This window comes from Heloderma suspectum, chromosome 3 (genome assembly GCF_057233095.1).
Source record: "Heloderma suspectum isolate Gila_16-S chromosome 3, 16-S_ref, whole genome shotgun sequence".
In the NCBI taxonomy this organism is placed as follows: Eukaryota; Metazoa; Chordata; class Lepidosauria; order Squamata; family Helodermatidae; genus Heloderma; species Heloderma suspectum.
Window position 1 is genome coordinate 321367082 of NC_139460.1, and position 71373 is coordinate 321438454.

General features: G+C 48.0%; 2 protein-coding genes across 2 annotated transcripts in view; one reads left to right on the forward strand and one right to left on the reverse strand.

Moving 5' to 3' along the window:
* Window positions 1-18136: 18136 nt before the first annotated feature.
* On the forward strand, window positions 18137-45637 carry LOC146351708 (cytochrome P450 2J5-like). Its single transcript, XM_084845712.1, has 9 exons — window positions 18137-18250; window positions 24126-24288; window positions 27936-28085; window positions 28372-28532; window positions 29755-29931; window positions 40945-41086; window positions 41666-41853; window positions 42701-42842; window positions 45017-45637. The coding sequence occupies exons 1-9, from the start codon at window positions 18137-18139 to the stop codon at window positions 45331-45333; spliced, it is 1554 nt and encodes a 517-aa protein (XP_084701838.1). The 3' UTR covers window positions 45334-45637.
* A 22792-nt stretch (window positions 45638-68429) lies between these two features.
* LOC146351709 (uncharacterized) overlaps window positions 68430-71373 on the reverse strand; it is a 9286-nt gene continuing 6342 nt past the window's right edge. The window contains exons 3-4 of the mRNA XM_084842093.1: window positions 70401-70617; window positions 68430-69102 (exon numbers count right to left, since the gene is read on the reverse strand). Coding sequence (XP_084698219.1) covers window positions 68846-69102; window positions 70401-70617 — 474 coding nt within the window. The 3' untranslated portion in view covers window positions 68430-68845. The remainder of the gene's footprint in view (window positions 69103-70400; window positions 70618-71373) is intronic.

A 71373-nucleotide genomic window follows, 5' to 3' on the forward strand; every position in this document is an offset into this window, starting at 1 on the left:
ACTGCAGAACAACTGAGGATTAAAAACACCAACACTTCAACAATTTCCAATCCCCAGCAAAAGTGAAAGATGAAGCCTTCCTGCAGCAAGAAGGGGTGAAAGAAATATCAGCAGAAATCTAAGCTTTCCCCCAGCCCTTTTGTTCTCAATGTCTTGCTTTTGGATTTGTGATATTTCCCACTATTGCTGGGTTGGCCAGTTGGCAGTAATGACCAAGGGTTGTCTTTGATGATCAGCTATGATCTATTGACATTACACAGTCTGGGACAGTAGGGTGGAAAGCAACCCTTGTTGTTTCCATGTCAAAGGGCTCCATCACACAGGTGGAGAATTCCACATCAATGCTGTTTTCCCCCCCATCCAATATCATTGCAGGATTGGGTTGTTCTCTTTAGATGGTTGTCCCCGTCATGTTATTTTTCATGTCTTTCCTTCTCATGGGGGTGGTGATGCCACTCAGAGGCATCTCCACCTTTACACAAAAAAGTATCACACATGCTCAGGGTGTAGCGACAGCTCTGCCTTGGTTCCTACCCCTTTCCCTCCCCTTGCACATTGTCTGCATCCTTCTTAAACTGTAGTGCCCAGAACTGGACACAGTACTCAAAATGACACTTAACCAGTGCTGAGTAGAGGGGAACTAGTACTTCCGGGGATTTGGAAGCTATACTTCTATTAATGCAGCCCAAAATAGCATTGGCTTTTTTTGCAGCCACATCACATTGCTGGCTCATATTCAGCTTGCAATCTACAACAATTCCAAGATCCTTCTCACTTGTAGTATTGTTGAGCCAAATTATATCGCCCATCTTGTAACTGTGCATTTGGTTTCTTTTTCCTAGGTGCAGAACTTGGCATTTATCCCTATTAAATTTCATTCTGTTGTTTTCTGCCCAGCACTCCAGTCTATCAAGATGACTTTGAATTTTGTTTCTGTCTTCCATGGTATTAGCTATCCCACCCAATTTTGTGTCATCTGTAAATTTGATCAGCATTCCCTGCACCAGGACTGAACCCTGCAGGACCCCGCTCGTTACCTCTCCCCAGTTTGAGAAGATCCCATTGACAAGCACTCTATGAATCCGATTCTGTAGCCAACTGTGGATCCACCTGATAGGTGTTTCATCAAGCCCACTTTGAGCTAGTCTGCTCATCAGGATATCATGGGGCACTTTGTCGAAAGCTTTGATGAAGTCGAGGTACATGATGTCCACAGCATTCCCACAGTCCACAAGGGAGGTGACCTGATCAAAAAATGAGATCAGATTCATCTGGCAGGATTTGTTCTTGACAAATTGGCTTGAAGTAATCACTGCGTTGTTTTCAAGGTGCTTCCAGATGGATTGCTTTATCATCTGCTCCAGAATTTTCCCAAGGATTGATGTCAGACTGACTGGTCTGTAGTTCCCAGGTTCCTCCTTTTTGCCCCTTTTAAAGATAGGGAAAGATTGAGCCAAAGTAGGAATTGAGCAGTTCTGTCTTTTCTTTGTCATCTGTTATCATTTTCCCATCCTTATTTAATATTTGAACCATCCTTTCTTTCCTCTGTCTTTTATTATGCACATATCTGAAGAAAGCTTTTTTGTTGCTTTGTTGGTTTTTTGTTGCTTTTTTAGCATCCCTCGCTAACCTCGGCTCGTTCTCAGCTTTAGCCTTCCTGACACCATCCCTGCAATTCTGTGCTACCTGCCTGTACTCTTCCTTTGTTGCTTGGCCTTCCTTCCACTTCCTATATGTGTCCTTTTTTGTTTTCAGGTCACCTCTAAGCTTTTTGTGAAGCCGCATTGGCTTCTTATGTTGTCTTCCGCCTTTTTTTCTTGTTCAAATTGTTTGTAATTGCGCCTTTAAAAAAAAACTCCCACCCATCTTGGATTCCTTTTCTCATTAGAGTCACTTGCCATGGGACCTTACTTATAATTGTTCTGAGTTTATTAAAATTCTCTTTCCTAAAATCCAGGGTATGCATTTGGCTACACTCAGCTTTCGCTTTCTTTATAACCAAGTGAACTCAAGTATAACATGGTCACTTTCCCTCAGAGTTCCCGTAACTGCTACATTATCCACTAAGTCATCTCTGTTGGTCAGGATCAAGTCAAGGATAGCTGATCCTCTAGTTACCTTCCTCCACTTTCTGTAGGAGGAAGTTATCCACAACACATGTCAGGAATTTCTTAGAGGGGCCATGTTTTGCAGAATTTGTCTCCCAAACAAATATCGGGGAAATTGAAGTCCCCCATTACTACTGCATCATGCTTCCTTGAAACATTGGCAATTTGCTTTTCAAACATTTCATCCTTGTCTTCTCCTTGATTGGGTGGCCAGTAGTAGACTCTGACCACCAGGTTGCTTTTATTCTTTGCTCCATTTATTTTAACCCAGATGCTCTCGATGGGGCTAGAAAGCTCATTCTCCTGTATTTCTGTGCAGAGATATGTGTTTTTAACATATTGTGCAACCCCACCTCCCTTTCTGTTCCTTCTGTTCTTTTTGAACAAGTTATATCCTTCAACTGCTGTATTCCAGTCATGGGAGTAGGGATGGCGGAGAATTTCTCCCCGAAACTTTGGGGGGCCGAGCGCCAACATGTTCGGCCCCCCGAACAAGTTTTGGGGAGGAATTCTCCGCCCCCCCGCCCCCCGCACCCCCCCGGGACGGGACTTACCTTTGCTGAATGTCCCTCCCGGCGGCAGGTCCGGCCGGCGGTTCGGCAGGTGTTCGTCCGGGGCGGGAGCGGCAGCCGGTCTTTCGACATGTAGCCTATCACGGGTGACTTTAAAAAAAAAAAGAAAAAAGCGCGTACGGATAATGGTGGCCCCCATAGGGAGCCGCCATTCCCGTTCCTTATTTGGTCGCTGTAGTCTACGTAAAGATTTACGTAGACTACGGCGAAAATAAGGGCAACGCTATTTGCGTTGCCCTTATTTTTGCCATAGTCTACGTAAAGATTTACGTAGACTACAGCGACCAAATAAGGAACGCGAATGGCGGCTCCCTATGGGGGCCGCCATTTGCGTACGCGCTTTTTCTTTTTTTTTAAGTCACCCGTGATAGGCTACTTGACGATTAACGTAACCTATCACGGCTGACTTTGCAGATCTAGCCATGATAGGCTACGTTAATCGTCACGTAGCCTATCACGGGGGCGTGGGTTTTTTTTAAAAAAAAACTTTTGAGTTCGCGGCCGGGCGAGGCGAGGCGCCTCCTCCCCGGCCTGAATTTCGGCCGGGCGAGGTGGGAAGCCTCCCCTCCGGCCTGAATTTCGGCCGGGCGAGGCGGGAAGCCTCCCCCCCCAGCCTGAACTTCGCGGGGGGAGCAGCGAAGCGCCTCCCCCCCACCGCGAACAAGCTTCGAGGACAGGTAAATGACTTTCATCCACCCCTATATGGGAGTCATCCCACCAAGTCTCAGTTACACCTATCAAGTCATAATTTCCCTCCCATATTGAGAGTTCAAGTTCATTCTGTTTGTTTCTCATACTCTGGGCATTAGTATATAGACACTGAAGACCATGTGCTTCATACTCTGGCTTTCTTCCTACATGTTTCTGAAGACTACTATTGGGCGCTATTAGAGCTGTTCTCTCCGTTGCGGTGCATGAGCCTTCGCCCATTGTTACCCCCAACTTTACATCTCCCTTCCTCGCAGGATTAAGTTTAAAGCCCTCCTGATGAAGTTCTTCATGCTGTGGCCAAACACATCCTTCTTAGCCTTTGTGAGGTGCAACCCGTCCCTTGCCAGCACTCTGTCTTCCAGGAAGTATAGCCCGTGGTCTCAGAATCCAAATCTCTCATGCCGGCACCACCTTCATAGCCAGTCATTCAGCCCGAGTATTTTTTCTTTCCCTTTCTGTCCCTCTTCTAACTCCTGGAAGGATGGATGAGAAAACTATCTGGGCCCCAAAGTTCTTGAGTTTCCTTCCCAAAGCTTCAAGGTCTGATATGATTTCTTCATAGCTCCACTTGGTGGTATCATTTGTTCCCACATGGATGAGAAGAAAGGGATACCTGACAGTGGGCTTTATGAGTGCAGGCAACCTTAGTCACGTCTCTAATCCATCCTCCCAGGAGACAACATACCTGGTGAGTCCATGGGTCTTCGCAACATACTTGGGTTTCAATCCCACGCAGCAAGGAGTCTCCCACTACTACAACTTTTCTCTTCTTGTTTTTGTAGGCCTTGGTTTCTTTGCCTCTGCTTGACTGACCTTCAGCCTCTTGCTCACTCTCATGCAGGTTCCCCCGTAATTCTTCCTTTGCAGGCTGCCCTCCAGTCTCATCCTCAAGTACCTGGAATCGGTTCCATAGCTCCACTGCTTCCACTGGTGCAGAGTGGCGTCTAGTTCTTCTTCTCCTAACTGTCACCCTTTTCCAAGGAGTATCCTCTACTGCATTTTTCCTCACCTCAGCATTTCCTACTTCTGCCTCAGCTTGCTGTTGCTCTTCAAGCTTCTGGTCTCCACTTTGCTGCTGTAGTTCCACCATTCTGTCCAAGAACTCTTTGTGTTCTCTTATTCCCTGGAGGGTCGGCAGTCGCCACTCCAGTCCTCTTACTTTTTCTTCCAATGTGTAATCAACTTGCACTTGTTGCACGTGTAGGTCGTGTTGATCTCAGGCAAGAAAACAAACATTGCACACACCTTGCAGGTCACCACCATTGGAGAGTCTTTTCCTTACATAGTCTCTATTCCCTTTATGTCTCCAGCTTTCAAATTGTACTTGGATAGCCTGTTCTTTGTCCTCTATTCACTGGAGGTTAACAACAGAGTACCACTGGTATGGAAGTGTGTGTTACAAAAAAAATATATTTTAAAAAAATGTTAGGGACCTCCCCCTTGGCCTCCCGTGCTGAACTCCCCTGTGAAACTCCTGTTTGCTCTCTCTGTGCACTCACTCTGACTGCTCTCTCTCTCTCTGGGAGCTTGCTTGCTTCTATAGTCCCTAGAGCAGCTGGAGCAGCTTCCTCTTCTCTGCTTAGTTAAGAGACAGGAAACAGACTGATCAATCCTATCAATCGTATACCATCAATCCTATACATATTTAACCAGAAAGAAGTCTTACTGAGTTCAGTGAAGCTTACTCCCAAGTAAGTGTCCATATGATTGTAGCTGTAGTAAATGAGTAGCTAGCTTCAGTTTTCCTTTAGTGTACAGGGTAAACGATTCTTGTGTTTTTTCGAGCAAGCATTAAAGACAATTTTATTACGGTTTGGTCCATATTGCCTTCTCTTTCTAGCATCTTCTTCAAACAGGGTGAGGAGGCATGGGGCTTCTCCTGGCTAAGGTCTGGGGGTGGCTGGTTCCTCCTTCTCCTCTTTGCTCCGGCCTCTGGGGCGGCCTCCCGTGCGGTTGCCACTGCCGCTGCATTTGCACACGCTGCTGCCTCTGCCATGCCCCCCTCAGCATCAAGGGCCCTCATGGGGGCTGTGCTGGGGGCTGCTGCCAGCACTGGCTCCTTCCTTCTTGCTCCCCACCTCCCTGCCTCTCACTGGTGAAATCCCAGGTCACCCTCATATCGGCCCTTGTTGAGTCACCCCAGGCCCAGCCATGTCCACCTTTGGCTAGGACAGAAGAACATCTTCATTATCAGCATCCCTTTGCCCACAAACAGTAAATGGTAAAATCACAGTATCAAATACATTGTGTTAAAAAACAACAATTCTATAAAATGATCAAATCAGTAAGACATTTAAAAAAGCATAGAAAAACACAGCCAGGAGAAACATAGTGAATAGATGTAATTATCCTCTGAATGCCAAATGAAAGGAAATGGCCTTGGAAGACCATCAGTGATCTAGTCCTGAAGAACCAGAAGTTAGGATGCTGCAACACAATACAGGTGCCATTCCTCATTTCCCTGGAGAAGGTGTGATTAGCCAGTGCTGATATATGGGACCCAGTATGCTCCTCCTGATAGCATAAACAGTCCCCTTTATACACCTCTGTCTTGTTCGGGTTGAGCTTCAGTTTATTCTTCCTCATCCAATCGCTCACTGATCTGAAGTACTCATTCATGGAATCCGCTGCTGCACACGGATCAGGTGGAAAGGAGAAATAGAGCTGTGTGTCATCGGCAGACTTAGGATATCACACCCCAAACCCTCTGGATGAGTACACCCACTGAGTTCATGTAGATACTAATCAACAGGACAGACAAAACTGAATCTTGTGGAATATGACAGAAGAAGTCCTAAGCAGCAGGAACAATGTTCCTGGCCTGCTGGCACCTACCCATAGGAAGGGAACCCTTGAGATAGGAAACTTTAGTCCTCAGTCACCAGCCCTTTAGTCACCAGTCCTCAGTCTAGAAGGATATTGTATCTTCTTTGATAGCACTGAAGACCACTGAGAGACCCAAGACAATTAGCATGATTCCTTCCCCCTTACCCTTCTCCCAACAGTAGTAATCTAATATGGAGTCTAAGGCAGTTTCAGTCCCCATCCTGCCCAGTGCCTTGCATATGTATTGCAGTGCCCCTTTGACTTTTCTACATTTTGTTGTGTTTCAACCTGGAATTAAAATGGATTAAATTAGGATTTGTGTCACTGATCCACACAAAATAGTCCATACTGTCAAAGGGGTTGGGGGAGGGAAATCTGCATATTTTACAAAATGAGTTAGAAATAAAAAACTGAAAAGTCTTGATTCTGTAAATATTCACCCTCTTTGCTGTGACACCCCTAAATAAGCTTGGTGCAACCTACTGCCTTCAGAAGTCACACAGTTAGTTGAATTGAGTCCACCTGTGTGCAGTTCAATGTCACAAGAGCTGTCTGCAAGTGCCAGTCATTCCCATTGTGAAAAAAATGGTGACTCGGGAACTTCTGTAAATTTGATGTTGTGCACATAGCAGTCGTAAAGACCCCATCTACACAGTATTACAGGAGTAAATGGCCCAGTTTTTTTCAGCTGAGAGTAGGAGCAGGAGTCTCGGTAGGATAGTCTCTGCCAGCAACTTTCTCCAACCTGGCACCCTCAAGCTGTGTTGGGCTACAGCTTCCTTCATCCCCAGCCAGCAGAGCCACCAGGGCACTAGGTTGGAGAAAACTGGTCTATGCAAATCCACTTGGAAATTTCCTTGGATATCTGAGAGTGCAGAGAGGCAAAAGAGAGAAGTCCCTGGAAATTAAAGAGACAGGATTCACACATCCATGATGCCACCAGCCTAGAATGCTTTGGAGCAATCATAGAGAATACGGCTATCAATGGCTATTTATACTACTCCCTGCATCAGAAGCAGCTTGCTACTGAAAGCCCATTGCTAGAGAAGGTTGTTGCCCTCCTTTCCTGGTTGTGGGCTTCCAAGAGGCATCTGGTTGGCCACTGTGGGAAACAGGATGCTGAACTACCTAGGCCTTTTGTCTGATCCAGCAGGACTGTTCTTGTCTTCATATATATTTCATGTCTCAAAAAAGATCAAAAGGACCAAAAAGGGGTGCAATAACATACATTACAAGGCTATTAGTGCTTGAGCAGAGCAAAGCATAAATAAAAATAGACAAGATTTGTTCCAAGGTTTATATACAACCTCAAAGAATGATTCCAGGTTTTACTTATATATCACACTGTCTCAAGTTAATGATATCTGACAAGGATAAAGGCAATTGTGCCCAGTAAAGTCAACACAATAAATGGTTCAACCAAAATTGTTTTAAGGACATTTGGACAATTAGAAAGCGATGCTACTTGGTAAATACAATTAACTGATAAACCGAAATGGTCTTAGGTGAACAGACTATTTCAAAATAACTACACTGATACATCACCTTGTCTCAAAGTAATATCAGACAATGATAAAGGCAGTTATACCTAATATAGAAAGTCAACACAATTGTTTTTTCAAGGATGGCAACTCCAGAATGTGGTGTCATTTCTGCACTACTTCAGAAAACTGATAGTGTGATCCAATTGTTTGATGTAAGCCAAACTGTGTTCCTCTCTTACACTGAAAGAAAGGCTGTGGGATTGAAAAATGGGGGAGCATGGATTATTCTTACAGAGGCCTAAGATGATTCTATCTATCTATCTATCTATCTATCTATCTATCTATCTATCTATCTATCTATCATCTATCTATCATCAATGAACTACTGCCCTAAATTGTTACCTGGGTGTTATTTAAGGAAAATAAGAATGGAGTGCTTCAAATAATTTTAGCTTACGTTTGTTGGCTCCAACATGAAACCTTCTTTTGTTGTCTAAAGAATTAAGAGAATGAGGTAAGTATGTAGAATACTTAACCAGAACATGCATAAAAATGATGATTACTAGCCTCTGAGATAATTGGCTCACCTAGTATGTTCCCGGTTGAATATTAATCCTGAATTTCACTGTGGGAGGTTTGCAGTGGGAGGTTTGCAGTGGCTTGAGCACAAGAAAATCATGCTAAGGAGAGGATTTATATTATGTAATCAGAGACAGCTTCAACAATGTGAGAGGATAATTAAAAAGGTAAAAGGTGTCCCCAACCAGTCGTGTCGTGTCCGACTCTAGGGTGTGGTGCTCATCTCCATTTCTAAGCCGAAGAGCCAGCGCTGTCCAAAGATGCTTCCGTGGTCATGTGGCCGGCATGACTGAACACCGAGGTGCACGGAACGCTGTTACCTCTCCCGCCGAAGCAGCACCTATTTATCTACTTGCAATTTCTTGCTTTTGAACTGCTAGGTTGGCAGGAGCTGGGACTGAAGACGGGAGCTCACTCCGTCATGCGGCACTCGGGTCTCGAACTGCTGTCCTGCCGACCTTCCGATCTGCAATTCAGTGTCTTAACCTCTAAGCCACCGTGGCCCCTGAGAGGATAATTACAGGGACCCATTTCTATTTGAAATACAGTCCTAACTGTGTCTGCACAGTGAGGTCCAATTGATATGAGGGAAACACAAATGTAATGGCCAAAAACTTTTTTTGCAATGGTCACAAGAAGTAATGGAAAAATTAACAGAAAAGTTAATAGAGAAATTAATAGGAGTATTTATAGAAAAAACAGACAAATCTACTTTGTCCTTGAGGCCCACTGGCGCCATAGAGTCAAGGCATCCCTTTTGGCTAATGTCTCTGTCAGTGTAGTACGTTTAAATGGAATCTGTTGTACATGTTCCAAAGCAAAAAAAACTTAATGAATGAGGTGGATGATTTGATTGTATGAAATGGGTGGTCAATGGAGCTTCCATATTGTGTGCATATTTTCCTTTTATGGTCAGTGATCCTTAGCCTAAGTGGCCTGGAAGTTTCACCCACATATATTTTGGGACAGGGACACATGACATGATCCGAGCCACAAGCAGTAAATGCTCTCAGTGTGTATTTCTTGTTGTCCACCAGATTATACAGTTCCTTGATCTGTAGAGATTGAGGACAACATGTATACTGGCCACACCTATAATGGCCACTGACACGATGAGCAGGAGAAATACGATGAAAAACATCTGTCCAAACTTGAGGTCCTGCGAAAACCCACAATTGGAAGATTGCTGCAGCCTGGTATATCCTGGACCAAATGCCAGTGAACGTTCATAAAGAATAGATTTGATTCTCTGTGACAGGTGGTTAAATTCTAGAGACCAGAATAATCTGTGGGTCCTTGCTTTAATGTGGGACTCAAACAAAGTCTTTCTACTGACCATGGTTGCTCTGGTTCTAGATATTGTGATAATATGGTTTGGGTAACTCCTGTGTAGGAGTGCCTAGTGAAGAGGTCTTCCTGGTTATTACACAGTTGTTCAAAAGTGGTGTTTCTCTTCAGATGTAGAAATTGGCCATAAGGAAGATAGATTTTCAAATGTCTAGGATGATTACTTGAGAAATGTAAAATGGAATTTTTATCAGTGGGTTTCACATATCCCCTAACACAGATACTGCCCTTAACCACATAAGTCCTAACATCCCAAAAGGGAAGTTGGACAAGATCCTTACAGCAAGTAAATTTTATGTTAATGTCAAAGTAATTAGTCCAAGAAAAGAAATTCTCAGCCTCAGTAATCTGCTAACACAACAATGTCAGTAATAAAACACCCATTATATCTAAGGTACTTCTTGTAGGGATTAACTGATGCATTCAACTGATGCATGGATTTCTCAAGTGCTGACATATGGAAGTTGGCGATACTGGGAGCAGCAGGACTGTCCATGGCTACTCCCTTAATCTGAAGAAAAAATGTGTGTCAATCCGAAAATAATTATTTTCTAAGGTAGCATCATGTAAATCCAAGAGAAAATGAGTGAGAGGATGATCCCTCGAGCAGGAGCTCCATGTCTCTTGTACTTAGGGATGTCAGAGAATTCTGCCACAGACTCCAGTGAGGCCAGATTCTTTAGAATCCAGCCCCCTGGAATCCGTGGCAGAACGGCCTCCCCCCCGCCACCCTGTGGAATCCCAGCCGCTGCCATGCTGGAATCCCAGCTGGTCTCCCGGCCGCTGCCACACTGCTGCGGCCGCAAATGGTGGCCTTCGTAGGGGACGCCATTTGCATGGCTGCTTTTTGCCATGATAGGCTACGTACATACTTACATAGGCTATCACGGCAAAGAGCAGGGGTGCAAATGGCAGCCACTACACCATTTGCACCCCTGCTCTTTGCCATAATAGGCTACGTAAGTATAGGCTGCGTAGCCATAATAGGCTACATAAATAGGCTACGTAGCCGTAATAGGCTATGTAAATAGGCTACGTAGCCGTAATAGGCTACGTAAGTAGTGGCTGCCATTTGCGTGGCTGCCTTTTGTCGTGATAGGCTACGTAAATACTTACATAGCCTATCACGGCTTGGCAGCCACGCAAATGGCGGCCGGCGTAGCGGCCACCACTTATGGCTGCAGCAGCCTGTCAGCGGCTGTAATTCTGGCTGCAGCAGGGGAGGATTCCGGGAGGGGGGGTACAGAACACCTCCCCTCCACCGCCAATGCCCCAGAACAGACGGGTGAGTAGGATTCGTACATCCCTACTTGTACTATAGATCTGGCAGCTTCCTATGGAATTGAAGTATGTAACGAATTTACATCCATGGTGATCAGGCCCAAATTGATGGCCATGCTGAGAACTTTCCAACTTTGTTGGAAGAAATGTCTCATATCTTTAATGTACAACATTGCAGACATCACCACTGGCAAAAGAAAAGAATCTAAATATTACACTAGTGATTTCAACACACAACCCAAACCTGATTGGTCTACCAGGAGGTAGAAAACCTGCTTTGTGAATTTTGGGAAGAAGATAAAACACAGGTGTTCTAGGAGATTCTTCCATAAGAAAAGTGGCAATGCTGTTATCAAAATAGCCTAAAAGTAATGCCTCCTGTACTGTGATCTGAATAATAAATTGAATATCAGCGGTGGGATCTTTACTTAAAGGTAGTGTATTCACCTAAGACCATTTCAGTTTAAAAGATAATTGAATTTACCAAGTAGCATCACTTTCTAATTGTCCAAATGTACTTAAGACAATTTTGGTTGAACCATTTATTGTATTGACTTCACTGGGCACGATTGCCTTTATCCTTGTCAGATATTATTAACTTGAGACAGCATGATATATAAGTAAATCCTGGAATCATTTTTTGAATTTGTATATAAACCTTGGAACAAATCTTGTCTATTTTTATTTATGCTCTGCCCTGCTCAAGCACGAAGAGATCTTTTGATCTCTTCAATTGAGAGTACCCCTCCCCTTTTCTTATCTACCATATGTATTTCATGAACATACGGTACACTGATTTTTCTGAATATTTGTGGCAAAAAATCAGTTCAGTGTTAGACTTGAACTGGATTATACTGGCATCTCTTAGTAAACTCTCCTCCTTCCAATTATCAGAGTGACACATTTCAGAATTAGCTTCGCTTCAGAGTACATGCCTGGAGGACCACATTCCTAAGCTCCTTGGATATGATGTCAGGCTTGTTGCATATTTGTTTTTAGTCACTGGAGAATATAAACAGATGTGAATAGGGAAAAGGAGGGAGAGAGAAGTGGCAACGTCTCTGAGGAAAGCAAAAGGCCAACATAGAAAGTGGATTCAATATACCCAGTCCCAGACATACTAGAAAGAATCAAAGAGAAAGAGAAAGAGGAGGCAGGAGCATGATGGGGATACAGGCATTTCTGATCGCTCTGCTGGTGGCTCTTCTGATTCTGCACTTCCTGAAACAACTCTGGTCACGCAGACACTGCCCTCCGGGGCCTCTTTCGCTCCCTGTCATTGGAAGCATGTGGCGGATTGGAAAGAAGTTACATGAAGTTACTCTTATTAAGGTACTTCTTTCTAAGTAATTAACCAATACCTCAATAAGCTGAGTAAGAGAGTTCATGAACAGAATTTTGAATTCTTTCCTTTCGATGGTGACTATGGACAGAAGAGTTGTGTTAATAAAATATTCTAGAACAAATTTGATATGGAAAAATGATTTATTCTTCTTAATTAAGGCCTATTTGTACACTACTTTTTTGGCACAAATGTTCTCAAAGTGATAAATAGCATATTAAAGTACAATACAATTAAGATTACATGTGAAATATAGCAGACTTTAGGATTATATTTATCAGAAACTCTTTTAATAATATCCTTTATCTTCTAAACCACTGTTAATTTTATAGGCATCATGCTATGTATGTATCCTATAGTATATTTAAATGTACACAGAACTATTCAGTTCTCACAATTACATTGAATCTATACAGAAACCTCTTCCATCTGGTTTCATTTCCAGCAATGCTCAATTCTTACCTTGTAGACTAGTAACACTCTCAATTCTCTCAGAGCCAGCTCTTATGTATAGGAATGTACGAAAGTCACTTACATTTTCGCAGATTCTGTTCATGGGGGGGGGGAGGCGTTCTGTCCCTCCCCCCGGAATCCTCGACGGGGGGGGAGGCGTTCCGGGCCTCCCCCCTGGAATCCTCGACGGCCAACTGTGCTCCGCGGTGGCTCTGCGGAGCAGCCGGCCAGGCCCAAGCCAGGGCCATCTGCAGCCGGATTTCCGGCCGTGGAGGGCTCTGGGTAAAAAAAAAAAAAACGCGTAACCAAATGGCGGCGGTTACGGCCGCCGCCATTTGTGTTCCTTATTTTTTGCCGCCTTAGTCTACATCAATATTTACGTAGACTAAGACGAAGAAAAGAAAGGGAAACGCAAATAGCATAGTGGGCACTATTTGCATTCCCCTTTCTTTTCTTTGTCTTAGTCTACATAAATATTAACGTAGACTGAGACGGTGAAAAATAAGGAATGCAAATGGCAACGGCCGTAGCTGCCGCCATTTGCGTACACGTTTTTTTTTTTTACCCAGAGCCCTCCGCGGCCGGAAATCCAGCTGCGGATGGCCCTGGCCTGGGCCTGGCCGGCTGCTCCGCGGTTGTTTTTTTTAAAACCCAGACGTGATAGGCTACGTAAGTCTTTACGTAGCCTATCACGTCTATTGGAGGAAAAAAGAAAAAGACCAGACTGCCAATGGCAGTGGCGGCGGCAGCCGGTCAGAAGACCAGCTGCCACTGCCAAAGCTGCCGCTAGAGCCACTGCCGTATGGAACATCCGCCCCAGGTAAGTCTCGTCCCGGGGGGGGGATCCGCGGGGGGTGGAGGGGGTGGCAGGCTGTTCTGCGATGGATTTTGGGGGGCCGAATGCGCTGGCATTCGGCCTCACCAAGATCCATTGTGGAATTCTCTGACATCCCTACTTATGTAGCTAAAACAGACCCATCCATGAATAGGAGGGGGGTATAAGGAAGCCTAGGGGAGTTCCAATATTTGCAGAAGGACAAAAAATATTTAGGAAGAAAAAATAAGGGTAGACCTCAAAATAGTCCAATGAAAACTGAGTGTGCTCACTGACCATGGAATGCTTACTGAATATTGTGGGGGCATCGGAAAACTGAATGGGAGGGGGAATGGGATGGACTATCCTAGGTAGGAGCACTCCCCACTGCCATATTTTGTTGCCGGTCCCACTCCTATTATACAGTAGGAAAATGCCTGCTTGTATAACTAGCTGTATGTAGAGTTTCATATAGAATAGAATGCTACCCACTGTGTTAGAAAAAGAAATACTGGGGCTTCAACTGGTATCACCATGAAGGCAGAACTAGAAGCAGCCCTTTTGGGGCTGAGCGTGTGCCCATCACACTGTTGGAGCAGGTGCAGTGCAGGGCATTCCTCCGAATCCCACGCTCACCTGCAACCATGGCCAGGAGTGCCTTTTTTCAGTTGCAGCTGATATGCCAGCTATGCCCCCTCCTCAAGAGCCAGGATCTTGCCACACTTCTTCTCTTTGCCTTTCTAGCCTCAAAGATAGATGCAATTTGCACTACTCGGTTCTGCTCCTGGAAATGCGTCAAAAAGCTGCGGCACATCTTCTCATATGTGAAGAACTGACACACTGCTATATAGATAGGTTTATGTCTCTTTATGATGAAATATTTCCATGCAACGTTAAGCCTGTTGCTCCAGTTGTTTCATTCCTGTGCCCTCCAGAATATCTTATAAACCTTTGAGTCTACAGAAAGTCTACAGAAAGGGTGGCATTGTATCTTCACTGTATCTTCACTGTCATAATTATTTGTATTAGGTCTGCATGGACTGAGATTTATTTATGTATGTTTTACATTTCTGTACCACCCAATAGCTGAAGCTCTCTGGCTAATTCTCTGGGAGAATATTAATATTGTGATATTTGAGTGACTTTCTTTCCCTACTGTCCCATATACTTAAGGGGGCTCAGTTCATTCCACTGAATTCAGGAAATCTATCACCAGATGTAGGGCTTCTCCACACAGGGCTTTTATCCTGCTATTGAGATTGGTTACTCACGGAAGTTCACAGGTACTGTAGATGATGTTGTCAACCTCCAGGGCATCTCCCACACTACATGACCTTTATTCCATTTTTCTAAAGACCGGAAATAATGAGCTATCAAAGTATAGCACTTGAGTTCCATTTGAGTTCCCTCATGAAAAGAGGAAAACCCATAATAAGAGGAGCTAGACCACAGCACCATCTAGCAGCTATATAATGAAACATATGAAGACTTAAATAAGAGGGAAAGGGGGGGGAGGGAAGCCCATGTAAAGGGACTCCACTGTGATCCTGCATTTAAAAGGGAAGCAGAAAGTTTTAAATGCTGGATTTTAGGCTGGTATAAAATGCTCATAATCAACAGTGCAATCCTATGCATGTCTACTCAGAAATAACCTGCACTGTGTTCAATGGGGCTAATTCCCATCAAAGTGTTTCAAGGAAAGAAGGAAGAAAGAAATGTAGTGGATTGTTTAAAAGTTAGACCAACTGAGGATAGCACTTTCCCCAGAAAAGAGCTCTGAAAATTCTGGTTGACCAACTGAATAGGAACTGCTGGGAGGAAAAGTACAAACAAAACACACACCACCTATTGAAATAAACCCAGATTCAGTTATCCAGCTGTACTGCTCAATATGATCCAGACTGATAGTCTGTGGTACATGAACTTGATGAAATCTAGCAGGTATGAGCCTGGTCAGTTCCAGGATGGAAGATCAACTGGGAACCATTTGTATGGCACCTTGAGTTCAATGACAGGTAAGATATAAATATAATAAATAAATACATCTAAAGCTTGTGTTTTGGCTATAGCACAGAGCTCTTGAACACTGAGCCACTAGAAAGCTAAGGTCACAATCTTCAGGCTGATATTCTGTCTGTTCCCATTTATCTATCTAAAATTATTTCTTTATTGGTGGAACCCTCTCAAGGTGGCATGAAAGATAAAAACTAGTGCAGCATTAAGACCCCCAAAACCTTTACCAATAGGAGTGGACGAAAGTCACTTACCTGTCCTCGAAGGACGTTCGCGGTGGGGGGGAGGCGCTTCGTTGCTCCCCCCGCGAAGTTCAGGCCGGGGGGGAGGCTTCCCGCCTCGCCCCGGCCGAAATTCAGGCTGGGGAGGAGGCTTCCCGCCTCGCCCAGCCGCGAACGCGAAAGTTAAAAAAAAAAAAACACGCCCCCTGATAGGCTACGTGACAATTAACGTAGCCTATCACGGCTAGATCTGCAAAGTCAGCCGTGATAGGCTACGTCAGTCGTCACGTAGCCTATCACGGGTGACTTTAAAAAAAAAAAAGCGCGTACGGATAATGGCGGCCCCCATAGGGAGCCGCCATTCCTGTTCCTTATTTGGTCGCTGTAGTCTATGTAAAGATTTACGTAGACTACGGCGAAAATAAGGGCAACGCAAGAGGGACATTCAGCGAAGGTAAGTCCCGTCCCGGGGGTGTGTGCGGGGGGTGGGGGGGTTCGGAGGATTTCTCCCCGAAACTTGTTCAGGGGGCCGAACACGTTGGCGCTCGGCCCCCCGAAGTTTCGGGGAGAAATTCTCCGCCATCCCTACTTACCAAAAAAGAAAGTAGCTGTGCTACAAGCCCTGCCAATGGGGAGCCCTATCTGGGAGAAACTGTTGAGAATTTCTCCTTCCGCTAGAGCAATTCAGTGAAATTGTCTCTCAGATTTCTTTGCCCACGAGTAAGGTGGAGAATTTCAAGAAGGTATTTGAGCACAGCTCTAACTAGGGATGTCAGAGAATTTCTCCATGAATCTCAGGGAGGCCGAATGCCAGCGCATTTGGCCCCCCGAAATTGGAGAAAAGGACTGCCCCCCCACCCTGCCCCCCTGGGACGGGACTTACCTTGTGCGAATGTCCCTGGCAGCGGCGGCTCTGGCAGTGGTTCGGTGGCCACGGCCGCGGCGGCCGGTCTTCTGACCAGCTGCCGCCACTGCCATTTCCAAGTAAAAAACAACAACAACAACAAATGTGATAGGCTACGTAAAGATTTACGTAGCCTATCATGGCTAGACTTTTAAAAAACACCGTGATAGGCTACGTAAATCTTTACGTAGCCTATCATGGCTGAGTAAAAAAAACAACAACTGCGCATACGCAAATGGCAGCACCCATGGGTGCCGCCATTTGCGTTCCTTATTTTGGCACATGTAGACTACAGCGAAAAGGGGAATGCAAATAGTGTTCCCCTTATTTTTGCCGTAGTCTACATAAATGTTTACGTAGACTACGCTTGTCAAAATAAGGAACGCAAATGGCGGCGCCCATGGGCGCAGCCATTTGCGTACGCACGGTTGTTGTTGTTTTTTCACTCAGCCGTGATAGGCTACGTAAACATTTACATAGCCTATCACGGCTGACTGCAGGGACGCAAATGGCGGGTATAGCATCCCAGCAGGACAGCAGGATTTGCGGCCGGAGGGACGGGGCGCCTCCTCCCCGGCCAGAATTTGGGGGGGGAGGGATGGGGTGCCTCCCCCCCGGCCAGAATTTTGGGGGGAGGGACGGAGGGCCTCTCTCCCACCGCGAAGCAAGCTTCGGGATCAGGTAAGGGACTTTCGTACATCCCTATTTGGTTCCAAACAATTTAAGGCTTTAAGATTAAAACCTTTAAGATTAAAACTTTAAACTGGGCTCAGAAGTGCACTGGCAACCAGTTCAGCAGACACAGTGTTAGTGTCACATGAGCCAAATGCCTGGCCCTCACCAGTATTCGGAAACCATATTCTGCACCAGCTGAAGTTTTCAAACTGTCTTCAAAGGCAGCCCCACACACAGCACATTACAGTAGTCCAGCTTGGATTCACCATGGATTCAGCATGAATAACTGAGGAAAGCTTTTTCCTCTCCAGGCAGGGTTGCAACTGGCATACTAGCCATAGCTGGTAAAAGGTACTCCTGGCTATCACCACCACCTGAGCTTTGCCGTTTAGCGGCAAATCGAGGAGCACATCCGAACTGGGCACTTCACCCTTCATGGGAGTGGAACTCCATCCAGGACCAGTTGTCATCCCCTATCTAGATTAGGGGGGTTTCCTTACCCACAGTACTTTCATCTTTTCAGAGGATCATATTCTGCATATATTTCAAGAAATTTGAATTATTGACATGATAATTGAATTGAATTATTGACATGATAGGCTACGCAAATATTTGCGTAGCCTATCGTGCGGAATAACAGGGACGCAAATGGCGTAGTGGATGCCATTTGTGGCCATAAAGCTGGTAGATTAGCCTAAATGCAGCTGTAAATGGCTGCATTTAGGCTAATCTACCAGCTTTAAGGCCGCAACTGGTGCCCACTACACCATTTGCGTCCAGAGACTCACTTACCCTACCCCAGCAATATGGCACGGCAATGGCAGCTGGACGTATCGCCAGCAAAGCAGAGCCGGCAGCTGGCTCCACAGGATCAACACTATGAGGGAGCCGACCTGCACGGATTCCGGGGGGAGGCAGAGGTGAGTGCTCAGTTCTGTCATGGGCCCCAATGGGGCCAGATTCCAAGAATTGGGCTCCGTGGCAGAATTCTCCCCCATCCCTACTTAGATGTAACTGGATGGAGAAGGAAGAAATAAAACAGGTTTCCCTGCATGTCCTCTTTCCCTGCATGTCCGCTGGTGTATGTTGCAACATGGCCGAGAGCATTGCTGGGAGGGGGAGACAAATCTAGCCCTTAGGCTAGGGATGTACGAATCCCTTACCTGGTTCCGGTCGGGGCATCTGCTGGGGGGGGAGGTGCTCTGTCCCTCCCCCTGGAATCCTCGATGGGGGGGGAGGCGATCCGGTCCTCCCCACCGGAATCCTTCCCGGCCAGCTCTGCTCCACGGCGGCTCTGCGGAGCAGCCGGCCAGGGCCTTCCGCAGCCGGACTTCTGGCTGCGGACGGGCTGCTGCGGACGCAAATGGTGGCCACCGTAGCAGCCAGCATTTGCATCCTTCCAGGCTGCTGTAATAGGCTACGTAAGTATTTATGCAGCCTATCATGGCATGCCCCCCCACCCAAAAAATGGTGTACGCAAATGGCGGCGGCTATGGCAGCCACCATTTGCGTTTCCTATTTTTTGCCATTCTAGCCTACGTAAATATTTACGTAGGCAATTACAGCAAAAAAAAAAAGTGAACTGCAAATAGCGTAGTGGGCACTATTTGCGTTTCTTTCTTTTTTTCTGCTGTAAAAGCCTACGTAAATATTTACATAGGATAAAACGGCGGGGGGGGGGAACGTAAATAGCGCCCACTACACTGTTTGCGGTTCCCTTTTTTTTTTGCCGTAATTGCCTACGTAAATATTTACGTAGGCTAGAACAGCGAAAAATAGGGAACGCAAATGGCAGCTGTTATAGCCACCGCCATTTGCGTAAGCTGGGTTTTTTGGGGGGGAGGGTTAGCCGTGATAGGCTACATAAATTCTTACATAGCCTATCACAGCTGCAAGGATGGCAGTGGCGGCCGCAGCAGCCCGGCCGTGGCCGGCCAGGAGACCAGCCGCCGCCACCACTGGAGCCGCCGCTGCCGCCTAATCGGCCACATCTGCCCCAGGTAAGTTCCATCCCGGGGAATTCTGCGGAGGGAGGTGGGGGGGGTCAGGAGGCCATCCCGCCATGGATTCCAGGAAAAGAATCCGGCCTCACTGGAATCCATGGCAGAATTCTCTGCCATCCCTATCTTAGGCCCCCACAATCTGGAACTCCAGGGTTCCACAGAAAACCATGCCCCCTTTCTCCTTAATATCAATTCTTTGGGGCTTTTCCCAGCTTTTGTCCAGTTTTTTTCCCCATTCTAAAAGGTTGAAATTAGGGCTATACATGGGCCCCCGATCCGCTTCGGATGCGACTTCTGACCCTCGTAATCAGCCCTGCTTCAACTCGGACCAATTTGAATCCCCTCCGCTTCAACTCAGTCCCAGATCTGACATGATATTCGGATATCCGGACCACTCGGTTTGGACATTTTCCCATTGACTTGTATAGGAAAACACAAATAATCATATCTTTTTCAGTTTTCATGATAAATACATGAAACTTGGGGACCTCTCCACCTCCATGGAGGGGATCCCACCTGCCAAATGTCAGACAGTCCAGATGAAAATGCACCTGCATTTCAGGAGCAAGCCTCATTGAGCACAATGGGAGTTACTTCTGAGTAGACCGACAGATGCTTGTGCTGGGAAGGAGAGCAGTAAACACAAAGGAGACTGGGAAAAATGAGGATCCATAAAACCTTGGGGGAGCTGGGGGTGGCGACGGCCGACAGGAAGCTCTGGCGTGGGTAGGGATGTCAGAGAATTCCGCCACGGATCTCGGGGAGGCCGAATGCCAGCGCATTCAGCCCCCCAAAATTGGTGGTGGAATGGTCTGCCCCCCCGCCCCCCCCCCAGGATGAGACTTACCTGGGGCAGATCTTCCTGGCGGCGGTGGCTCCGGAGGCGGTTCGGCGGCAGCGGTGGTGGCGGCCGGCCTTCTGACCGGCTGCCGCCGCCGCCATTTCCAGTTTTAAAAGAAAGACATGATAGGCTAAGTAAAGATTTATGTAGCCTATCACGGCTAGGTTTAAAAAAAACAATGTGATAGGCTACGTAAATCTTTACATAGCCTATCACATCTGACTTTAAAAAACACACACACACACACATGTACACAAATGGCGGCGGCCGTGGCCGCTGCCATTTGCGTACACACGGTTTGTTTGTTTGTTTTTGAATCAGCTGTGATAGGCTACGTAAACATTTACGTAGCCTATCACGGCTGACTGCCGGATGTCCGGCTGCTGGTAGGGATGGCGGAGAATTTCTCCACGAATCTTCGGGAGGCCGAATGCCAATGCATTCGGCCCCCTGAAATTGGTGGTGAAATTCTCCGCCCCCCGCCCCCCCGGGATGGGACTTACCTCCTTCGAATGTCCCTCTCGGCGGCGGGTCCCGGAGGCGTTTCGGCGGAGGCGGTGGCGGCGGCCGGTCTTCCGACCGGCTGCCACCGCCGCCATTACAAAGTAAAGTAAAAAAACAAAAACAAACACGTGATAGGCTACGTAACGATTTACGTAGCCTATCACGGCTGACTTTGAAAATCTAGCCGTGATAGGCTACGTAAATCATTAGGTAGCCTATCACGTGTTTGTTCGTTTTACTTTACTTTTTTTATTTCGTGGCCGGGGACACGGGGCGCTCCCCCCCGGCCTGAATTTTGGCGGCGAGGGATGGGGCGCCTCTCCCCCAGCCTGAATTTTGGCCAGGCGGGGCGGGGCGCCTCCTCCCCCGCCAAGAACTTCGGGGGGAGAACCGAAGCGCCTCCTCCCCACCATGAAGCAAGCTGCGGGACCAGGTAAGGGACTTTCATCCATCCTTAGCTGCTGGCGGAGCCGGCCGGCGGCTTCGCAGAATCGCTGCGGAGCACAGCCGGCCGGCCAGGATTCCAGGGGGGAGGAAAGGAGCACCTCCCCACCGGCCAGGATTCCGGGGGGAGGGACGGAATGCCTCCCTCCCACTATCAACATAATCCATGGAAAGGTAAGTCACTTTTGTACATCCCTAGGCGTGGGCTGGTCCATGAAGTCATGAAGAGTCGGAAGCGACTGACCGAATGAACAACAACAACAACATAAAATCAAACAGGGGTCTTCATGATTCCATATGATTTTTAAAGGGGAGACCCACAAAACCACCATCCAATCACAGAGGACATCTGCCTCCATGGACTGAACCAGAAAAATCATGGATCCGCCACTCTTGGGTGCAACCAGGGTGGAAAAAAATTGCATTTGAGGCAGGGATCCTTAGGGAACCTCATGATTTTTACAAGAAAGATACCCCCAAACACCGTCATATCACAGAGCACATCTATGCCCATGGACTGAGTGACAAAAAACATAGATTTGGGGGCTTCGTAGCACCATCATGTTATAAAGCCATGGATAAGATGCCCAATTCAATATGGATCCTCTGAATTTTTACATTGGGTAAAAAGTCAGCCCCCATCAATGCACAGAACTCATCTTCGTCCAAGTATGCGCACTAAAAATCCCCAAACTGCTACTTTCCAGCAGATCCCAGATCTTCTGCTTCACCTCAAATGGTGTGAAAAATCATATGAAATGAAGGGGATCCCTGCCTCGGATCCCTGCCTTTGTACCATGGCTGCGCTGGCAAGTGGTAGATCTGTGATTTTTCTGCATCAGTCCGTGGGGGCAGATGTGCTCTGTGATTGGATGGTGGTTTTCGGAGTCTCCCCTTTAAAAACCATATGAAATCATGAGGATCCCTTTTCGATATCATGGATCCTTGTTTTACTTTCTTCCAACACCAGAACCACACCCCATTTTAACCCTCAGGATCTCTATAACGAAGCGGTGCTGTGCCTTGTCAATTGAGGGGGTAAGTCGCTGGTGGAAACACCCCCAAGGACTGCTACCCGTCTCCTGCTCATGTGGAGGAGACAGCTACCAAGCAGCAGACATGCGCCTCACCTCCTCCTCCTGCCTGGGTGATCCACAGTGCTTTTGCGTATAAGTCTATGTGCCTGTAGACTTCCAATTGCCATGTTTTTTAAGAACATGGTGATCATGTTCTCATGCTCTCCCACACTGGAGGCCTTCAAGACGAGGCTGGACAGCCATTTGTCAGGGATGCTCTGACTTGGATTCCTGCATTGAGCAGGGGGTTGGACTCGATGGCCTTGTAGGCCCCTTCCAACCCTACTATTCTATGATTCTATGATTCTATGGCCGAGGTGGAGGAACCAGCAAGCAGAGCAGGGGTGGGGGGGGGCTTTCTTACTTTTCATATCCCTGAATAACACCACCAGAATGATCTCTGTCTCTGAAACACAGCCGTTTTTCTCCAGTTATTCAATCTTCCCCCCTCCTCCACCGCTGTCTGTGATTGGAGATTTCTGTGTTACATTCAGCCCTGATATGACAACTAGAGTTTCCATTCACCAGAGCGTCCATTCGTATATAAGCTGCTTCGCTCTGGGGTGCTTCACTGCTATTCTGCCCCACCTTGTACCACACAGAGCCACCTCCGAAACAGCCTGCTTCGACTTGTTATTTGGGCTTCGGACAGAAGCGGTGCACAGCCCTAGTGGAAATGCCTCTGCTAAGGTTTCATTACTGTCAGTAAGAGCTTTAAGCTAAATAGATGGGTATTTCTTGTTTTTCTGCCTGTGCACCTTTTGCTTTTGCCACCCACCACTGGAATGTGGACCCTGAGAGCTTCTTCAAAATGCAGTTCAGACCTCAGGCTGAAACGGGTCCTGGAGCCCTGGTCTAGATGACGCTTATTATGAATTCTGATGTAGGGACGGGTGAACTCGCTGTGGTCCAGGATCCACATACTGGCATCTGGGGGGGCTCAGCTGGCAATTTCTCACTGGGCCTCAAACCCCAGCTGGACACTCGCAACATCCCTATTCTGATCTACCTTCGTCTTCCCTTCCAGCAGAACCTCTGGCACCAAGTGCTCTTAGCAGTGAAACCCTCCTCACAACCCATTAACTCTCTGCAAGCCAGACAGCTTCATCCTTTTCACACCAGGGACCCACCCTGAGCTGAAACATGCATTTGAAATCTACTTCTTTTCTTTTTTTACCATGTATTTTATATGGTGGTATTGTTGCTTTTAGGATCCACCTTAGGTCAGGCTGTAACCCAGTAGTGGGTCCTGACCAACCAATTGGAGACCCATGCACCTCCTGCTCTCCAGACGGTTTGGACTTCAGTTCCCATCAGTCCCAGCCTGCATGACTAATGATGAGGAAGCCTAGGAGTTGTAGTCCAAAACATCTGGGAGCACGAGGTTGCGGAAGGTTGCTTTAATGGCCAAAACTTTAACTGTGTGTCTAGCTGATATGTCTCATTTTCATTTTTACTGAAGAGTAAGTGTGGGCCCCCCAATCCAGATCTTAAAATCCCCCGTACACCACCTCGATTTAGCTGCTTGACATGCATTTAAAGGAATGTCTGTTTTGGCCCTCAGCCATCAAAACTGTAATGTGCTAAAGGTTTTGGTATCGGTGCAAGTCCTGTGGGACTGAGCACCTTCCTGCCTGTTGTGGTGTGGCTGGGCAATCAGAAGGGCCTCTCTGCTGCCCTCATCCTAGGCCGGTGCAAGGCAGGCAGGAGGAGAGAGGAGCATGAAGGAAAGGTGAGAAAGGAAGATCTGGCAAGCATCTGAGGGAGAAAGGAAAACTGGGAGAGAGAAGGCAGAGAGGAGAGGTGCACATGGCCAGAAACTGCAGAGGTGAGGAACTGAGGAAGGATGATGTTCATGTGTTAACTTGAAGTAATCTGCTTTGTTTGATTGCAACATATCTGTTCTCTACTCTGACCCAAATGGCAGCTGGCAAAGCAATATGGAAATATTTACACCATCTGGCTAGGACATCAGCCTGTGATAGTTCTGTCTGGATTCCAAGCTGTGAAGGAAGGGCTGATCAACCATGCAAAGGAATTATCAGAGCGAGCGTTGACTCCTCTCCTTAAAGTTGTAGGAGGAGAAAGAGGTAAGTTGTGAAGAGTAAGAATTTGTACTGTTCTTTTCTCTAAAGAAAACATAAGACAACAAAGGATCTCTCTATGAAAGTTCACTAAGTTTAAATGATGTCATCAACCTCCAGGGCATTTCCCACGTTAAATGACCTTTATCCCATTTTTTTAAAAGATCAGAGATAAAGTGCTATCAAATTACAGTGCTTGACTTCTGCTTGAGTTCCCTCCTGAAAAGAGGAAAACCTGTAATAAGAGGAGCTAGACCACAGCACCATCTAGTGGCTGTATAATGAAATATGTCAAAGAATCAGATAAGGGGGAAGGGGAGGGGGAGGGACGTGCATGTAAAGGAGTCCATCATGATCCTGCATTCAAAAGGGAGCACCATTTTAAATGTGGGACTTTAGGCTGGGGTAGAAATGCTCCACATCTGTAAAATAGAGCATCACCTTCACTCAGAAGACAACAAAGGTGACATGAACTGATTGTGAGAAAGGCTTCCAAGGGCTTGAAAGGTATACATGGAAAAGCCATGTCTAAAGAGCAGTGAAGCGGAGCTGTGAAAGAAACAAAGGAGGGCAAGAGCAGGTGCGTTGGGGGGAAAATAAGAGACAGATAGGCAGGCAAACAGGTACGTGATTATGGCACAACGTCAGCTAGGGAATAGCAAACCACACACTACTCCCATAGCAAATGCATGAGGATAAGAGTGAGTCATCCAGATTCCTCTAAGATCTCAAGTTCTGTTTGTGGGACTTGTTGCATATGTAACTCCTGTGATGGAACCCATAAACATGGTTGGATTAATTATTTCTGCCTCTGCTGCTTGCAAGTCAGATACAGCTAGGCTGAGCATCACAGAAGTGGCTCAGCATTGCTGTTCCTTAGCGATCACCAGATATCTGTGTAAATCCAACACACCTTTATTTGATAGAGAGAAAACTCTGCAGTGGGAGGAGTTCACTCTCTGCACAGTAAAATAAACTCCTTGCTGCATGCTAGACACCACTAGCTTTTTATTAGGAAATCGATTACACAACCACCTGATCATGTGCAGAATGCTTGTTGACTAAAAAAGAAGTCTACTTTAACCTCAAGTTCTTACACCGTTGGCTGGCCTGTCTGGAGAATGGTGACATACTGGCGGTTCCCTTTTTGTCTTGTTCACATATAGAAACTTTTGCTGGTTAGGCAAACTGCTTTTCAGAACTTTCCAGATCTTGCATTTTTCGGAGAGAGGGGGTGGGGGTGGTCATGTACACATTCAAAAGTTCCACAGTGAAGGTAATCAGGCCCATCCTTTGCTGGGCCTCAGTATGGCTTCACTCTGGTCTAATCCAGTTGGCCATAACACTATGCAAGCAGCCCCAACATCTCTCAGGCATGCACCCATGTGGGCAAAGATCATATGTGAACTTGGCTATCATGTCTATGATGGGCAGCAATTCCCATGAATTATATCTCCACAGATTATGATACATATAGGAAACCCTAGTGTTACATTGAAATTTCACAAAGGACATACATAACTTGTGGATATCACACATGAATGTACATGCAGCATTAAACAACAGCCTAGGAAAGCTAGCTGGATTACATTGTTACGTGTACTATACTTCCTTTCAGAGCCTTTGGCCCTTTCAAGGCAATTAACAGTTGAGTTCATTAAGGGTGCAATCCTATGCATGTTTAGACCCATGCTGGGTGGAGAATGCTGGGAGTTGTAGGACTTTTGTGTGTCTAAGCATGCATAAGATTGCACCCTAAAGCAATTTAAAACATTAAACAATAACTCATCTAATGGAACACCATGGGTAATAGGAAAAGCAGTTTAAATTATACACCAAAAACTTTATTCAGTTTGGAAAGCCCTCTTTGAAAGCAACCAGAGCCAAACATACATCTTTTGTGGAGGGAGTTCTACAGGGATTAGGCCACCACTGAAAAGGCCCTGTGTCTTGTGCCTGCTGCCCTGATAGAACTTAATGGCAGGCTATGAAGCTCACAGAATCAAGGGGGAAAAAACATCAGGCCTAGAGGCCTGGGGGGGGGGGTTGTTGGGAGAGAGTATCCCTAAGAGGAGTACTTTCATTTCCCTGGTTAAGCTTTAGTCTCATTTCTCCAGTTAAGTTTCATTTCTTGAAGTCTGAAGCCACACTTTTGGTTTTGGGAGAGGAGGGTATAAATACAATCAGAAAGACCAGAGCAGTAAGAGCAGAGTCAGAAGACCAGAGTATGAAGAAGGAGCCCACAGAAGTCTAAGTACAGCTAGGGTAAAGCAACTTGCATTTTGCAACTTTTATTTCTTTTAATACCATTTGTATTACTTAGCTCTATTGTGTAAATACCTTTGGTTGTGATTTGCTTGTTTTAAATTTTTTTGAAAAATATGAGGTGGTTGGCTGTTGGTGGCTAGAAGGTGGAGAGGGAAGTCAGGAGAGGGCTGAAGGAAGCAGAGCTCAGAGCTGGGGGAGACACAAGCCTTCCAGTTGGGGGGGCCCTGTGGAAGAAGCTTTTCAGGGCAGAGACGGTGTCTCAGGCAAGCAGGAAGCCGTGAGGCTGTGGCGAAGCTTCGAGCAGGCAGCAGAGCCCGGCACCAGAAGGCTTTAAGCAGAGGCCTGAGCAGAGGGAATTTGGGGGAAGGTCCTTGAAACTGAACTGTCCTAGAAGACAGAAGCAGCAGGAAGACCTGGAGGCAGAGGAAGACTCAGCATCGATTCCTGGCTGTGTGGGATTGGCTAGGGTGGAGTTTTGGGTCATGTGGTCTGGGGAGAAAGCTGTTGAGAGCTTATTTAGCTGGGAAAGACTCTCTTATGTATTAGAAACTGTAACCAAGCATATTTAAGCCATCTCAATCTATTATTCATAAAATGACATATTCCCCAACTTTGTTTCCCTTAATAATTTTTTTTTTTTTTTTACATTTCTCTCTAGTGCCTACACCACATGCCTACACCATAGAAACTGGGCTACTGAGGGTTTATATCATGTGATCAAGATTGGTTACTCATGGAAGTTTACAGGACCTTTATATGACATCCAAGCCCCAGGGCCCCTACCACAGTTTATTACCTTTATCCCACTTTTTAAAAGATTGGAGATAACCTGTTAAGGGACATTAATATAATATATCAGTAATGTGGCGTTGTGCAGTTCTGCTATACTACAGCGCCATCTAGTGCTTGGATAATAAAACATATGGAACTTGCCTAGAAAGGAAGTCTGTGATTCAAAGCACATGTCTTCCCACGTAAAGGAGCCAATCTTAATCCCACAAAGAATCCAGAAGCAGACGCTCTGGTAAGGATGCGGGAGTTTAGCTTCATGTGGTGAAGTCCTGAATTTCTATAAGTTGAAGAGGTTTATTCTGGTAGCAGTGGTTAAAGGTATTATACCAACATTCCCTTACTGTGAGACCTACCCAGGATCCCCATGCTGTTCTGCTGAAGAAGCATGCAGTGGAAGCAGTGGGATCAGGAACTGTACTAGATGGAGACTGATTTTGCCTCAGCAATACAGTCCTTAGGTTCTGAAAGAATGGGCAGCTCTTGGATGCGTGGGCATGACCTCCGGTAGATGCTGACTTTGTTAGGCTGACAACCTAACAATTTTAACATGAATTTGTGAGTAACAACATCTTATTGATTCTTGATGGCTTCAGGTATTGCAATGTCAAACGGTCACACCTGGAAGCAGCAGAGACGGTTTGGTCTAGTTGCTCTGCAGAAACTGGGACTGGGGAAGAAAGGCATGGAGCACCAAATAGAAGAGGAGGCCCAGCAGCTGGTGAAGGCTTTTGCACGTGCAAAGGGTATGTAATATGAGGAGATGGTGCAGGTACATGTCCCAGTCTGCAGAAATCTTTGTACATTCTATACACTGGGGAGTGCAATTTCATTTATGTTTGGTGATTTCTAACACAAATAGAAATTGCAAAAGATCCCAGTTGTCTCCCATGCACAAATATTTATTAATTTTATTTTATTTTTATTAGATTTATTAGCCACCCATCTGGCCGGCTACCCGGCCACTATGAAATCCCATTCTGGGTATTAAGAAGAGATGTTGGATTAATATTAATATACCTTAATTTCCAGGGCAGCCACTTGACCCTTCCTTGCCCATCACCAATTCAGTCTCCAATGTGATCTGTGCTGTGACATTTGGACACCGGTTTTCTCTTGAGGATGAACAATTCCAGAAACTGATAGAAGCTGTTCATGTTGCCTTAAAATTTCTAGGTTCCTTCTTTCATGTGGTGAGTAGCCTTTTTCTTTCTTACTAACTCAGACAGGTCTCTGTCTAAGATCAATCTCCCCTCTCAGCATTATGAAAACCTTTGTGACGGTGGTTTTACTGTTGGACTTGGGCAAGTCACGTGAGACCAGGTCCTTCAATACACCCTCACATTTGGCCCAGTTCCTGTCTCACAACTAACCTATTTCTCACAAGTATTGTAAAGATAAAAGGGGGTGAGGAGACCACGTATGTGTCACACTGAACTCTTTAGAGTTACATTTTTATCCCATCTTTCCTCCAATTATTCACCTGAATACCGAACCTTAATTTTTAACATTGCCATTTATTTACATACCATGTATCTACCTTGCTTTTTTTTTTCTAAAGTATTAAAGTAGGTTCAAAAATTATCAGGAACAAATCACTATGATAAAGCATCACAATAAATAAAAGCACAATTAAAATGCGCATAATAATCGAGAAAATAGTTCATAGCAGCTTCAGGATAAAACAGCCAACCAAGTTCACAGCAAAGCAGCACCTCACAGACAAATGCCCACTGAAACATCTTAATAGCCACTTAAATGCAGAAAGAAGATGAGCTCAGGGATCCCCAACCTTTTAGAGCCAGTGGGCACATTTTGAGAGTGTGTTGTGGCCATTCTCACAAAATGGCTGCCATGGCCAGGGTGGCCTTTCACAAAGCTCCCATTTCCAAGGAAGGCAAACTAAGAAGACTAAAAGGAAAGTAACTTTGTTGCACAAAATGCTAGTTTCGCCCCCTGGAGGCTAGTCCAATTTGCCCCAAAGAGGAGAGTCAACTTCAGGCTGGGTCCAACTCGATTTTATTGTTTGCAAACAGTTTGACAAAGGAGCTCACGCTCAAAAGCAGAGTCGACCCTGGGCAACCCCCGAGCTACAGTTTTATCACTTAGCTTGCATTCCTCAGCCAGCGTGTCACTTTGATTGGTTGCCAGCGGTTTGCCTGGCTGCCTTATCTTAGGGTTACTGTCTGCTCATTCCAGGCATGCGCAGCTCTTACAATACTACGTGCTGCTTAAGACACATACAATGGCATTTAGGTTGCATTTTTACTACAACTTGCCCAAGTTATTATTATTATCACAAATAATCCAGAGGGTGATATTGAAATGCTGTTCGAAGTGGGCCGTCTGATAGTGGATTGTGTTACTCTGTTCTTCACTGATGGTGTCAGGATTTTGCTTTTGTCTTCCCTATAGTGGTATGAACTGTTCCCATGGATCATGAAACGTCTTCCAGGGCCTCACAAAAAGGCACTGTCTGCTGTGGGGATGGTGCTTTCATATGCCAAAGAGGAGATAGAGAAGCATAAGGAGCAACCGGCCTTCCATGAGCCGCAGGATTTCGTGGATATCTATCTCCTTCAGATGGAGAAAGTAAGTCTGGAATTTCTGTTTGAAAACTACTCATCCAAGTTATGATTGTATTTCCTCCTTTGACTGTTATATCTCACGAGTCACCAGTACTTTTTTCTCAGCCTCAGATAATATTTGCATTCAGTCCCAAACTCCCAAACTTCACCCATATTAAATTCAGTTGCTGAAGTGAGTTATACTCCATACATCCACTTAAGTGCATCCTCTCAAATGTCTGGAAAAACAAAAAGCTGATATTTTCAAAAGCCCAACTGGGAGTATGGTAGGGTGGCTGTTGATGACTGGAAATGTATGCGTCGAGTCATCTGGCCTATGGGATTTTGCTTCTATACTAAAAAATAATTATGGATTATGGACCATTCTACACAAAACACATACTGAATAAACAAAAAAGATCAGTCTTTTTAATCATCCTGATTGTGCACAGTGATTTCTTGATTGTGTTTTAATCCCACTGTCTTCGAAAAAGCTTACGTACATGTTCATAGTTTCCACCTCATGTTATCCACACAACACCTGTGGAGTGGAGTAGGTTGAGTAACTGGCATAAGAGTTACTCTATAAGGCACACCTCTGACACCACTCCTGGCGTGAGAGCAATAGATTTCAACTATGGCGTATGCAAGTATCCAGAAGTAAGGACACCTGTTTATTGCAGAGCAAGAAAACAAATGGCTTCTAAATCTAATAGGTCAGTGTATGTCTGAGGGACTAGAGTTGATGTAAGGACTATTTGTCATGGGTTTGCTAAAAAGCTATGCAGCCGTGGGAAGGCGAATGTTGGCGTAATCTCGTGACTTAGAAGGTATTATGTGGGAGTATTCTGTAGTACGTGCAAATGGCAATTGCTGTTTTTTGAGAGGCTGTAGATGGTGGAATTGCAACGTTTTCATTAAAAAAAAAGGTTGTATGAAATTGTATAATATAGGAACAGGGTGTTATCTGTAAGACAGCACTTTTAATGTAAACGTTTGATTTGATTAATAGCTGCTGAGGAAGGAAGGAAGCCTTCTGAAATGCGTGGAGCGCAATAAGTTTTGTTTTCTTCAGCACCGCTGATTGTCTCCCCCTTTTCACTGCAATTCCCATACATGAACAAGTGTCCGCTGGTATCAGAGCTGTCCCCAGCCCCTTCTGCATCAGTGTAGCCTACCAGGTCTGGATTGCTACTAGCTGGTCACTTTAGTTTAAAGTCCATTGTGTCTTTCATATATCCAGCCATTCTTTAAACAGCGACCCAGTTTCTTTCAGTGGGAGAGCTGGTCTTTCTGCTTAGGATTCATAGAATCATAGAATAGTAGGGTTGTAAGGGGCCTACAAGGCCATTGAGTCCAACCCCCTGCTCAATGCAGGAATCCAAGTCACAGCATCCCCGACAGATGGCTGCCCAGCCTCATCTTGAATGCTTGTAACTTGAGCCCAGTATTCTGTGTCCTGCACTCTGGGATGATCGAGAAGACATCCTGGCCTTCTTCTCTGGGACAACCTTTCAAGTATTTGAAGAGCGCTATCCTGTCTCCCCTCAGCCTTCTCTTCTCAAGGCTAAACATGCCCAGTTCTTTCAGGCTCTCCTCAAAGGGCTTTGTTTCCAGTCCCCTGATCATCTTTGTTGCCCTCCTCTGAACCCTCTCCAGCTTGTCTGCATCCTTCTTAAAGTGTGGCGCCCAGAACTGGACACAGTACTCAAGATGAGACCTAAGCAGTGCTGAGTAGAGGGGAACGAGTACTTCATGGGATTTGGAAGCTATACTTCTATTAATGCAGCCCAAAACAGCATTTGCCTTTTTTGCAGCCACATCACAGTGTTGGCCCATATTCAGCTTGTGATTCTTACAGCACTTGTTATGTCTGGTCTGGCAGAAGTGGTTAAGCATAGGAGTTTACTACTGGTGTTCTGTACTTGCTGTTGCTTGGTAAAATTTCACTTTCATTCTTCCTTCTTGAGAAGTCTGCCCCCATATTTGTTGCCATGGTATCTTTGAGTCCTAATGTTCCCAAGTTCAATCATCTTTTGCCATTGACTGAGAAGATAGGATCCGTCCTCTTTCAATCTGAATGCCTAAATAGTAGGGCTGTGCACCACTTCAGAGCCAAATCTGAATCCTGGAGCTATGAACCAGGTCAGAATAGCCCCGAGGCGGTTCGAAGAGAAGTGGGTCATCACCAAAGTGCTTCACTGTGCCTCATTTATTTATTTATTTATTTATTTATTTATTTATTAAATTTATTAATCGCCCATCTGACTGGTCACCCAGCCACTCTGGGCGATGTACAACCCACCATAAACAATTTAAAACAGTAAAATTTTACCATAAATTTTTTTTAAAAAAATACCCTAACCCACCCCAAATGCCTGCCTGAACAACCACGTTTTTAATGCACGACGGAAGCTCATTAAAGAGGGGGCATGACGGAGTTCCCTAGGGAGGGAGTTCCACAGAGTGGGGGCCACCACAGAGAAGGCCCTCTCCCTCGTCCCCACCAGTCTAGCTGTCCTGGCTGATGGGACAGAGAGAAGGCCATCCGAGGCTGATCTTGTTAAGCGGCCTGTCTGGTGTTGCTGGAGGCGCTCCTTAAGATAGGCTGGGCCGGAACCATATAGGGTTTTAAAGGTCAAAACCAACACCTTGAATTTGGCCCGGAAAACAACTGGTAACCAGTGCAACTCCTTCAGCACTGGAGTGATGTGATCTCGCCGGCGGCTGCCTTTAATCAGGCGAGCCGCCGCGTTCTGTACCAGCTGCAGTTTCCGAACCGTCTTCAAGGGTAACCCCACGTAGAGCGCATTACAGTAGTCTAAACGAGAGGAGACCAGGGCATGTACTACCGATGGGAGCAGATGGTCGGGAAGGTAGGGGCGCAGCCGCCGTATCAGATGGAGTTGATACAGCGCTGTCCAGCTCACAGCTGACACCTGAGCCTCCATGGACAGCTGGGAGTCCAAAATGACCCCCAGGCTGCGGACCTGGTCTTTCAAGGGTAGCTGTACCCCATTCAACACCAGGTCAACATCCACCAGCTTCCTCTTGTCTCCCACCAAAAGTACCTCGGTCTTGTCAGGGTTGAGCTTCAGCTTATTCCTCCCCATCCAGCCACTCACCGTCTCCAGACATTTGGACAGGGATTCTACGGCCAACCTTGGTGAAGATTTGAATGAGAGGTAGAGCTGCGTGTCATCTGCATATTGATGACACTGCACCCCAAACCTCCTGATGATAGCCCCCAGTGGCTTCACATAGATGTTAAATAGCATCGGGGAGAGGATGGAACCCTGTGGCACCCCACAAGTAAGTGGCCACGGGTCCGAAACCTCCTCTCCCAGTGCTACCCTCTGGTACCTGCCAGAGAGGAAGGACTGGAACCACCGCAATACAGTGTTTCCAATGCCCAACCCCTCCAGGCGGTCCAGGAGGATACCGTGGTCAACGGTATCAAAAGCCGCTGAGAGGTCGAGGAGAACAAGGAAGGAGCATTCACCCCTATCCAGAGCCCTCCTCATATCAAGAGGTTATATCAAGCCTCAGAGGTTCAGAGCTATTCTGAAGCCATTCTAAAGCCCAGACAGCCTGTCTCTAAAATGTATCAACTTGCAACATCTCAACTTGCAACTTGCAAAAAAGCTCAGGGAGAGGGCAAGGAGGAGGACAGAGCGGGCGGGACAGGAGAGGACGTGGGGGGGGTAATGGTGAGCCTTGGCGAATGGCAACTATCTTAAGGAGCGCCTCCAGCAGCACCAGACAGGCCACTTAACAAGATCAGCTTCGGATGGCCTTCTCTCTGTCCCATCAGCCAGGACAGCTAGACTGGTGGGGATGAAGGAGAGGGCCTTTTCTGTGGTGGCCCCCACTCTGTGGAACTCCCTCCCTAGGGAACTCCATCATGCCCCCTCTTTAATGAGCTTCCATCGTGCATTAAAAACGTGGTTGTTCAGGCAGGCATTTGGGGTGGGTTAGGGTATTTTAGAAAATGTTTTTATTGTAGAATTTTATTGTTTTAAACTGTTTTATTGTATGCTGTACATCACCCAGAGTGGCTGGGTGACCAGCCAGATGGGCGATTAATAAATTTAATAATAAATAATAAATAAAATAAAAAACCCTAGTTGCCCGACTGGAGACAACTACGTTCAGCCCCAATCAGTGACAGTGGTGGAGGATGGTATGTGTGTGTGTGTGTGTGTGTGTGTGCTGCTGTATAGAATAGGAGATCGGTGTGCTTTCGTTTCACTGTGAGAGACAGTTGGCTAGAGAGAGAGTTGGCTAGCTAGATCTGTGTGTTCTACTGCAGTTTCACTTGTCATTCTTCTTCCTTCCCACCCAGCCCTTCTCAATTCAGCTATTCCTATTAGGGTTGTCAGAGAATTCCACAATTCCAGTGCATTCGGCCCCCCGCAAACCATTGTGGAACGAAGCCCCTGCCCCCCCACCCCACGAAAGGCGGGCGAAACGGAGCACTTACCTGCTCCCGTCTCTGCTGCTTTGCAAATGGCGGCCGTCCTGCGGCCGCCATTCGCTTCTTCCTCTTCAGCTGTGATAGGCTACGTAAAAACTTACGTAGCCTATCACAGCTAATGCAGGGATGCCATTTGCGTCCCTGCAGAGGCCGTGATAGGCTACTTAAGTATTTACATAGCCTATCACGGCGGAGGGGGGGAACCCCAGCATACACAAATGGCAGCTGCTACCACCATTTGCGTACGCTGGGGTTTTTCCCCCTGCCGTGATAGGCTACGTAAATATTTATGTAACCTATCACAGCTCACTACAGGGACGCAAATGACGGCGGCTATGACAGCCACCATTTGAGTCCCTGCAGGGCTGCCCAGCGGCTGGATGTCCGGCTGCGGCCGGCCGACCAGGATTCCGGGGGGAGGGACGGAGCGCCTCCCCCCCATCGAGGATTCTGGGGGGAGGGACGGAGCGCCTCCCCCCACCTGCAGAACCCGGCGAAGCCAGGTAAGCAGGGTTTCGTACACCCCTAATTCCTATTAGTCTTCCCTTTCTTTCTTTTTAGATTCTTTATTAAAAACAAAAACAAAACTACTTTCCATGCCATGTTCTTTGACTCTTCCCCCCTTCACAGTTCCTGTATTCCTTCCCTTCCCATTTCAACTCTTATCTTTCTAAAAAAATATACACAAAAAACCAAAACAAAAACGTTTTTCTCTTCTGTTAGGCTTTATAATGTACTCCCCACCCCTCTTAGCTTGTAGGTAGTTTTTCTTTCTGTATCTCCTTTTCTTTTGCTCTCATGTGTATTTGTGCATGTGCAAAGCACTACAAATGAGTCCATACAATATAGTGGGCAAAGCACTACACATTTATTATACATTTCATGAAATATATAATATATAATGGGCAAAGCAGTACACACTTGGCTTGCATGCTATGGTGCACAGCAAGCCCAATATGAGGCATCCAAGAGGTCTTGGCAGGGAGAGGTGGGCGAGGTGCTGGTGGGACCAGCACCACCAGTAGCCAGGCTGGCTCCACCACCACCCAGTCCGGACAGTGTGTCCTGGCACAGGGCAGCAGCAAGTGGAGGCTACTTGCAGTCCCTGGGGGGGTCACTGTTTGAGGAGGCTGGTGCAGGTAGCAGCAGTAGCAGTCTGGCCAAAGGAGCAGCATCTCCTTCTCATGTCGTGGAAGAGGGGAGCTTGCTGTGCCCCTTCTTGTAGCTGCCTCCCCTCCTCTGCCATCACTGTTTTCCCAGGTTCCATTCAGCCAAAGAGAGCCTGAGGTCATCCAGTGTGAAGCTGAATAGGAAAGTACTAGGGGAGGGGGATATTTGCACATCAAAAAAACCTACACCAGAGATTAGGGACAGTGACCTCCTCCTAATCATCTCTTAAACACCTAACTCCTCTTTTTTCACCTAACTTCCCTTTATTACCTTTGGTTTGAGATTCTGAGAACAGCACTTTTACCTGTGCCTGCCATAAAAACTACTAGGCCAAACTGTCTGAGGTTTGGCAGGTTCAGTCACCTCCATGGGGGCTGCTAGATGCCCACATTTCATGGACTTCTGTGGAACCAGTAAAAAGTTATAGCTCTTTGCTTTGAGAGTTTTTGTTGAAAAAAGCACATTTTACCTGCACCTAGCACATACACTACTGGGCTAAACTGTCTAAAATTTGGCAGATAGGATCACCTCCATGGCAGCTGCCAAGTCCCCAAATTTTGTATATTGAACCTAAAAACTGAAAACGTTAGGGTCATTTTTGTTTTCCAATGCAAGTCAATGGGAAAACATAAAATCCGAATAATTCGGATATCCAAATCTCGCTTTGGATCCGAATCTGAAGTGAATTAGACCAAGTCTGAATCAGTCCAAAGTGAAGCAGGGCAGATGCAAGAGGTCCAAAGTGCCATCCGAAGCAGATCAGGGGGTCCATGCATAGCCCTACTAAAGAGTAAGTTACATTTCTTAATTACTTTATTTCTGCTTCCTTGTTTAGATGGCACACAGTTCTTGCATAGTCTTCATCTCTTTGTGTTATCATGATGAGATCATCAACATATGCCAGAATCAAAGTCAAATGTCCATTTCTGTTTCTGGTATGCAGACATGGATCTGCCTCACCTTGTCTGAAGCCTTGCTCTGCCTCTGTGAGCATTTTTATTTAGTTCCTCATTCCAGGTTCTTGCTGCCTCTTTAAGTCTCTGCCGTCCTTTCTTGAAATTGCACACAATATGTGTTTGCTTGGGTTTAAACCTGGAGGTTGTTCCATATAAAGTTCCTCTGTTATCTCTCCATGGGGAAAAGCAGTCTTCATGTCTAGGGGCCTTGCATCTTTCTGGAGGCTGCTAGACTCAGGAGTATTCTGATGGTGCTATATTCACTACAGGGTCGAAGGTTTCATCTTAGTCTTCTCTACATTTCTGCAGAAATCTTTGGCCACTAGTCTCACCTTGTAGCGTTCCACTCCACTTTCTGCACCTTGCTTTATCCTGAAGACCCATTTGCATCCCATGGCTTTCTTTCCTGGTGGTAATTTGGTTAGGATCCAGGTTTTGTTCTCATGCAGGACTTCTTTTTCTTCCTGGGCTGCTTCTTTCGCTCAGCTGGCCTCAGCCTTCAGTATTTGTTCAATTTCCTCCCAAGTTGGCAGTTCATTGGGTGGTACCAACCTTTCGAGGTAGGATGGGCATCGAGCTGGTATGCCTTTGTTGGGTCATGATGAGCATCGGAGAGCTGGGTCTGGAATCTGATCTGTGTTCACAGTATCTTCCAGCACATCTGTCTCGACATCTACATCCCCTTCTTCAGCTCTACTGCCCTCAGCTTCTGGTTCGCCTCATGCATCATCTACCTTGCTTTCCTGCTCCGTGACTGGTTCAGGATGTGTTTCTGGTAGTGGGGGTTCTGTTGTCTCATTTCTATATTCTAGTGCACTAGTGAGGGGCTTGTATCTGTCATCAGGCTTCTCTGAGTAGGGATGGCGTGGGCGTCCATCTATGGCTTGAAGCTTGGTGATCTCACCAGCTTGGCCCCCTGGATGCCACTTAGCAGCTGCCCACGCTTGCCCAATTCAGCTCGCACCTAGCCAGGCAAGCACGCGACTGCCCATTTCCTCCCCAAGCTGCCTGTCCCTGCCGCTGCCACTGTAATGGGGACAGGAGGAGGAGAGAGGAAGCACCGTTCCCCTGCTCCTCCATCCCTGTTGCTGTGGTGGCGGCAGCTCAGGGAGGCCCTGGTTGATTTGTGTAAGTGTCTGACACTTACGTAAAACAATGGGCCTGTCTCAATCGCCACCGCTGCTGTGGTAGGAGGGATGCGAGGAGGAGCGGGGAGTGGCACTCTCTTCTCCCCCTCCTGTCCCCACTGCTGTAGCTGCCTGAGAGATGGGTATTTGATGCAAGAGTTTCCTTCTCTCTGAAGGGGCTGCTTCAGCGAAAATGAAACATTTCTGCAAAAGAAGGGGGCGCCACTCCACCACTGAAAAACTGCGCCTCCCTCCCTCTGCCAGTGCCTGGCAGAGAGAGGCACGTCTGCTCGCCGCAGCAGGATGGGAGCAGAGAGGTTTCCATCCTGCTGCCACCACCTTTGCTACTGCTGAGCAACCTCACCTCTCTCTGCCGGCCACCGGGAGAGGGGTGGTGGTCGCTGTGCGGCAGCAGGGCCTCATGCTCTTCCATGCAAGGAGGGTGCAGGGGCTGACCGACTGCCTCGCAAGCAGTTGCCCAGTGCCCGCAGACTGTTGGGCAGCTCGACCCATGTGCTCGCTGGGGCCAGGAATGGGGAGGGCTTTTGGCACGTGGGGCATGGGGTGTGTGTGGGAGGATTCATCCATCCCTGTCTCTGAGCTGTCTAATACAGTTCCCTTCTTGCCAGCTCTATATTCCACATCAGTATAGACCACGTGCCTTGTGCTGACTTCACCTGCTCTTAAATCCATCACTCTGCACCCTTTGGTTCCTGGAGCACAGCCAATTAACAGAGTCTCTTCTGCTTTGGCATCTAGTTCTCCCTCCTTTGCTCTGGTGTATAAGCTTAGGTTTTCTTGCCAAACCCTCTAAGGTGTTCTATGTTTGGGGCTGTACTGTGCCATTGCTGAAATGGTATCTGTGTGGTGCCCTTGATCAGGTCGGTCTGCATCGATTGGACCACAGAGATCACCGTGAACAAGATCTAGCACTTCGGTGCTTCTCTTTTCAATTTGAGTTGGAAAGGAGAGCCTGGTCCCCTTTTCCTTTACACAGCATATGCACCTAGATGTATAATCACTAATACTTTGTTTTACCTTGATACCTCTTGCAAGGTCTCTGTTCTGTAGTTCCAGAATCACCTTGTATCGTGGTGTCCAGGTCTTCTGTGCCAGGGATGCAGGCTGCTTTCATTGTAGACACCTCCATTTGCAAATCCTTGTGCATATAAAACATTGTTTTTGATTACTGTGCACTTTTCGTCTTCAAAGTGCAAAACCTCTTTTGTGCAATGCACAAACCTATTGCAAAACCTCTTTTGTGCAATGCAGACACACATAGCATGGTGCAGTTCAACTCAGGAATGAAGAACACTTCATTTGATATATTTGCAACATTTTAATCAGGCAATTAGCATTGTAATACTCCACTCCCTTTGCCTTGAATCTTCATAGTTTGCCCATTTACTGTTTGGACTTTTCCATAATGACTTACATTAAGTTCATCAAAAAAAATTCACTAGAAAATGTACTGTGGCTAGTGCACCCATTATCTATAATCCAGTTCTTTGTTTTTGATTCATTGTCGCTGGCATTGAGGCTCTCGTGATTCAAAAGGAAATCACTCCCTGTAGTTCTAGCATTTTGAAAAACTTGCCTCTCACATTTTCTTTGTCCCTTCTGTTTAACATTTTGGGAGCTACTATTGGTCGAGGGGTGAGAGTCCTTGTTGCTAGGCGAAGCACTTCTTGTTGTTGTTCAGTCGTTAAGTCTTGTCCGATTCTTCGTCACCCCAGGGACCATAGCACGCCAGACCTTCTTGTCCTCCGCTCTCTCCCGGAGTGTGCTCAAGTTCATATTCATTGCATCAGTGATGCTATCTAGCCATCTCATCCTCTGCCGTCCCCTTCTCCTTTTGCCTTCCATCTTTCCCAGCATCAGGGTCTTTTCCAGGGAGTTTTCTCTTCGCATTAGGTGGCCAAAATATTTGAGTGTCAGCTTCAGTATCTGTCCTTCCAATGAGCACTCAGGGTTGATTTCCTTTAGGATGGACTGATTTGACCTCCTTGCAGTCCAGGGGACTCGTAAGAGTCTTCTCCAGCACCACAGTTCGAAAGCATCAATTCTTCGGCGCTCAGCCTTCCTTAGAGTCCAGCTCTCACAGCCATACGTTGCTACTGGGAAAACCATAGCTTTGATTATACAGACCTTTGTCGGCAAGGTGATGTCTCTGCTTCTTACTATGCTGTCTAGGTTTGCCATAGCTTTCCTCCCAAGGATCAAGCGTCTTTTAATTTCATGGCTACAGTCACCGTTTGCGGTGATCTTGGAGCCCAAGAAAATAAAATCTGTCACTGCTTCCATTTCTTCCCCTTCTATATGCCAGGAAGTGATGGGGCCAGATGCCATGATCTTAGTTTTTTTAATGTTGAGTTTCAAACTAGCTTTTGCACTCTCCACTTTCACCCTCAACAAGAGGCTCTTTAGATCCATTTGCGTTCCCGCTTTAGCTGTCATAGGCTATGTAAATATTTACGTAACCTATCATGGAGAAAACGGGAATGCAAATGGCATAGGGGATGCCATTTGCGTCCCCGCTTTAGCTGTGATAGGCTACGTAAATATTTACGTAGCCTATCAAGGGCTACCATAGTGAGGCAAATGGCGTCCCCTACTCAGGACGCCATTTGTGTCCACAGCAGCCTGGCAGTGGCTGGAGCCACCACTGCTGCCGCCGCTGGAGCCACCGCTGGAGCCGAAGCTGCAGCTGGAGCTGCAGCCAGGTAGGCTCCGTTCCAGGGGGCTTTCGCGGGGTGGTGGGGTGGGTTGCTTCGTTCCACCACGGATTCCGGGAGGCTGAATTCATTGGAATTCAGCCCCCCTGGAATCTGTGGCGGAATTCTCTAACATCCCTACTATCACAAAATCAGACTAGAATCACTGCACACATTGGATGCATAGTCAACAGTCAATGTAGATCAGTTATCCCTGACATTCTTTAAGCACCCTATTGAATTCACAATCAGGGTTATTATGGAGTGAGAAAGGGGTGTTATTGAGCATCAGGAATATGAAACTTGGGGCACTGGTTATTCCACATTAATTAATGTGGCGTTCAATGCATATTTGGGACACAGCATTTCACATGATGTAGATTTATTTTCATCCAGCACAACCCCAGTCCAAAGATCCTGAAATGCAGGGGAAGGTGTGGTATGCTTGTGAGTGCAAGGTTCTTGTCACACTCAACTAGGAAAAATGAACTTGCAGCTAGGGTAATGAGGGAGGCACAGAAAGTAAGGAAGTGTTGAAGGGCAAGCTGTGATCCTTTGTAAATGAAATTGTACCCCTCCTGTTGTCAACATCAGAGCAGGAATGACCCCAGCTCTACCTATGACGAAGAGCAGCTGGCTCAGTGTATTTTAGACTTGTTTTTCGCTGGAACAGAGACAACTGCCACTACTCTGAAATGGGCGTTGCTGCTCCTGGCAAGTCATCCAGACATCCAAGGTGAGAGAGACATCCAAAGGCCCACTCTTGAGCCCCATCATGTAATTCCTTCAAGAGTTCACACTTATCAAATGATGTGCTAAGATAGGGAAGTTTTTAAAGATCACATTGAGCTTTAAGTCTGATTGTGCCTCCAAGAAGCTTTCTTGAAGAAATGGAACTTATCTATAAGCAAATGAGTTTATGAATGTCCGTTACGAGGCCAGAACCTGTATGGCCTACAACCGTTAGCACAAAATACAAGTATACAAGTAGTATTGATAAATAAATAAAATAAAATAGCCCCACGCAGCCATGAGACTCACTGGGATCACCTTGGGACAATCTGTATTTGTCACCCCAACTCAGCTCACAGGGTTTTTAGAGGAATTAATGGTATGGGACCAATATGTATGGTGTTTTGGTCTCCTTGGAGAAAAACCAGGGCGAAAAATGCAATAAACTGATTGTAAACTGGGATTCATTGAGAGACCTAAATGGACTAATTACATGTAGAATAAATATTCATGTAGATTGAAGCTTTGTAAAATAAAAAGTAATAGTCAAACTAAAGCTTCCATTTTCATTTTTTCCCCTTAGATAAGGTCTACAAGGAGATTGAAGATGTTTTAGGTTCTTCTCACTCAATCTGCTATCAAGATAAAAAGAAACTGCCCTATACTAATGCTGTAATTCACGAGATCCAGCGTTCAAAATATGTTTTATTAGTTCCAATCCCAAGACAATGTACAGAGGATATAAAAATACATGGTTTTCTCATTCCCAAGGTATGGAATATTGTGATAGCTGCAATCCTGTATCCCAGGAACAAGGAGCTTCATATACTTAGAATTTCATTTTTTTATGGATTCAAAAATACAAATCTGAAAGTTTTCAAAGTTACAGTTGTAAACATCCAGCTTTTATTTTAGAAAGAACACGTGGGATTTAGGGCTGAACTGAAATACCCACGCCCAGTTCCTGCCCCATCCTCCCATGTACAGGTTGCAAATAGGAAAGGGGACTTCTGATTATTTTCAAGGGTGCGTGTGAAAGGATTTGAAGTACAGCGGTGGTTACAGCGGTGGCTTAATCCCCCCCTTTCCTTTTTAAACAACTGCTTGTGCAAGCAATTGTAACCATGTAGGCTGGCTCTCCTCCCCCCGCCCATTAAAAGTAAAACCCCAAAGCAAGAGCTCTGGCCATGATTCCCCACCTGCTAGCACCATCCCAGGGGAATGTTGGGGCAGGGAAATATTTGGTCATCCAGAGTGCTTGCTCTGAGCCTTTCTTTTAATGGGTGGGAGGGGGAGAAGACAGCCTGCCAACTTGCCATTGGCTGTATTGGAAGCACTTAAAAAGGGAAAGGGTTGAACGACTGAAGGTGTGGCCACCAGCAAACACTCCCCTGAAACATTTTTTATTCCTTTGGCCCAGTGACTATGTAGGCTAGCACCATATTTCTGCAGAATATGAGTTGAACTAACATAGCCAATCAGATAACCAATGCAGAGTGAGTCGTCCGGTCCGAGAAAGGTATGTGTGGCTACTATGACCAGTACTGGGAAGGTGAGGAACAATCCTGAAAGGTGCTCTTTCTGGCTTCATTCTCAGTCAAGCATCTCTTTCTTGCAGGGGGCTATTATTATTGCAGACCTGCGCTCTGTTCTTCTGGATCCTGAACAGTGGGAGACACCTCAAGAATTCAACCCAAATCATTTTTTGGACAAAGATGGACAGTTTATGGCTAGAGAAGCATTTCTGCCATTTGGCACAGGTATAAATGCAGAAATCCAGAACTCCTTGTGATTTATACACCTGTTTTCTGGGTTATTCCCAAGAGATTCCATGTGACTCCTTTCAGGCAAGCCTGAAACAATCCCAGTTCTTTTCATTAGATGTAATTGAGTCTGGTCTGGCCTGAAATCACAGACTGAACTTATTTCTCACAAATGTCAACACTGAAGGAGACTGGGGTTTGTCTCAGGTTTTCATTTTCTAAGAACAAAGCTATACTTGCTCTATTTAGGCTGTAATTTTCTACAGAGTTACTTGAGGGTAGGTCCCTTACTTCTGAGTAGACATGCATAGGAGTGTACAGTTAGTGCTGGACTTTGGAAGATGATTATTTAGTAATAGTCACTGAATTACATTCCCATTTAACATGTAGACTCTCTCAGTGTTCTGTGGCTTTGTTAGTGGAAGTGCTGAAAGATAAATGAAATTCATCTTTGGGATGATGAGGTTTCTTCATTTTCCATAACAAAATATACAGCACTTGTACTGAGTCAAACTATTGCCCTAGTACTGTCACCTCAGACTACCAGCACCTCATAGAGCTGGTTTCTACACAAGGCATTTATCATGTAGTCGTCATTCCCTACGCTCAGTTGTTCACAGGTTCTCTAGATGTTGACTAGACCTTCCAGTTTGGCTTCTGTGTCTAACCAGCACTTAAGCTGAGCTTTTTTAGAGCAAGGAAAATGTGGTATTTAATGATGGACGTGAAAGGAAGCGTGATTTCCTCTTGTGCATTTGCGTTATTCCACTATACCACAGTGTCATCTAGATCCCATGTAGCAGAAAAGCAGGAAAAGAAACGTTCGACATGTAGTGCTCAGATCTCAATTCTTTGACGAAACAAAAATAGACATAGCAAATTAACAGCTGATTAACAGCTTCATGCAGAAATGCTCTTAGGCCCTTTCTCAGTTCTATTCCCTATGATCGCCATCCTTTAATTGGAGATGCCATATACAGACTCTGGAACGTTCAGCATGCTAAACTCTATGTCTCTCTCATTCTGTCCCCCTTCCAAAGGCCACATGGTGCCGATGACTCCAGCAGTTCAGCCCTTGCGCACAGAGGGGGGGCAGCTCATGTGGCTCGGCTGGTGGGGGCGGGGCGAGCAGGGAGGCTTGCTGAGGGGGGCCGCTTGTCGAGCTCCCCCACGCCCCGGATGGAGTTGAATCCATCCATCCCCAGCCTTCGGCTGTAAAGGAGGGATGCAAGGCTTGTTCCACCATCACCCTCGTGAATTGTGCATAGTGCTGCAGAGCAGCTGAGGATGCAATAAAACGCTGTAGCCACCTTTCAGTCAGTTATCAACTCAAGCAAGGGGTGTGTGGCAGAAGAGTCAGCAGCTCCAGGCTCTTCTCCCTCCCTTTCCATCCCTCGCGACATCTTCCTTTGAATTTGTGACACATATCCCACGATGGTTGGGTTGGCCAGTTGCAAGACCAAGGGTTATCTTTGATGATCAGCTATGAGATCTTGGCCCAGCTCCATGCAGCAAGAAGCCACTGTGGACGAATTCCCCTGTGGGGCTATTGCCACAGTGGCAATCACCAATTTGAATATTCGGGGCGTGGTAGGGGCTCACTGAAGCTTCTCGCTCCATGCGAACCCAGCAAGGGTTGGTTGCTCGGGCAGTTCTAAAACCCGCAACCCTAAAACAGCCCACGGCTTCTGGGTGGCTTCTCAACCACCCCAACAACCCGGCCTCATCCGGGTCGCATGCAGTGAGAAGCTGCAGCACCGTGGGCTTTGACTGCAAACTGGCACCCTGTGGGCTAAGCCACAGTGGGCTGCAGTGACGCCGTGAACCGGGTCAGTGACATTACTCAGCCTGGGGCAGCGGAGTAGAAGGAAGCCCTTAATATTTCCCTGTCACAAGTATTTCCAGTCGTTTTGCTGGCTTTGAAACTGTATGCAAGCATGCCAGCTACTGGTGTTCCCTGGGCCAAAGCCCCTCCTCTCAGAGGGGTGCCAACCAATACAGTAAAAGGGGCTTATGGAGAGGGCAGTTGCACCAGCTCCTGGTGGGTCGCTTTGGGGGGCTGGGCTGGGAAAGAGTAGCACATGCACCTTTCTCAGATGCACTGTTCCTAACTGGGTTGATGCCCTGGGCGTTATTAATCACTTTCTGCCTTTCCCTTATTTCCTCCCCAGGGGCTCGTGTGTGTCTGGGGGAGCAGCTGGCGAGGATCGAGCTCTTCGTCTTCTTGGCCAGCCTGGTGAGGGCCTTCAGGTTCCAGCTGCCGGAAGGAGTGAAGGAACTCAATCAAGAACCTGCAGCAGGGATAACAACACATCCCCATCCCTATAAAATCTGCGCTGTTCCCCGCTGTTGTTGTTGTTGTTCAGGCATTCAGTCATGTCCGACTCTTCGTGACCCCATGGACCATAGCACGCCAGGCCTTCCTGTCCTCCGCTCTCTCCCGGAGCATGCTCAAGTTCATATTCATTGCATCGGTGATGCTATCTAGCCATCTCATCCTCTGCCTTCCCCTTCTCCTTTTGCCTTCAGTCTTTCCCAGCATCAGGGTCTTTTCCAGGGAGTTTTCTCTTTGCATTTGGTGGCCAAAATATATGAGCTTCAGCTTCAGTATCTGTCCTTCCAATGAGCACTAGGAGTGTACGAAAGTCACTTACCTGGTCTCGCAGCTTGCTTCGTGGTGGGGGGAGGCGCTTCACTGCTCCCCCTGAAGTTCAGGCCGGGGGGGGGAGGCTTCCCACCTCACCCGGCCGAAATTCAGGCCGCGGAGGAGGCGCCTCGCCTCGCCCGGCCGCAAAATAAAAAGTTAAAAACAAAAACAAAAAATGCCCCCGTGATAGGCTACGTGACGATTTACGTAGCCTATCACAGCTAGATCTGCAAAGTCAGCCGTGATAGGCTACGTTAATCGTCATGTAGCCTATCATGGGTGACTTAAAAAAAAAAAGCGCGTACGCAAATGGCGGCCCCCATAGGGAGCCGCCATTCGCGTTCCTTATTTGGTCGCTGTAGTCTACGTGAATCTTTACGTAGACTACAGCGACCAAATAAGGAACGCGAATGGCGGCTCCCTATGGGGGCCGCCATTTGCGTACGCGCTTTTTTTTTTTTTTAAAGTCACCCATGATAGGCTACGTTGTTTTTTACTTTTCTTGGAATGGCGGCGACCGGCTTTCGACCGGCTGCCGCCCCCGCCCCTGTCGAAGCCCTGCCGAACCGCCGCTGCGACCCGCCACTGGGAGCGACATTCGGGAAAGGTAAGTCCCATCCCGGGGGGGGGCGCGGGGGGCGGGTGTGTTTGGAGAATTTCTCCCCGAAAATACTTCGGGGGGCCAAATACGTTGGCACTCGGCCCCCCGAAATTTCGGCGAGAAATTCTCTGACACCCCTAATGAGCACTCAGGGTTGATTTCCTTTAGGATGGACTGATTTGACCTCCTTGCAGTCCAGGGGACTCATAAGAGTCTTCTCCAGCACCACAGTTCGAAAGCATCAATTCTTCGGCGCTCAGCCTTCCTTAGAGTCCAGCTCTCACAGCCATACGTTGCTACTGGGAAAACCATAGCTTTGATTATACGAATCTTTGTCAGCAAGGTGATGTCTCTGCTTCTTACTATGCTGTCTAGGTTTGCCATAGCCTTCCTCCCAAGGAGCAAGCATCTTTTAATCTCATGGCTACAGTCACCATCTGCGGTGATCTTGGAGCCCAAGAAAGTAAAATCTCTCACTGCTTCCATTTCTTCCCCTTCTGTATGCCAGGAAGTGATGGGGCCAGATGCCATGATCTTAGTTTTTTTAATGTTGAGTTTCAAACCAGCTTTTGCACTCTCCACTTTCACCCTCAACAAGAGGCTCTTTAGATCCTCTTCACTTTCTGGCATTAGGGTGGTATCGTCTGCGTATCTGAGGTTGTTGAGAATTCTCCTGGTAATCTTAATTCCGATCTGTGATTCATCCAACCTGGCGTTTCTCATGATGTACTCTGCATATAAGTTAAATAAGCAGGGCGACAATATACAACCTTGTCGTACTCCTTTCCCAATTTTGAACCAATCGGTTGTTCCATGTCTGGTTCTTACTGTTGCTTCTTGTCGCTTGTACAGGTTTCTCAGGAGACAGGTAAGGTGGTCTGGTACCCCCATCTCTTTAAGAATTTGCCACAGTTTGTTGTGATCCACACAATCAAAGGCTTTAGCTTAGTCAGTGAAGCAGAAATAGACACTTTTCTGGAATTCTCTTGCTTTCTCCATAATCCAGCGAATGTTGGCGATTTGATCTCTAGTTCCTCTGCCTCTTCAAAACCCCGTTTGTACTTCCGGTAGTTCTCAGTTCACATACTGCTGAAGCCTAGCTTGTAGGATTTTGAGCATACCCTTGCTGGCATGTGAAATGACCGCAATTGTACAGTAGTTTGAACAGTCTTTGGCATTGCCCTTCTTTGGAATTGGAATGTAAACTGACCTTTTCCAGTCTTGTGGCCACTGTTGAGTGTTCCAGATTTGTTGGCATATTGAGTGCAGCACTTTAACAGCATCATCATTTAGGATTTTAAATAGCTCAGCTGGAATACTGTCATCTCCACTAGCTTTGTTGTTAGTAATGCTTCCTAAGGCCCACTTGACTTCACTCTCGAGGATGTCCGGCTCAAGTTCAGTGACTGCACTATCATGGCTATCAGGAACATTAAGATCTTTACTGTATAGTTCTTCTGTGTATTCTTTCCACCTCTTCTTAATCTCATCTGCTTCTGTTAGGACCCTGCCTTCTTTGTCTTTTATCATGCCCGTCTTTGCACAAAACTTTCCCTTGAGATCTCCGATGTTCTTGAAGAGATCTCTAGTCTTTCCCATTCTATTGTTTTCCTCAATTTCTTTGCATTGTTCTTTGCATTGCACTTTGCTTTCTTGCATTTCTTTTTCTTTGAGATGGATTGAGTTGCTGCCTCCTGAACAATGTTACAGACCTCTGTCCATAGTTCCTCAGGCACTCGTCTATCAGGTCTAATCCCTTAAATCCATTCCTCAACTCCACTGTATATTCATAAGGGATATGATTTAGGTTTTAGTGGTTTTCCCTACGTTCTTCAATTTAAGCCAAAATGTTGCAATAAGAAGCTCATGATCTGAGCCACAGTCAGCTCCAGGTCTTGTTTTTACTGACTGTATGGAGCTTCTCCATCTTTGGCTGCAAAGGACATAATCAATCTGATTTCGATCTTGACCATCTGGTGATGTCCATGTGTAGAGTCGCCTCTTGTGCTGTTGGAAAAGAGTGTTTGCTATGATCAGTGTGTTCTCTTGGCAAAACTCTATTAGCCTTTGTCCTGCTTCATTTTGTACACCAAGGCCATGCTTGCCTGTTATCCAGGTGATTTCTTGACTTCCTACTTTAGCATTCCAATCCCCTATGATGAAGAGGACATCTTTTTTTGGTGTTAGTTCTAGAAGGTGTTGTAGGTCTTCAGAGAACCTATCAACTTCAGCTTCTTCGGCCTCAGTGGTTGGGGCATAGACTTGAATTACTGTGATGTTGAATGGTTTGCCTTGGATTCGTACTGAGATCATTCTGTCGTTTTTGAGATTGTACCCCAGTACTGCTTTTCCCACCCTTTTGTTGACTATGAGTGCTGCTCCATTTCTTCTAAGGGATTCTTGCCCACAGTAGTAGATATGATGGTCACCTGAATTAAATTCACCCATGCCTGTCCATTTTAGTTTGCTGATTCCCAAGATGTTGATGTTCAGTCTTGCCATCTCCTGTTTTGACCACCTCCAGCTTACCTTGATTCATGGATGTTACATTCCAGGTTCCTAAACAATGTTGTTCTTTACAGCATCGGATTTTCTTTTCACCACCAGACACATCCACAGCTGAGTGTCCTTTCGGCTTTGGCCCAGCCACTTCACTCTTTCTGGCGCTACTTGGAAATTCCCCCTGCTCTTCCCCAGTAGTATATTGGACTAGGGATGTTGGAGAATTCTGCCACGGATCCCAGGGGGGCTGAATTCCAGTGAATTCGGCCCCTCGGAATCCGTGGTGGAGCAGAGCAACCCCCCACCACCACCCCGCGAAAGCCCCGCGAATAAGAGCCTACCTGGCTGCAGCTCCAGCTGTGGCTTCGGCTCCAGCAGCGGCGGCAGCAGTGGCTCCGGCTGCTGCTGGACTGCTGTGGACGCAAATGGCGTCCTGAGTACAGGACGCAATTTGCGTCCCTATGGTTGCCCGTGATAGGCTACGTAAATATTTACATAGCCTATCACAGCTAAAGCAGGGATGCAAATGGCGTCCCCAAGCCATTTGCATTCCAGTTTTCTCCGTGATAGTCTACGTAAATATTTACGTAGCCTATCACAGAGAAAACAGGAACGCAAATGGCATAGGGGATGCCATTTGCGTTCCTGCTTTAACCATCATAGGCTACGTAAATATTTACATAGCCTATCATGGGCTACCATAGGGACGCAAATGGTGTCCCCTACTCAGGATGCCATTTGCATCCACAGCAGCCTGGCAGCGGCTGGAGGCCCCGCTGCGGGTTGGCCCGGCCGGCGGCTCTGTGGCCTGGCTGTGGAGCAGAGCCGGCTGGGCAGGATTCCGAGGGGAGGAACGGATCGCCTCCCCCCCCCTGTCGAGGATTTCGGGGGGAGGGACAGAGCGCCTCCCGCCCACCGTGGATGTCCCTGGATGAAACCAGGTAAATGTTTCGTACATCCCTATATTGGACACCTTCCGACCTGAGGGGCTCATCTTCCGGCGTCATATCTTTTAGCCTTGTGATACGTTCCATGGGGTTTTCTTGGCAGGAATACTGGAGTGGGTTGCCATTTTCTTCTCCAGTGGACCACATTTTGTCAGAACTCTCCGCCATGACCTGTCCGTCTTGGGTGGCCCTGCACGGCATAGCTTATGGCTTCACTGAGTTACGCAAGCCCATTCGCCACAACAAGGCAGTGATCCATGAAGGGGGATCCCTGCTATACCTCCTCGTAAACCATATCCATGTAGTTACAGTGGCATGTTAATTACCTCAAATTTCTCCCATCTTACTATTTACTTAAGAGATCCGCTCCCCATCCCCACCCTGAATCTGCTGTTTATGCACAAAGGCTCAGGGCTGGATTCTTTCTGCTTGTGACAGGAGTGGGCTGCCAGGGCTAACCAGGGCACACACCGACCCCAGCCGCAGCAGGAGCACCATCTGGGCAGCCACAGTTGTCAGCACCAGGGATGGCGGATAAATCTGCTGCAGACTCAGATCAGGCCAGATTCCCAAGAATTCGATCCGTGGAGTCCACAGCGGACCCTAGACAGTGCTGGGGCGCCGTGCCGAGGTCTTTGTTCTCTGCACCGGCTGGGTTTCCTTGACAGCCGGCATGAAGAACAAAGGCCTCGGCGCGGCCAGCCCCCAACATTCTCACCCTGGCTTCCTCTCAAGGAAGCCAGGGAGAGAGGGCTGGGGTGCTCCACTGAGCCCTTGTTCCCTGCCCCAGCTGTCAAAGGCTTCCTTAACCGCCAGTGCAGAGAACAAGGCCTCAGCGTGGCCAGGAGCAGAACCACCCACAAAATCCAACAGATGCGACAAGGCTCCTGGGGAATCCGCAGGGCCCCAAGTGGCCTGGATTTCCCCAGCCTGGTTCTCCCCGCCCCCCCCCCCCGACCAGAAGTTGCAGGGTTCGTACACCCCTAGTCAGTGCTCACTGGCCAGGCTGTCTTGAGCCAGGATCGCAGCTAACTGGGGGAGAGCAGACGGGCCTTCCTGGAGCGGAGGGCCACTGAGATGCCCCGAAGTTGCAGTAGGCAGAAGGAGAGCTGGAGAGGGAGAGGGCAGGGGAGGAGGCCGAGAAGCCTGGGCAGAGGGTGAGGTGAGGGTGATGAGATGCACTTGCAAGTATACTGGCTAGAATGTTTGCAAGACTCTACGTACCTCGTGTTCCATGCTTGGGGAGCCCTATCAGAGCATCAGTGGGAGTCTGGGCTTTTATGGGATTTAGCCAGTGATGGAACTGGGGAGCTGATAAAAAATACTATTTACAGCTGACTTGTGCATCTGTTATTTCAGAGCCTCCCTCTAGAGGAAAGTGGGTTTGACTTTCCCCTACCCAAGGGAAAGAGGACAATGATAAAACTGGGCATTTCTTATCGGTCGCTTTCAAAGAGGGGGGAGGGGGCCCTTTGCACCGAATAAACTCCTTGGTCCTGTGTCTTTTGTAGGGATGTATGAAATTGGCCTTACCTGGCTCCGCCGGGTTCTGCTTGGGGGGGGAGGCGCTCCGTCCCTCCCCCCGGAATCCTGGCCGGCCAGCTCCGCTCCGCGGGGATTCCGCAGAGCTGCCAGCCGGCTCCGCCAGCAGCAGGACATCCAGCCTCTGGCTAGCAGGGACGCAAATGGTGGCGGCTGTAGCCGCCACCGTTTGCATCCCTGTAGTCAGCCGTGATAGGCTACAAAAATCTTTATGTAGCCTATCTCATCTGACTTAAAAAACACACACGCATGTCCGTAAATGGCAGCAGCTAGAGACGCCGCCATTTGCGTTCCTTATTTTTGCCGTCTTAGTCTACATAAATATTTACATAGACTAAGACAGGCCAAAATAAGGAATGCAAATGGTGGCGGCCATAGCCGCCGCCATTTGCATACACGTGTTTGGTTTTTTGTTTTAAGTCAGATGTGATTGGCTACGTAAATCTTTACGTAGCCTATCACGTCTTTTTTTTTTTTTTTTGCAAGACTGGAAATGGTGGTGGCGTCCGGTCAGAAGACCAGCCGCCGCAGCCACTGCCACCCGGAAGATCCGCCCCGTCCCGGGGGGGATCCGCGGGGGGGTGGCAGGCCGTTCCGCCATGGAGTTCGGGGGGCCGAATGCACTGGCATTCAGCCTCACCGAGATCCGTGGCAGAATTCTCTGCCATCCCTAGTCTTTTGTCAGTTTCTACTGCAGCTTTCCCCAGCCTGGGTCCCTCCAGACGGACCCCACCCACCTTTGTCTCCATCAGATTTCCCGCGGGGGAGGCTCCCAGGGCTGTCAGTGCCACCAGCACCAGAAATGCCCTCTGTCAAGGGCTTCCTTAACAGCCAGCGCAAAGAACAAGAGCCTTGGCACAGCCAGCCTGCCATGCTCTCTCCCTGGCTTCCTTTCGAGGAAGCCACGGCGAGCGTGCTGGGGTGCTCCGCCAAGGCCCTTGTTCCCCCCGCGGGCTGGGTTTCCTTGTCAGCCCGCGTGGAGAAGACAGGCCTTGGCGCGGCCAGCCCCCTGTGCTCTCGCCCTGGCTGCCTCTCGAGGAAGCCAGGAAGAGAGTGCTGGGGTGTCGCGTGGAGCTTCTCTTCTCTGCCTCAGCTGCAGCCACACAACAGCTGTGTGAAAACATCATTAAGGTCATTCCTGTGCATATATGTCTTTCCCATAAGAGGGAAGAACAACTGGGGACTACTGAAAAGGCGTGTGTGTGTGTTGGGGTGGGGAGAGAGACAGTCTCAGTCCAGACTCTCTCCCCAGCAATGAATGATTTTCGTAAAAGTTTGAAAGAGACACATACCATCTGGAAAAATAGGAAGAGAAATAAAATTAAAGTTGAACATTGAAATCATCATTATTGTAATAACGATTTAAAAAAAACTTGCTGGACATCCGAGGCCACCCGATCCCGTGCTGAGCCACCATTTCACAGCTTGGTGAGTGAATGGGGATCCCTGCGCTTGCCTTATTTGGCGTGTGCTGATTGGGGCAAGTGCAGGGATCCATGTACTGGCATCCGGGGGGGGGGCAGAGCTGGGGATTTCTCACTGGACCTCGAACCCCAGCTGGATGCTCATGAGATCCCTATGCTGATCTACCTTTGTCTTCCCTTCCAGCAGAACCTCTGGCACCACGCGCTCTTAGCAGTGAACACTCCTCACAACCCATTAACTCTCTCCAAGCCAGTAGTCTTCAGCCTTTTTAGACCAGGGACCCACCTTTTGCCCAAACATGCATTTGGGACACCCTTCTTTCCTTTTTACCGTATATTTTGTACGGTGGCATTCCTCCTTTGCAATCCACCTTAGGTCAGGCTGTAACCCAGTAGTGGGTCCTGACCAATGTTTGTGTAGTTACTGTGTCTCATTTTTATTTTTACTCAAGGGTAACATCAGAGCCCCCAATCCAGATCTTAAAACCCCCCCAATGCCACCATGACTTAGCTGCTCAACACACATTTAAAGGAATGTCTGCTTTGGCCCTCAGCCATCAAAGCAGCAATGCTCTAAAGGTTTTGGAGCCGGTGCAGAGTCCTGTGGGACTGAGCACCTTCCTGCCTGTTGCAGGGGGGCTGGGTAGGCAGAAGGCCTCTCTGCTGCCCTCATCCCATGCAGGTGCAAGGCAGGCAGCAGGAGGGAGGAGCATGAAGGATGTCAGGGTGGAAACTGAGCCAATAGAGCCCCAGAGCAGTTCTGATTCTGAGGAGGAACAGCAATCCATGGGAGAGGAGCTTGCTCATCTCTCACAGGCTCAGCACATGGCAATGATTCCTCCTGCCAGCATTCCTGGGATAGATAGTGACCCTGGCAGTGAGAGAGTGCTGGAGGGGGGCTTGCTGGATGCTCGGCGCCGGCACAGAGAGCGACGACAGATGGAGGGTGCGGAAAGGAGGCGTAGCGCTCGTTTGGTACACAAGCTATGGTCGCATCCCGAGGACCCAAGGGAAAGAGGGAAGATCTCTCCCTAGCCCATAAGTTCAGGGTCTTCCCGTGATTCTCCTTCAAACGGGGACCAACTGCCTAACCTGGAGCATAGGCTACTCTGCTATCTTTCCCCAGTGCTGTTCCTTGCTTAGTCGCTGGTGATTAGCATCTGAAAGAGTCATTAAGTTGTAAATGGAATAAAGCCTTCAAAAGAAACCTTTTCATCTGTGTCTTGAGTTGGCTATTGGAGTAGACTATAAGAGGCAGCTAGGGCGCTCCTGACAAAGGAAAGGTGAGAAAGGAAGATCTGGCAAGTCTGAGGGAGAAAGGGAAAGTGGGAGAGAAAAGGCAGAGAGGAGAGGTGCACATGGCCACAAGCTGCAGAGGTGAGGAACTGAGGAAGGCTGATGTTCATGTGTTAACTTGAAGTAATCTGCTTTGTTTGATTGCAACATTTCTGTTCTGTACTTCGACCCAAATGGCAGCTGGCAAAGCAATATGGAAATAGGCACACTGTCTGGCTAGGACCTCAACCTGTGATAGGTCTGTCTGGATTCCAAGCCATGAAGGAAGGGCGGATCAACCATGCAAAGGAATTATCAGAGCGACCACTAACTCCTTTTCTAAAAGCTCTAGGAAGAGAAAGGGGTAAGTTGTGAAGAGTAACAACTTCTGCTGTTCTTTTCTCTGAAGAAAATATAAGACAGCAAAGGATCTCTCTATGAAAGTTTCTTTTTTTAAAAAAACTATTTTATTTTTATAAATGAAATAAACTTTACCAACAACATAATCAGAATCTTCAGTTTTCAACATTACGGTATTCTGAGGAAAACAAAAATAAAAAAGGGAGGATAGTGAAAGAAGGAAAAGAAAAGGGGGGGGGGAAAGGATTATATTAAACTTCAATAAGAACAAACCAAATATCACAATGACACAAACTGATTGTGAGAAAGAGCAGTGAAGCAGAAGGCACGTGGGTGGATCTGTGAAAGAAACAAAGCAGGTCAAGAGCAGGGGAGTTGGGAGGAAAGAAAGAGATCAATAGGCAGGCAAACAGGTGCAAGATTATGGCACAATGACAGCTAGGTAACAGTGTATCACACACAACTCCCGTAGCCAATGCATGAGGATAAGAGTGAGTAGGGATGGCAGAGAATTCTGCCACAGATTCCAGTGAGGCCGAATGCACTGGCATTCGGCCCCCCAGAATCCGTGGCAGGGCGGGAGGGGGGCAGGAAGCCGTCCAGCCACAGATTCCGGGGGGCCGAATGCCAGTGTGGGGGTGGGGGCAGCGGAAGGTGCTGTGGCGGCAGGGGCAGCAGCGGATGGTGCGGCGGTGCAGGGGTGGGGGCGGTGCTGGGGGTGGCGCCGGGGGTGGCAGTGGCGGTGGCAGCTGGTCTGGCCAGCCGCGGCTGGGCGCAGCGTACGCAAATGGCAGCAGCTGCAGCGGCCACCATTTGTGTTTGCTATTTTTAGCTGTTCTAGCCTACGTAAATATTTACGTAGGCTAGAACGGCGAAAAATAGAGAACGCAAATGGCGGCCGCTGTAGCCGCCACCATTTGCGTATGCGGTTTTTTTACTTTGCCGTGATAGGCTACGTAAATATTTACATAGCCTATCACGGTTAAGTACAGGGATGCAAATGGTGGTGGCTACGGCAGCCGCCATTTGCGTCCCTGCAGGCTGCCCAGCGGCCGGATGTGCAGCTGTGGGCAGCCAGATGTCTGGCTGCGGGCGGCCGGAGCCGGCCAGCGGCTCCGCGGCTCGGCCGCAGAGCGGAGCCAGCCAGGCAGGATTCCAGGGGCAAGGGACAGAGTGCCTTCCCGCCCCGTCAAGGATTCCGGGGGGAGGGACGGAGTGCCTCCCCCCCCAGCAGAAACAGAACGGAACGGAAGGTAAGTGTTCCGTCCATCCCTAAGAGTGAGTCATCCAGATTCCTCTAAGATCTCAGGTTTATTTTATTTATTTTATTTATTTATTAAATTTATTAATCGCCCATCTGACTGGTCACCCAGCCACTCTGGGCGATGTACAACCCCCATAAAACAATTTAAAACAATAAAATTTTACCATAATTTTTTTTTTTTAAATACCCTAACCCACCCCAAATGCCTGCCTGAACAACCACGTTTTTAATGCACGACGGAAGCTCATTAAAGAGGAGGCATGACGGAGTTCCCTAGGGAGGGAGTTCCACAGAGTGGGGGCCACCACAGAGAAGGCCCTCTCCCTCATCCCCACCAGTCTAGCTGTCCTGGCTGATGGGACAGAGAGAAGGCCATCCGAGGCTGATCTTGTTAAGCGGCCTGTCTGGTGTTGCTGGAGGCGCTCCTTAAGATAGGCTGGGCTGGAACCATATAGGGTTTTAAAGGTCAAAACCAACACCTTGAATTTGGCCCAGAAAACAACTGGTAACCAGTGCAACTCCTTCAGCACTGGAGTGATGTGATCTCGCCGGCGGCTGCCTTTAATCAGGCGAGCCGCCGTGTTCTGTACCAGCTGCAGCTTCCGAACCGTCTTCAAGGGTAACCCCACGTAGAGCGCATTACAGTAGTCTAAACAAGAGGAGACCAGGGCATGTACTACCGATGGGAGCAGATGGTCGGGAAGCCGTATCAGATGGAGTTGATACAGCGCTGTCCGGCTCACAGCTGACACCTGAGCCTCCATGGACAGCTGGGAGTCCAAAATGACCCCCAGGCTGCGGACCTGGTCTTTCAAGGGTAGCCGTACCCCATTCAACACCAGGTCAACATCCCCCAGCCTCCTCTTGTCTCCCACCAAAAGTACCTCGGTCTTGTCAGGGTTGAGCTTCAGCTTATTCCTCCCCATCCAGCCACTCACCGTCTCCAGACATTTGGACAGGGATTCTACGGCCAACCTTGGTGAAGATTTGAATGAGAGGTAGAGCTGCGTGTCATCCGCATATTGATGACACTGCACCCCAAACCTCCTGATGATAGCCCCCAGTGGCTTCACATAGATGTTAAATAGCATCGGGGAGAGGATGGAACCCTGTGGCACCCCACAAGTAAGTGGCCACGGGTCCAAAACCTCCTCTCCCAGTGCTACCCTCTGGTACCTGCCGGAGAGGAAGGACCGGAACCACTGCAATACAGTGTCTCCAATGCCCAACCCCTCCAGGCGGTCCAGGAGGATACCGTGGTCAATGGTATCAAAAGCTGCTGAGAGGTCGAGGAGAACAAGGAAGGAGCATTCACCCCTATCCAGAGCCCTCCTCATATCATCCACCAAGGCGACCAAGGCCGTTTCTGTCCCATGCCCAGGCCTGAAGCCCGACTGAAATGGGTCTAGATAATCAGTTTCTTCCAAGTGTGCCTTCAACTGCACCGCCACCACCCGCTCAATCACCTTGCCCAAAAATGGCAGATTTGAGACTGGGCGAAAGTTGTTCAGAACTTGAGGATCCAAGGAGGGCTTCTTTAAGAGCGGTCTTATCACTGCCTCCTTGAGGGCTGATGGCATCACTCCCTCCTCAAGGGAGGCATTCACCACCGCCCTGATCCCTTCACCCAGTCTCTCTCTGCAGCTCATAATGAGCCAAGATGGGCAAGGATCAAGTAAGCAGGTGGTCAGACTTACAGATGAAAGCACCTTGTCCACTTCATCAGGAGGAAGAAGCTGGAACCGATCCCACAAAACCGGTTTGCCACAGGCCGCCTCTTGCTCACTAACTGTATCCACAGTGTGCAGAGTAACACACCTAATCTGATCAATTTTATCTGCAAAGTGCCTTGCCAAAGCCTCACAGGAGGCCTTAGAATGCTCCAGTGGTTCCGGAGCCACAGGACCGACCAGACCACTTGGAACAGCCTCCTGGGGCAGCACTCTGCAGACGCGATGGAGGCAGCATAATATTCCTTTTTTGCTGCCTTCACCGCCACGTGATAGGCTGAAGATATAGCTCTAGCCCGTGTCTGATCGTCTTTGGAGCGAGACGTCCGCCACCGGCGCTCTAGCCGTCTCACCTCCTGTTTCAGAGCTCGTAACCGCGGATTGAACCATGGTGCAGTCCGAGCCCTGTTCAGGGGGAGAGGGCATTTCGGAGCCACCAGGGTCTCGACCGAGTGGCCGTTGGCATGCCCTAGAGAATCCCCAAGCGCGTTCAGGAATCCATTTGGATCCATAAGATGCCTGGGGTGGACCATTTTAATGGGTCCTCCACCCCTGCGGAGGGGTTGTGGAACCGAGAAGTCCAACGTCACCAGATAGAGATCTGACCATGACAAGGGGGTGGTGACTTCCAGATCACTCCCCGCTTCTCCAGAAACAAACACAAGGTCTAGTGCATGACCGGCTACATGGGTGGGCCCAGTTAGAATATGGTGCAGCTCCCAGGAGGCCATGGTCTCCATGAAGTCCCGAGGTGCTCCTGTGAGGATGGCCTCCGAATGTACGTTGAAGTCCCCCAACACCAGTAAGTTAGGGGACTGTACACGCACATCAGAGACCACCTCAAGCACCTCGGCCAGGGAGTCAGTCGTGCAGCGGGGTGGACGGTACACGAGCAGAATCCCCAGACTGCCCTTCGGGCCCAACCTCCAGTACATGCACTCAGCAACCTTGGTCTCCTGGAGAGGGGGTCTGGTGAAGACCACGGACTTTCGGTAGATAACAGCCACTCCCCCTCCCCGATCCCCAGCCCTCGGCTGCTGTGCATACGAAAATCCAGCTGGACACATGGCTGCAAGGGTTGGAGCAGCAGCCTCGGCCAGCCAGGTCTCCGTAATACATGCCAGGTCTGCACCCTCATCCAGGATCATGTCATGGATGAGGGAGGTTTTCTGGGTAACAGACCTGGCATTGCAGAGCAGCAAACGAAGGCCAGAAGATGGAGTCACGCCTCCCCCAACCATCCTTTGGCTCTGGACAGGCCCGGAGCAGGGGACAGATGCTACACATCTCTCCCTTGTTCCCCTTACCTGGCATGGCCTGCCCCTAGCGCTCCGCCAGCGCCTGCCGCCCAGCCTCGGTATGTTCTGGCCCCCAACACTCCCCCCACTGCCTCCATCAGGTGGACACATGCCCCCTCGCTCCCGCCTATCAGGCAGGCTACCCACCCCTAAAAACACAACAAAATCCCCCCCAACAAAATAAAACAAACAAACAAAACAATTAAAATCCCCTTAAAAATGCCAGGCAGGAGTCCACAGGGAAGGCCTGGTGGCGGTGGTAGCGGTGACGGCGGCGGCAGCAGGCCCGGCGGCGGCAAGCACGCCTCTTCCCCGGTGGTGGTGGCTTCTCCTGCAGGCCCTGGCTCTCCCAGGCCACCTCAGCCAGCCAGCTTATGTAGCCCCTCCAGGGAGGGGCAGGTGGAGCAGCACAGCTGGCTGGGTACCTGGGGGCCTGGTCCTGCAGGGACTGGCGGTCTGCCAGGCAGAAGTCCACAAGGAAGGCCTGGTGGTGGTGGCAGCGGCGGCAGCAGCAGGCCCAGCGGCGGCAGCAGCAGGCCCAGAGGCGGCAAGCACGCCTCTTCCCCGGTGGTTGTGGTGGTGGCTTCTCCTGCAGGCCCTTGCTCAAAAAGGTTCTGTTTGTGGGACTTGTAGCACATGTTACTCCTATGATGGAAACCATAAAAATTGTTGGATTAATTATTTCTATCTCTGCTTGCAAGCCAGATGCAGGTAGGCTGAGCATGACAGAAGTGGCTCAGAGTTGCTGTTCCTCAGTCATCACCAGATATCTGTATAAATCCTTTTGAAATGAGAATTTGATCATAGAAGTGTAATGCAGATGAATTGCCATGAATTAAGGCTGTGCATGGACCCTTCTGAAGCAGCCCCAATTTGCTTTGGACTGATTCAGACCCAACCTGCTTCGCTTCAGAGTCTGACCTGAAGCAAGATTCAGATAGCTGAACTATTGGGATTTGATGTTTTCCCATTGATTTGCATTGGAAAACAGAAATGCCATAACGTTTTCATATTTTATGGTAAATAAATGAGATTTGGGAATCCCATGGAGGGGATTCAACCTGCCAAATTTCAGACAGTTTGACCTAGTAGTTTTTGTGCTAGGTGCAGGTGAAATTTGATTTTTTCAACAAAAACTCTCAAAGCAAAGTGTTAAGTGGTTGCACAGAAGTGCATGAAATCTTGGCAATGGGCAGCCCCAATGCCAAGACCCCAAAGATGCATCATATTGGGCTTGTTTTGCCACATGGTGTACTGCTATTTAAATAATAATTGTTATGGTAGTGCTTCACCCACTGTATTCTGAAATGTGGACTTGTGCAGTGCTTTGCTTGACCATAACACAAGCACACAGAGAGTGAGACACACACGCAACATCAAAAGAAAAACAAATACAGAACTTCCTACAAGCAAAGAAAGGCGTTTCTAATTTGTTTTGTTTTGGGGAAAGGATATAGAATTAAAAAATGGGAAGGAATACAGGAATTGAGAGGGGGAAGAGCTAAGAACAAGGAAGGAAGGAATTTTAATATATTTGTTTTGTTTTTTAAAATTATCTAGCAAGAAAGACAGGGAAAACTACAAAGAAAGAGGTAAATTGAGAAGGGGGGGGGCAAAGAACAAGGCAAGGCAACTAAAACATCGGCTGTCGGCTGGAGTGCAAATGGCGCAAGACTCAGATGTCAGCTGGAGTGCAAATGGCGCAAGATTCAAAGTGAAGACGACCGAGCACACCCTAGAGTGCATAATCATGCCTATTGCGTGGCAGTACGGGCAGCAAAGAAGGTTTATTTTGCTGCCTCCATTGCGTCCTCAATTAGCCCTCCAGCAGAGCTCTTCTGGGTGGTCTGGTGGTTGTTAACATCTTCCCCTGTAAATGGGGCTCTGACCCTGTCAAGTACCCGCTGTGACCTTTTTTCATCGCACTTTGAGGACAAAATTGCTTGTCTCCACAGCAACCTTGATGCTGTTGTTAGTGCAGTACCAGTCGAGGTGTCTGATGCCACCATCTGCCCAACTTTGTGGGATCAGTCCCAGTTGTTACGGCCTGATGATGTGGACAAGATGCTTGCAATAATGCGACCAACCACGTGCCCTCTTGATCCCTGTCCCTCCTGGCTAATAAAAGCTAGCCGAAGCGGTATGACTGGGTGGGTCCAGAGAGTGATAAATGCTTCCCTATGGGAAGCGGTGGTCCCTGCTGTCCTTAAGGAGGCAGTAGTGCAGCCACTCCTGAAGAAGCCCACCCTGGACCCAACGGTATTAGACAACTACTGCCCAGTCACAAATACCCCTTTTCTAGGGAAGGTACTTGAGCGGGTTGTGGTGAACCAATTGCAGGCACTCTTGGAGGATACTGATTTTCTAGACTCATTTCAGTCTGGGTTTCGTTCTGGTTATGGGACTGAATCACCCTTGGTCACCCTGATGGATGACCTTCATCGAGAGAGGGACAGGGGGAGTACAACCCTGTTAATTCTGCTCAATCTCTCATCGGCTTTTGATACCATTGACCATGGTATCCTCCTGGATCGACTCCGTGGGATGGGTATTGGAGGCACTGTGCTACAGTGGTTCCAGTCCTACCTACAGGGCCGATTTCAGAGATTAACATTGGGTGACTATTCCTTGGCCCCTTGGCAATTGAGCTATGGGGTGCTGCAGGGTATCATCCTGTCCCCGATGTTGTTTAACATCTATATGAAGCTGCTGGGAGCAGTCATTAGGGGATTCGGAGCTAAATGCCATCAGTATGCTGATGACACGCAGCTCTATCTCCCTGTGACATCTGAATCAGGAGAGGCTGTGCAAGCCCTGAATCAGTGCCTAGACTCAGTAATGGGCTGGATGAGGGCCAATAAACTGAAGCTGAATTCTGGCAAGATAGAAGCCCTGTGGGTGAGTGGTTCCCAGGTCTGGGAGATAGGCTCATTGCCTGTTCTGGATGTGGTTGCACTCCATCTGAAAGATCAGGTCCATAGTCTGGGGGTACTCCTAGACCCATCATTGTCGCTGGAGGCCCAAGTGGTCACGGCAGCTTGGAGTGCCTTTTACCAGCTTTGGCTGGTTCGCCAGCTACGGCCTCTCCTGGACAGGGATAGCTTGACCATGGTGGTACAGGCATTAGTAACCTCAAGACTGGATTACTGCAATGCGCTCTAGGTGGGGCTGCCCTTAAGGCTGCTCCGGAAGCTGGAGCTAGTGCAGAATGCAGCAGCTCGGCTGTTGTCAGGAGCTGTCCCTTTTCAGCATGTAACTCCTTTGCTGAGGGAACTGCACTGGCTGCCTATTTGCTACCGGGCCAGGTTTAAGGTATTAGTACTAGTGTACAAAGCCCTAAACAACTTGGGACCAGGATACCTGAGAGAGCACCTCCTTCCTTACCAACCTGCCGGGTCAGTGAGGTCATCAGAGGGCACGTTCCTGGTGGTTCCACATGGACCCATGGCCCGGTTGGAGTCCACCAGGAGAAGAGCCTTCAGTGTGGTGGCTCCCTTCCTGTGGAATTCCCTGCCTTTAGAGGTCAGGCAGGCACCAACATTGTGTTCCTTCTGGCACCTCCTGAAGACGTTCTTTCAAGAGGCCTTCCTTGAATGACCAGCCGTGGTTTGTTGAACTCCACTTGTTGGGATTTGTCTTTTTAAAAAAATGTTTTAACTCCTTTAACTCTTTTAACCATTGTTTTATTCTTTTATCATGTTGTTCACCACTCCAAAATCTTCTGATGAGGAGTGGTATATAAATATTGTAAATAAATAAAATAAAATAAAACAACTTCTTATTTTTTTCTTTTTTTTTTTAACAATCTAGAAAGAAAGAAAGAAAGAGAGAGAGAGAGAGAGAGAGAGAGAAAGAAAGAAAGAGAAAGAAAGAAAGAAAGAAAGAAAGAAAGAAAGAAAGAACTGATCAGAATTTTTGAATAATTCAGAAGGGGGGTAGCCAAAGAACAAGGCAGGAAAAGAGGAAACTAATGTTTTGTGGTTTTTAAATCAATTATCTGAAAAGAAAAAAAAGGAATAGTTGAATCGAAAATGGCTGGGTGGGACAGAATAAGAACAAAGCTGCAGTACACACACACACACCCCAGATCTAGCCAACTAACCAACACAGGTCTCTCTAACGGTAACCACCAGCTCTCACACAATGAAACAAATGCAGGCTGATCTCCAATATCCAGTACCACCACCACCGCCAACACACACACTGTCACTGATTGGAGAATATTTGGTTACATTCAGCCCTAATTTGGCAACTAGAGTTGCCATTCGACAAAGCTCCCCTCCTCCTCCTCCTCTCCCTCCCCCTCCCTGATCATTCTCGAGTTGATACATTTAGGATACAGGTTATCTGGGCTTCAGAAGACATCAGAATAGCTCCAAATCTCCAAGGCAGACTGAGGCACTTTGGCCATGACCAGCTTCACTTTGGAGCGCCTTGGTGCTGGTCTGATTTCCTTCTCCGTGCCCCAATTCTCTCTGGGATTCAGATTTGGCACTGAAGCGATACACAGCCCTACCATGAATGCAAATTACAATAACAACATCAGTCTTCACATGTGACTACAAAGAACACAAAACCATGTGTAAAAGCCCCCAGTGCCAGGGCACCATCTTAAAGTAGAAGACCTCGTGATTAGTCCTCATGGCTTCAAATGACAGCTGGGCCTATGTTAAGTATGAGAATACGGTACCTTTAAGAGGTGGTTCACTCAATACATTCTTCCTCTATGCAGTCAGCCCCAAGTCTCTCAGGCATGTGGGCAAATGTAATATGTGAACTTGGCTATCATGTCTATGGTAGGCAGCAATTCCCATGAATTATATCTCCACAGATTATGATTTGTGCAGGAAACTCTAGTGTTACATTGAAATTTCACACTGAACATATATAACCTGTGGATATCACACATGAATGTACATGCATCATTAAACAACAGTCTAGGAAACCTAGCTGAATCATATTATTTATGTATGTATGTACTATTATGCTTCCTTTCAAGGCAGTTTACAATTGAGTCAATTATGGGTGCACTCCTACGCATGTCTAGAAAGACAAAAATCCTGCAACTCCAAGTATCCCCCAGCCAGCCATGCTGGGTGGAGAATGCTGGGAGTTGTAGGGCTTTTGTCTGTCTAAGCACGCATAAGAGTGCACACTAAAACCATTTAAAACATTAAAAAAATTAATCTAATACAGTACCAAAGGTAAAAGGAACAGCAGTCACAACTATACACCAACAACTTCATTTGGTTTGGAAAGCCCTCTTTGGAAACAACCACAGAGGGAGCCAAATATACATCTGTTGTGGAGGTATGAGTTCTTCATGGATTAGGCCACCACTGAAAAAGCCCTGTGTCTTGTGCCTGCTGCCCGGATGGAACTCAGTGGCAGGCCTATGAGCAGAGCCTGTGTGGCTGATTTGGGGGCCCAGGCAGGTTTGGGTGGTTCTTTTCAAGATAGCTGTAGTCTGGGGTTTAAAGTTATGGAAATACACATCTGTGATGTGCACAAGTTAAATATTTGTTGCAGGAATTGCCAGTATAACACAAGTTTCCCCCATAGGAATCATACTGTGGAGCTGCCAATAGTACTTTTGGGTAACAATGTAAACTGCAGGAATTTCTGAGATCTGGTTCCTGTCTTCCATTAGCAAGCAATTGGAATGGCCAACACTGCTTACTGGGCATAAAACGCTGTGGGAACAAACTATGAACGTTTCAGTGCTGTCAGGTGGAAAAGGAGGTCTTTGAGGCAGTTTCTGAAGTGGTGAAGAAACACTGCGTTTTTATTTGTTTATATCTGGTAGTGTTTGTATGCTACGAGCGACCTCTGAGTTGGGTCATAGTGTAACCGAGTAGGCCAGCAGCCTGGCTTCGCTATGGTGTCTTGGGCGTAAGACAGTTGTGCTTGCCTTGGTTACAGCTGCTGTGGCGGGCTGGCTTCAGGCTGACAGACTGAACATTACCTGGAGCAGCGGCCTTTGTTTGTATAAGCACCACTTTGATAATAATGTTCCATTTCAATTGGTCAGGGGGCAACAAATTGTATTGGTAGTGCAAAGGCCCATAAAGAATTTGATTGGTGTGAGGTTCTGGGCAAGGTTTTTAACAATGAAAGGTGATTAGCAGTTGGTGGTTGGCAGTTGCTGATCAATAGGTGGAGAGGGCAGTTGGAAGAGGGCTGAAGGAAGCTGAGCTCAGAACTGGGGGAGACACCAGACTTCCAGTTTGAGGGGACCCTGTGGAAGAAGGTCTTCAGGGCAGAGATGGTGTCTCAGGAGAGGAGGAAGCCATGAGGTTGTGGTGAAGCTTCAAGTAGGCAGCATAACCCAGCACCAGAAGGCCTTAAGCAGAGGTTTGACCAGAGGGAATTTCAGGAAAGGACCTTGAATCTGAACCGTCGTAGATGACAGAAACAGCAGGAAGAGCTGGAGGCAGAGGGAGACTGCTGTACAGCATCTATTCCTGGCTGTGTGGGATTGGCTAGGGTGGAGTAAGCTGTTGTGGTCTTGGGAGAAAGCCGTTGAGAGCTTATTTAGCTGGGAAAGACTCTCTTACATAGGCGTGTGTACAGAGTGTCCCAGGTATGCCCAGGCACACCCTAATAACTTTTAAAAGTGGCTTTGTGTTTTAATTTAATTGCATGATATGCCCTTTTAGTTTTAAAATATGGATTGTTGTATTATGCAATAAGTGCCGAATTGCATAATACAGATGTTGTAGAAATTTGGGCTGTGCATCGCTTCGGTCCAAAGCCGAACAAGGCGACGTGGTAACAAGGTGACGCGGGCTGCTTCATAGGTGCCTCGGTGTGATAGGAGGCTGATCAGAACAGCACTGAGGTGCCCTGAAGTGAAGCAGCTTGTTGATGAGGTGCCTTGTTCCGCCTTGGAGATTCGTAGCTCTTCTGATAGCTTTTGAGCCGCCCAGACAGCCTGGCGCGAAAATGTATCAACTTGAGGAAGATCAGGGAGGAGTAAAGGAGGAGGAGGGAGGAGGAAGGGGAGTGGAGGAGGAGGAGAAAGCAGAGGGAGGGAGCTTTGGCAAATGGCAACTCTAATTGCCAAATAAAGGCTGAACATAACCCAGCAGTCTCCAAGCAATGACAGTGGTGGTGGTACTGAATAAACCTGGAGAAAAACAGCTGTGTTTGCTCATTCTGGTGGTGTGGAGAGGGCTCTGTCCAAACCTATTTGGCTAGAGGAGTGTGTGTATGTGTGTGTTTGTACTGCTCTTCTTCCTTCCCAATTAAACCACTCTCTTTCTTTCTTTTGTAGATACTTTATTTTTTTAAAAAACAAACATTTAGTTCCTCGCTTGAGTTTCCTCCCTGTTCTTAATCTCCCCCCACCCCACCCTTCTGTAATAGGTTTTACCTTTCATTTTTCTTGTTTATTCCTTTAAAAATCCAAAAAATGTAAATTTACTTGCCTTGCCTCGTTCTTTTGCTCCCCCCCCCCAACACAGCATTCTCAATTCTCTCTCAACCATTAGTTTGCCCTTACTTTCATTCTGCATATATATCTTTCCTGTCCTAGTTCTTGGCTCCCCTCCACACACCCCTTGCACTCCTTGATTCCTGTATTCTTTCCTTTTCCTGTTTTGATCTCTGTCTTCCCCCCCTTTTCTCTTCTGTTAGGACTATGGTCCTCACCCTCCCTTTGCTTGTAGGTAGTACAGTGTTTGCTTTTCCTCTTGAGTTTCTGTGTGTGTGTGTGTGTGTGTGTGTGTGAAGCAAACTGCGTGTGTCAAAGCACTACAGTCCACATTTCAAGAAACATTGAGCAAAGCACTACACGCGCATTAACATCTATTATTTAAATAATATTATTTATTTATTTATTTATTTATTATTTCATTTCTATACCTCCCAATAGCCGAAGCTCTCTGGGCGGTTCACAAAAATTAAAACCAAACAACACACAATAAAACAATTTAAAATATATAGAACATTAAAACCACAATATAATGCTACACTGTGTGTTGTGAAGCAAACATGCCCAATATGAGGCAACTTCAGGGTCTTGTTGGCAGGGGCAGAGGTGGGTGAGGTGCCGCTGGGACTAGCAGCGCGGGTAGGCAAGCTGGCTCTCCCCCGGTCTGGATCGTGCATCTGGGTGTGGTAGGGCAGCAGAGCGTGGAGGCAGGTTGCAGTACCCGGAGGACATTGCTTGAGGAGGCTGGTGCAGGCAGCAGCAACAGCACGCTTCCCAAACAAGCAGCATCTCCTTCTGTAGTGGAAGAGGGGAGCCCACTGATGGATGTTAAATCCAGGTAATATGTATTCCCAGGTAATCTGTCCCATTCTACAACTGTTCATTTCTTCACATAGATGCTGACATTGCGGAGGGGGATGTGCAGGTAGATCAGCCACAAAGTAGTGAATCACCTCCATAGCTGCCATGGCATGCCTTGGAATGGACCACACACAGCTCATCTTCCAACCCTGAATGTTCTGCCCCGTGCTGCTTGCCTGAGACTGATCCCTCTCAGTGCTACTTCTAACGCCTGGGGTAGAGGCATGAATGAACTTCAGGAGCACTACTCTGCCACAGAAACCCAGCATTCTCACCTTTCCTCCCAGTGGTAGGCACAATGCCCATACACACCCCAATGTTCTGGGTATGTTTTCAGGACTCCTGCATTTCTCCTGATGGTGCACTCATGAATGTGAGCCCACTGTCTTTCCATCAATCACTTACCCTCTAAGAACTTGCAGTGTTCATGGAAATCAGCCCATACTTTCTACTACCTGTGCTTGCACACCCTGCTGTAGTGAGAAGCACTGCTTTGCCTGAGGCTCATGTCCCTGTTTGGGGCTATCAAGGTGCCTGAGCCACTCCCTGGCCTGACAGATCTCCACCATGCACACAACCAAACCCTAACTATACCTTCCTTTATAACACACAGCTAGTACATCTTCTGAAGCCTCCACAGATCTCACAGAGAACAGATGACACAGGCCCACAGACTTCATGGGGGCCTAGCTTGGAGAACAAGCGCTGGCCAGGTAGGTTCTGGTGGACAATGCAAATAAGCTTTCCCACCACAGCACCACACTGACTCCTGTGGTTGGTCTCACAATGTCCTTGGTGCTACACACTCCTTCTATCGGAAAGGTATTCTTTGCTATCCCCCAGCACAACGCTCTCAGGGATGTGTGCATATGCACAGCACCCTGGGCTCCTCCTTACGCAATGATTACGGGCCCATGGAGGTGGGGCTTACCCAGAGGGAGGAGTGTGTATATGCCCAGCACCCTAGGCTCCCCCTACACCATGACTTTTGGCCCACGGCGGTGGGGCTTACCCAGAGGGAAAGTACCAACACTGCCTTCAACATTTTCACTCTTGATTTCTCCAACTCTTTCAGACCTTGGCATCCCCAAGCACAAAGCCACGCTGGCCCCAGCCACACGCCTGGCAATGGCCCGTAACCAGAGAGAGCTAACGACCTCAACTGGCCTATGCAGCCCACCACTTCACAGAGTTACTGGCTGCACCATGCATTTGAATGGGACCCCCAAGTATATGAATGAAATGTAGAGCATGCAGCAGCAGACGAGGCGGGGTGCAGGAGAGACAGACGTGCGCTACTTGCCACAATAGACAGGCAATGTGACCTGCTGGAGAAACTGGTTGGGAAACTTGTAGGGGAGGGTGGGGAGGGAGGGCCTATGTGTAGTCAATGTGAATTTCCCACTGACAGTGATGATGCAATCCCAGACCCATGCACAGAGGAACAACGGGAGTTTTCTCTCGCCCAAGCAGTGGGTGATCTCCGCCCCTGCGTGCCACCGGCAGCTGCTAATGTGCTGCTCTAGCATGCTTCCACCCCTAAGGAGTGCCTGCCTGGGTACAGCAGAGAGGCCCACCTGGTACAGAAACCCAAGAAGTTCTCCCCATAGGCCCCGGGCACTGCATCCCTATCAGTGTTCACACCACCCACCCCTTCTACTTGGTCACCATACAAAACACAAGGAGGCTGGGATGTTTGTAGCAGACAACAGTCATTTATTATTTTTAAATGGGAAAATAAATGGGGGTATGGTTGTTTACAAGTCCGGTGTCATACAAAAATAATAGGGGTTCTGTCTTTCTCAAAATAAAGGAGCTGTATTTATTTTTTTTAAAGGAACTGCATGGTTGCTGGGGAAAGGGGGAGCTATTTACAGGGGGGAGGGGGGATAGAGGGGGGAGGGGGGATACACAGTTCATGGGGGCCCGGCGGGGCATGGTGGTCCAAGCAGTGGTGCTACCTGGGGGTGTCTTGCCCACTCTTGCTCCAGTGCTGCCACCACCCGGTCAGTAACTGCGTTGTCTAGTGAAAGGGGGGGGGGGAGAAGGTTAGTTAGTGCATTGCTTCCTTTCCCTTGATTTGGAAACTGCAACCATACAGTACCATACGGTACTTATGGCCAGTCCAGAACTTCAGCACCGTCTGCAGGATCTGCTACAGCAACCCTGCACTGGCAACCATGCCTGGATACTGTGCCCGCCCATGAGCCAGCACAAGGTGCTGTCCTGCACCTGTGCCCACGCTCTGGCCTGCTGGGTATCCTAGGCAGGGGAGGCGGTGCAGATCCCGCTTCAGCCAGCAGTGGTGGCTCCAAGGTAGTCCGAGGGGCAGTCGGCCCGACCTCAGGCTGTTCACGCCGGCCCTGGGAACCTGTGGGGAGTAAGGACATAGTGAATGTTCTGCCCACAGCAGCGGGGCTTGCCCAGAGGGAAGGCACCAGCATTGCCAGAATCCCCAAGTGGGTGACTGACCACCCGTGGAGACACATCACGGCATTTGCACAACCCCTTGGTGGCACACTGTGGCACTCACCCCACAGCACTAGGCTGTGCCAGTTTGGGTCCCCTGTCTCCGCCTGGTCACGTTCACGGCAAGCTGAAGAATGTAAAGGGAGTCCTACGCTTCTTAGATTACCATGTATCAACGTACCAGTGACCAACTAAGACCAACATCTCCATCACTCTTACTGCTCAGTCCAACGGGACTTTGCCAGCAGCTGCTTGGCCAATGGATTTGGTGCAAGAGAAGTGAGGACTCCATCACACAGCCACCATTGTGGCTCTCACTGATTGCTGTTCCTGAGGGCTATGCAATTCCTTTCTATGTACTCTGCCCAGGAAGTTCCCACCTAACTCAATGGAACTACATCTCTTGCAAGGGTGTATAGGTGGGGTACAAAAGAGAACATGTGGATTTCCTTTACCCAATCCAATACACAGGAGCATGAACATGCTACGTTCGCTGCTTCTCCATACAGCAATGGAACAGGGGGCAGGGGGCTGCCCTAATGGGCAGAGATAGTGACAACTCACCAGCTGGTCTACAGAGCTCCGGGCTGGGCTGCCCAGCCAACACCCACACAGCTCCCTCAGTCCCTGAAGAAGGGTGGCTGGGCAGCATGGGGTGGATGCTCCCCGTGCAGCTTCAGTACCTGGTAGAAAGCTCCCTTTAGGATCTTAAACTTGGACCAGCACTGGAGGGCATCATGCCGGTAGCCAGCTTTATGCATGCTGTGAGCGATGCAGTGGTACAAGTAGATGGTCGGGAGACAGGAGCTGTGCACCAGTCTCTTGACCCATCCACTCCCCTGGATCAGTCTCAGCAGCATGTGCACCTCTGGCCCAAACCAGTATGTCCCCCGGTGCTAGGGAGCCACTTTACCTTACCTCCTGCACCCACTCGCCCTCCACAGTATGCCACCTGTCGCCATTGTCCAACACTGCTCCAGTGTTGGCCAGCTCAGTCAGTCATCTCCCTTCCATCCCCTCCCAAATGACATGACCCTTAGTCTCACAGATGTTATGTAGAATCACACAAGCAGAAGTTACAGAGGTCACGTTCTTCTTGGAAATCTCAAGCATTGCTGTCAGGCAATCCCATAGGCTTTTAAGCTTTCCAAAGGCCCTCTCCACCACATTGCAATCCCGCCCAAGGCAGTCTGCTGATACCTGCTATTTGGGAGTTAGGGGGTAGCGGGTAGCAAGACAGAAGTGAGCCTTCTGACTGTCCAGGTGGCCTCCATGTGGTTTCATGAGCCATCGCCAGATGGGGTAGATGCTGTGTGGCGCAACCGGGGAGTGGATGGACCTGAACCCCATTGACAGTGATGGTGGGGTTCCCGAGAACAAAGATGCCAGCCTTCATTGTCTCAAACAGCGCAGAGTTCTGGAACATAAAAGCATTATGATTTTTTAGGGATATATGAAACTCTTACCTGGCTCTGCAGTGGGCAATCCACAGTTGGGGGGAGGCCCTCCGTCCCGCCCCCCGGAATCCTCCCTGGCCGGCTCCACTCTGCACGACTCGGTGGAGCCGCCAGCCAGGGCCACCCGCAGCCAGACATCCGGCCACTGGGCTACACAGGGATGCAAATGGCGGCCGCCATAGCTGCCGCCATTTACATCTGTGTCTTTAGCCGTGATAGGCTACATAAATATATACGTAGCCTATCAACGGCTAAAGACACGGATGCAAATGGCGGCGGCTACGGCGGCCGCCATTTGCGTTCCTTCCTGTTGCCGTGATAGGCTACGTATATATTTACGTAGCCTATCACGGAAAAAGACAGGGGCGCAAATGGCGGCCGCTACGCCATTTGCGCCCCTGTCTTTTGCCGTGATAGGCTACGTAAATATATAGATAGCCTATCACGGCTAAAGACACAGATGCAAATGGCAGCAGCTACGACATTTGCGTCCCTGCCGTGAGCTGTGATAGGCTACGTAGATACTTACGTAGCCTATCACGGCTTGCCAGGCACGCAAATGGTGGCTGCTGTAGCCGCCACCATTTGCAGCCTCAGCCCGGCAGCGGCTGGAGCCACCGGAGCTGCCACTGCCTCCAGAGCCGCTTCCACTGCCGGAGCCGCCACCGCCGGAGCTGCAGCCAGGTAGGCTCCATTTCACGGGGCTTTCGCGGGGT

What these genes read in the sequence shown, in the direction of transcription:
- LOC146351708 (XM_084845712.1), top strand. Translation starts at nt 18,137, where the DNA reads ATGGCACGGCAATGGCAGCTGGACGTATCGCCAGCAAAGCAGAGCCGG. An exon ending in AGTTGTAGGAGGAGAAAGAG is followed by an intron (nt 24,289 to 27,935) that starts GTAAGTTGTGAA and finishes TGATGGCTTCAG; the next exon opens with GTATTGCAATGTCAAACGGT. An exon ending in TAGGTTCCTTCTTTCATGTG is followed by an intron (nt 28,533 to 29,754) that starts GTGAGTAGCCTT and finishes TCTTCCCTATAG; the next exon opens with TGGTATGAACTGTTCCCATG.